This window comes from Nerophis lumbriciformis, linkage group LG25 (genome assembly GCF_033978685.3).
Source record: "Nerophis lumbriciformis linkage group LG25, RoL_Nlum_v2.1, whole genome shotgun sequence".
In the NCBI taxonomy this organism is placed as follows: domain Eukaryota; kingdom Metazoa; phylum Chordata; class Actinopteri; order Syngnathiformes; family Syngnathidae; genus Nerophis; species Nerophis lumbriciformis.
Window position 1 is genome coordinate 20007416 of NC_084572.2, and position 72089 is coordinate 20079504.

The 72089-nt window shown below is 40.6% G+C and overlaps 1 protein-coding gene across 1 annotated transcript; it reads right to left on the reverse strand.

The window, feature by feature from the left end:
* Nucleotides 1-10412: 10412 nt before the first annotated feature.
* On the reverse strand, nt 10413-45719 carry LOC133621958 (arrestin domain-containing protein 3-like). Its single transcript, XM_061984455.1, has 6 exons — nt 45461-45719; nt 40644-40704; nt 32767-32938; nt 32612-32699; nt 15531-15787; nt 10413-10556 (listed from the first exon to the last, which is right to left on the reverse strand). The coding sequence occupies exons 1-6, from the start codon at nt 45717-45719 to the stop codon at nt 10413-10415; spliced, it is 981 nt and encodes a 326-aa protein (XP_061840439.1).
* Between the last annotated feature and the right edge of the window lie 26370 nt (nt 45720-72089).

Sequence of the window (72089 nt, forward strand, 5' to 3'; positions counted from 1 at the left end):
CCTTATTGTCTGCTGTCTGCTTTGCCGTTAAAAGTTGCAGACATTCTCTATGTATGTTTTACGCTTATTTAAAAAAAAAAATAGTTGTATCAAATTTCTTTGGTGGTGGTTTGGTATGATATGGTTATAATTAACGGATGGATTCCATTATGTTGAAAATGTATCTGAAATGAACCAAACTCCAAATCTGAAAATACAACTGTCACCAAAATAAACTTGTAAAGTTAAACTGAAAACAACTCATGCTAAAAAATATAAATAAAAGTGAAGATTTTGATACATAAAACATTCTCAACCACAATAGGCGTTCCTATTGCGTTGTCAGTAGTGCAAATTTTGCAATACATTAAATTGTCATCCTAAAAGTGCAGACATTTGTATGCAGTGAGGAGTTCACTTTAGGAGGAAGATGCTGAAGGAAGATGCACTTATTTTGCATCAGGCGCAGTAGAAGATATAGAAGTACGTACAGGCAATGTTGAAGTACTATCACGTGTCTAATCAGTGGAAGCAGAAAATACAAGTGCAATAGTCCGCTGACCAGCAATGTTTTATCTTTCTCATCAGTGGCATTACTGTGTTCTGCTTACTATCTCGTGTGAAGCAGCATGTACGCGCAGACGCCGTGTGAACATAAAACAGCGACAGCCATTCCAAGTATGTTTCATCACTGCCAACGGACTGCTTTTTTATTTCATTACAGCATGTCCCTTGAAACATTAAAACACCTTTGACACGAATGAGCAGTGAACCTACAGCAGTGAACATGTGACAGGTGTCACAGGCTCGCAAGCACAGTAAACAAAAAAGTTGTGTTCGTTAGCTAAAGCCCTGGAAAACATAGGTGATGGAGAGTGAAGACACAAACAAGCTTGTTGCTTCCAAGGTTTCTTTTATTTATTACACATTGTGAACAATGCATATTTTCTACAAACCCCGTTTCCATATGAGTTGGGAAATCGTGTTAGATGTAAATATAAACTGAATACAATGATTTGCAAATCCTTTTCAACCCATATTCAATTGAATGCACTACAAAGACAAGATATTTGATGTTCAAACTCATTACCTTTATTTTTTTTTTTGCAAATAATAATTAACTTTGAATTTCATGGCTGCAACACGTGCCAAAGTAGTTGGGAAAGGGCATGTTCACCACTGTGTTACATGGCCTTTCCTTTTAACAACACTCAGTAAACGTTTGGGAACTGAAACGACACATTTTTTAAGCTTCTCAGGTGGAATTATTTCCCATTCTTGCTTGATGTACAGCTTAAGTTGTTCAACAGTCCGGGGATCTCCGTTGTGGTATTTTAAGCTTCATTATGCGCCACACATTTTCAATGGGAGACAGGTCTGGACTACAGGCAGACCAGTCTAGTACCCGCACTCTTTTACTATGAAGCCACGTTGATGTAACACGTGGCTTGACATTGTCTTGCTGAAATAAGCAAGGGCGTCCATGGTAACGTTGCTTGGATGGCAACATATGTTGCTCCAAAACATGTATGTACCTTTCAGCATTAATGGCGCCTTCGCAGATGTGTAAGTTACCCATGTCTTGGGCACTAATACACCCCCATACCATCACAGATGCTGGCTTTTCAACTTTGCGCCTATCAAAATCCGGATGGTTCTTTTCCTCTTTAGTCCGGAGGACACGACGTCCACAGTTTCCAAAAACAATTTGAAATGTGGACTCGTCAGACCACAGAACACTTTTCCACTTTGTATCAGTCCATCTTAGATGAGTTCAGGCCTAGCGAAGCCGACGGCGTTTCTGGGTGTTGTTGATAAACGGTTTTCGCCTTGCATAAGAGAGATTTAACTTGCACTTACAGATGTAGCGACCAACTGTAGTTACTGACAGTGGGTTTCTGAAGTGTTCCTGAGCCCATGTGGTGATATCCTTTACACACTGATGTCACTTGTTGATGCAGTACAGCCTGAGGGATCGAAGGTCACGGGCTTAGCTGCTTACGTGCAGTGATTTCTCCAGATTCTCTGAACCCTTTGATGATATTACGGACCGCAGATGGTGAAATCCCTAAATTCCTTGCAATAGCTGGTTGAGAAAGGTTTTTCTTAAACTGTTCAACAATTTGCTCACGCATTTGTTGACAAAGTGGTGACCCTCGCCCCATCCTTGTTTGTGAATGACTGAGCATTTCATGGAATCTACTTTTATACCCAATCATGGCACCCACTTGTTCCCAATTTGCCTGTTCATCTGTGGGATGTTCCAAATAAGTGTTTGATGAGCATTCCTCAACTTTATCAGTATTTATTGCCACCTTTCCCAACTTCTTTGTCACGTGTTGCTGGAATCCAATTCTAAAGTTAATGATTATTTGCAAAAAAAAAAATGTTTATCAGTTTGAACATCAAATATGTTGTCTTTGTAGCATATTCAACTGAATATGGGTTGAAAATGATTTGCAAATCATCGTATTCCATTTATATTTACATCTAACACAATTTCCCAACTCATATGGAAACAGGGTTTGTATAATTCACAATACAAATACAAATATTCTCAAAACTTCATGTCAGATTCTCGAAAACATGAATTGTTTCCATTGCACATTAGCTATCATAATGGTATGCCTAGTCACATTTCCATATAGTGCTGTCACAAAAACATTTCACATATCCGAGTGAAGATCATTCATATCTGAGTGTTAATTTAGGCATGAAAACGTCCTTGGGAAGTATACTTATAGTCAAACAAAATATGTATAAACATCACTCAGTCCATAATATGTTTACACATAGCAAGAAATAACCTTGTGCGAGATAACAAAAGGACATTTATCCAGAATACATATATGAAACCAGGTTTTAATCAAAAAAAATATTATTTAACACAAAAACTTTAAGCTTAGGTTGGGCTGATTAGAAAATTAAGTTCTAACCAAACATACTGCATAAAGAGGGAAACAAATAACTGACAAAAAAAAAATACATTCAATTATGTGCTAAAATAAACTAAATTAATAATGAATATGTTTGTTAAATAAACTGCCAATAAAATTAAAGTGCAAATGAAAATAAAACTTCACCACTTTAGTCGTAATTTTTGCGCATAAGAAACTTCTCCATGACTTTTGCGCCAGACAATCCCTGTTTGTTTGAGATTGTCATTACTGCCACCGGTGGTGGAAAATCATATTACAACTGAGAAGGGAGGCGGCCCATACGGACCCCAGCTGAGAAACAGATATTTTATGACGGCCCTCTGAGTGGCGCTCGCGTCCAAACAATGGCCCTATGATTAAGAAAAACTGCACTGTAGTGCTAAACTCTTAACTTACTAAAACATAAATCATCATCATCATCGGCGGTCACTCGAACGAGTATGACGATCCTCCTGGTAGGGGGGTATCCCTTTATGGAGGATGCCTGTGCGTGACTTTATTTAACGTGGGGAGACTGGTGCACAGACAGTCACCACACGATCCTTGACAGATCCGGGTCAGGGTCCAGTGGCATGGAGTCCAAGACGACTGGGGACCCTTTTCTGCTGCAGCCTTCATCCGCCATCCCAGTCGTTGTGACGCTCCATAGGGTTAGCAATCATCCTCCGACTGTTCCACCGTTGAGGTCTTGGGTTGTTATTTCCCCATAACTGGGCCCACATGGACGTGGGGGTGCCTTCTTCCGCCATCGCAGCCGTTGTGGTAGTTCTTACATCTACCGTCTTCCGCCTGCTCCGCCGTTGAGGGCTTCACCGTATCCCTGGCGAGGGGGCAGTCAGGTACTAGGCCTTTGCCAAGGGCCACCTGGGGTAACAGTAGTAAAGGGGTTAACCTCCTAGTGCCCCAAGACCCCATAGAGAAGCCTCCACTGCCGGATGCACTTTAACATCATGCCCAGGACACACAAAACATAAATATCTCTCACTGAACTATATCACAGTTCAGTTCTGGGATGTTTAATTATTAAACATTTGTTTTTGCGTTACTTCACAAAATTACTAATCTGGAAAACGCAGGTAATGTTTAAGGAGAGTGAATATATGAATTAGCTTGTTGCTTCTCACGTTTCCTGAGTGGAAGAGGACGTGCTCGCACCTAAAAGAGACCTATGGGCACCTACTCCAGTACATATTAGTTCCACTCTCCATGTAACGTCGTGGTCGCATGGTTGTGCATTTTGGGTCGTTCTCCCAAAATGCAGCAAGAACTCCGGAGGCAAGGTGCAGGTGAAACAATGATTTAAACGCATAAATCATACAGGATACTGTTGTATATTTGATGCTTGTGTTATGGGTGATGAGCCAAGGAGCCGCCAAGAGGAACCGTTGAACATAAAGCTTTATTTTATTTCAGCGAGCCTCGGACTAGAGCTGCAGCTCTAGGAGAAGAAGGGTGCCAAATATCTTCATTCTGCTGTCCTGTCGGAACACTGTGTTTAAATACCAATTCTTGTAGACCCCCTCTCATTGTGGGTCAAATCTGGGTGCCGGGCAGCCTGCATACCACTCAGTTTATTTACTTGACTAGTCAACCGATCTCCTGTGATCGATTTGGGTCTGGTGACCTCCAACTTCTATCCTCAGTCTCTTTGTGTGGACCTTCTTCCAGATGTTGCTAAGGTCTTTAATCTTCCTCCTAAACCCTACATGTACATTCTTGTGGGATTCCCACTTTCTTGGGAACTGTCTGCAGCGCTGCGGCTGGACACATGCACTTTGACCTTAGTAGAAGACTGCTTTTAAAGGATTATGTGACCAAATACAAACACATGCTACTTCCAATCCTATCAGAAAATTATACCCGATTAAATTTAACTTCAACACAAAATAAATAAAACCAGCCTGCCGATCGCACGGGAAGCAAAGCTAAGGAAGCTAGTGCGAAAGCTTAGCGTAAAGGAATTAAATAAGTAGACGACGTAACTTGTTGCATAGAAGCAAATATGACAGCCAGACAGTGTGTGGCAACAAACAGGAATACGTAGCTCTCTGATTAGTGCCCAGGAGCAGGTGAGCGTCCTGAACACTAATCAGAGGCAGGTGAAACTAATCAGCACCCATGGAAACCAAAACACAAACCCAGGGGTGCTGAAAATAGAACTGAGGTAGTCAAACTAACAGAACAAAACATGATCCGGGCAACGGATAATAACACTCCATCTATTTTTAAATTACCATGGATGCAAAACGGCTACATCATTATGAACAAAAAGTGATATAAATATAAAACAACATATAACACACACAGATGTCACATTTTGAGGTCACAACAGAAACCCGGGGATATTTACTGTCAATTTGTATCTTTAATTGTTGAAATTAAATTTGCATTGACTGGGTAGTCGTTTGGTAGCTGCTTAACTAGCATAAGAGTCCACTTGTTTGGGCTGCTGGCAACAATGTTTTTTTGCCAGTTACTGTGATATTAAAACACGAGTTGTTGTTTACAAAATATTGTTTTTTAATGGTAAAAATGAGGTGTGTCCCTGAGACGCATGGATCGTTAGTTTACTGCATCCTTTTAGACGTTATTGTGTCACAGACGCAGGACCGGTACCTATCAACATGACTGATTGTCTCTTCTTGTTAGGGTTAGGATGACAAGTTAGTGGTGTTGTGTGTTAGCCATGGACAGCTGCAATGCAATGTGCACTTCCTCTGACACGTGCAGATTGCAGCCATCTTCCTAAACCGATTGCAATGGCCGCGCTCGTTCAGAAAGCAATCAGGGACTCGGTGGCTTCTTTTCTGTATTTCAATCACACTCTGCATCGCTGATGTGATTTGTCATTAGCAGAATGAAGAAACTTTTAATTGAGTCTCAAATGTTTGGGAGCCGATTACAACTCCTTACTCATCTCATTTGGGCATTTTCTGTCGGTATCCTACGCTATGTGAGGGATTAATTTTGTTTTTTATCATTTAATTATTCAAGTGTATCTGTGTGTGTGTTTGTGTGCAGGCATTTATTCAGAGTAGAAAATGTGGATGCATCTCAAGCTGCCTTGCCTGTTTTGACCTCTCCAATTAGTTTCATAAGGTGATATATGAAGATTGACTGACGCGTCATTTATGTTTTAAACAGTGTTTTAGATCAGCAGAATTCATTTCAATGTATGATTAGTATGGCAGCTATTCAAGGGGGAGACTGGTCTTCTGTACACTGGTTAGAAGTGTAAATAATGATCCAATATACCGCATTTTCCGGACTACAGAGCGCATTGGTATACAAACCCTGTTTCCATATGAATTGGGAAATTGTGTTAGATGTAAATATAAACGGAATACAATGATTTGCAAATCCTTTTCAACCCATATTCAATTGAATGCACTACAAAGACAAGATATTTGATGTTCAAACTCATAAACTTTATTTTTTTTGGCAAATAATAATTAACTTAGAATGTCATGGCTGCAACACGTGCCAAAGTAGTTGGGAAAGGGCATGTTCACCACTGTGTTACATGGCCTTTCCTTTGAACAACACTCAGTAAATGTTTGGGAACTGAAAAGTGGACTCGTCAGACCACAGAACACTTTTCCACTTTGCATCAGTCCATCTTAGATGAGCTCAGGCCCAGCGAAGCCGACGGCGTTTCTGGGTGTTGTTGATAAACGGTTTTTGCCTTGCATAGGAGAGTTTTAACTTGCACTTACAGATGTAGCGACCAACTTTAGTTACTGACAGTGGGTTTCTGAAGTGTTCCTGAGCCCATGTGGTGATATCCTTTACAGACTGATGTCGCTTGTTGATGCAGTACAGCCTGAGGGATCGAAGGTCACGGGCTTAGCTCCTTATGTGCAGTGATTTCTCCAGATTCTCTGAACCCTTTGATGATATTACGGACCGTAGATGGTGAAATCCCTAAATTCCTTGCAATAGCTGGTTGAGAAAGGTTTTTCTTAAACTGTTCAACAATTTGCTCACGCATTTATTGACAAAGTGGTGACCCTCGCTCCATCCTTGTTAGTGAATGACTGAGCATTTCATGGAATCTACTTTTATACCCAATCATGGCACCCACCTGTTCCCAATTTGCCTGTTCACCTGTGGGATGTTCCAAATAAGTGTTTGATGAGCAACTTTATCAGTATTTATTGCCACCTTTCCCAACTTCTTTGTCACGTGTTGCTGGCATCAAATTCTAAAGTTAATGATTATTTGCAAAAAAAAAAAAAATGTTTATCAGTTTGAACATCAAATATGTTGTCTTTGTAGCATATTCAACTGAATATGGGTTGAAAATGATTTGCAAATCATTGTATTCCGTTTATACTTACATCTAACACAATTTCCCAACTCATATGGAAACGGGGTTTGTATAAGCCGCACTCACAAAATTTTTAGAAAACAAAATTTCACGGGCTATAAACCGTATGTATGTTGTGAAATTAGTTATTTACACGAAAATATTTTGTAAATGTTCATTTACATACCTTAAGTCAGGGGTATTAAATGTGAGGCCTGCGGGCCGTCTTAGGCCTGCAAACAGGTTTTATCCGGCCCGTGGGATGAGTTTGCTAAGTATAAAAATGAGCCGAAATTTTCAATGAAAGTAACTGCTGTTCTAAATGTGTCCACTAGATGTCACAATAGCAATTATTTGTCTATTTGTAGTTGATGCTACATATGTAAAAAAAAAAAGAAAAAACACGTTAGTGCACCAGTCGAGGAAAATGAGCAAACTACATAAATAACATCCTGTAATTTGATTTTGATATTATTTTTTTATTTTGATGGATTGAAAATGAACACCAATGAGTTGACTCATGAACATTATCAAATAATATATTCAGAATGTATAAATAACGACAAATAAAAGGTAGGATACTATTAACCACAACATTTAAGTGTAAAAAAAACCCAACATACCGCCTTCCGCCCAAATGCAGCTGAGATAGGCTCCAGCACCCCCCCCCCCCCCCCCCCCCCGACCCCAAAAGGGACAAGCGGTAGAAAATGGATGGATGGAAGAATCAGAAATACATTATTAATCCTCGAGGGGAAATTAACATTTTCAGCACAATCCCATTCAAGATCAAACAAACATTACAGGGAGACAGAACAGGATCGCTGACGGGTCAGCCAACTTCCGGCGGCCCTTACAAAAAAGCTGAGATACACGTAAACAATTGGGGGGGTGTTAGGGGTGAGAAAAAAATAAATAAAATGATTTGTACATTTTCAGAATGTGCTTGTTCTATTTTTAAACAAAGAAAACAATCTGAAGTTGTCTTTATTTTTAAGTTATCGTCCCGTGATTTTACCAGTCTGGCCCACTTAGGAGTAGATTTTTCTCCATGTGGCCCCCAATCTAAAATGAGTTTGACACCCTTGTCTTAAGTGTTACCAAATGGTGTAAAATTGCTCATCAAACAAAACAAACGTCATTGTCATGAACTCACTAGCTGCAGAAGCTAGCTCTCCAGTCAGCTAAACAGACTAATTCGGTTTCATCTTGGTGAGTTTACTAAAGAATTTGTGAAACTGGAACAATACAGAAACATTTCCATTGTAACGTAAAATACCAACAGACACTCGTTTAAGCATATTAACTAATAATGTTTTAGCATATTAACTAATGCTAACAAAGCTAGCTTCATGACATTACAATACCATGTACAAATATACATGAAAATACCCCTCCAGACATCACACATGGAACGGTTTAGTAAGTAAGATTTGTTTTAGTTATACTGTAAAACTTACAAATGTTACTTGGAGAAATGAATGAATAATCTGTACGAGTAGATATGCTATGGACGACTAGAAGACGGAACCGCACTTCTACTTTCGGTTCAAAGCTTAAAAACAGCAGAACTTCACATTCACCCAACAGCACCTGCAATGAGCAAACTCGTCCAAAAGATGGCGGCATAGCACAAAGAATAAGTTACCATTTAAGTGTGTTTAGGTTAAAGTAAAAGTTAAAGTACCACTGATAGTCAAACACACTGCATTTGACCCATCCCCTTGTTCCACCCCCTGGGAGGTGAGGGGAGCAGTGAGCAGCAGCGGTGGCTGCGCTCGGGAATCATTTGGGTGATTTAACCCCCAATTCCAACCCTTAATGCTGAGTGCCAAGGAGGAATGCAATGGGTCCCATTTTTATTGACTTGGCCGGGGTTTGAACTCACGACCTATCTATCTCAGGGCGGACACTCTAACCACAAGGCCACAAAATTTAATGAAAACTATTTGAAATTTTAGCTGTTAGCAAAGAAAAATCCATAAATTAGCCGCACCGGTTTATAAACCCCAGGGTACAAAGCGTAGGAAAAAAGTAGCAGCTTATCGTCTGGAATTCACATTTTAGATTTGTGGTAGAGATGTCTGATAATATCGGCCTGCCGATATTATCGGCCGATAAATGCTTTAAAATGTAATATCGGAAATTATCGGTATCGTTTTTTTTTTATTATCGGTATGTTTTTTTTTATTTTTTAATTGTTTTATTTTTTTATAAAATCAACATAAAAAACACAATATACACTTACAATTAGTGCGCCAACCCAAAAAACCTCCCTCCCCCATTTACACTCATTCACACTTATTCACACAAAAGGGTTGTTTCTTTCTGTTATTAATATTCTGGTTCCTACATTATACTGTATATCAATATATATCAATACAGTCTGCAAGGGATACAGTCCGTAAGCACACATGATTGTGCTTGCTGCTGGTCCACTAATAGTACTGACCTTTAACAGTCAATTTTACTAATTTTCATTAGTTACTAGTTTCTATGTAACTGTTTTTATATTGTTTTACTTTCTTTTTTATTCAAGAAAATGTTTTTAATTTATTTATCTTATTTTATTAATTTTTATAAAAAGGACTTTATCTTCACCATGCCTGGTTGTTCAAATTAGGCATAATAATGTGTCAATTCCACGACTGTATATATCGGTATCGGTTGATATCGGTATCGGTAATTAAAGAGTGGGACAATATCGGAACTATCGGATATCGGCAAAAAGCCATTATCGGACATCCCTAATTTGTGGTATTGCTAACAAAGCAAGAAAGTATATAATCTAATCTAAATTGAAAGACAGACTCAAGTTATTTAATTGTTACTTTTTTTTTTTTTATTCAGTCAACTAAACATTTTTAAGGGCTTACAAACTTACATATCTTACAAGAAATCATGTATTTGTGACACAGAAATTATCAGTAAGATGCACAGGCCGGCAGCCATTTTGGGGTACAGGTTCCATTTTAGGGGGTATTTGGGCCATTACAATGTTTTCTTTTGCGTCATCTTTTAATCCGAGATGAGTTTATTTTGTGGCCACAATTTGGACGCCCCTGTTTTATACATTTTATCATCTCCATCACGTTTTCAGACACTCTGTGTATGTTAAATGCCTAGGTCACACAATTCGTACAAATAATCAAAATTATTTAAAAAATACAACTTATTTCTCACCTTCACCGGGATTTGTTTGCTTCACTGCTCAACGTGGGCTTGAACGGTGCAGTTTTTATTTTGGGATGTGCTTTGGACGAACCCAAAAGAACGATTAGGGGAAGTTTGATGTCCGGATCTCTGGCCAGGTGGTCACCAAGAGTGACCTAGAACCAAACAGATGTCAGTGTTTAATGGCGGAGGCCTGTGTGATGATTACAATCTTCAAACATGCAGTGAGGTGAACACAAGTTAATATGTGATCGTAAGTCGGTACAGGAGTTACAACAGGCCAAAAGTGTGGATTTTATAGACACTCGCCAACAGCTATCCAGGAACAAATGTAAGCCATTCCGTCAGTCCGAGTCCATCTGTTCTATCCACAAATGTTCATTATAATTTATTAGATGCGAATACATACACTATATTGCCAAAAGTATTTTGCCACCAATCCAAATGATCAATTCAGGTGTCCTAATCACTTGGCCCGGCCACAGCTGTATAAAATCAAGCACTTAGGCATGGAGACTGTTTCTACAAACATTTGTGAAAGAATGGGCCGCTCTCAGGAGCTCAGTGATTTCCAGTGTGGAACTGTCATAGGATGCCACCTGTGCAACAAATCCAGTTGTGAAATTTCCTCGCTCCTAAATATTCCAAAGTTAACTGTCGGCTTCATTATAAGAAAATGGACGAGTTTGAGAACAACAGCAACTCAGCCACCAAGTGGTAGGCCACGTAAACTGACTGCGCTTCAGCATTCGCTGACCCCTCTCTTAGTGCAAAGAGGTCGCTGACTTTCTGCACAGTCAGTTGCTACAGAGCTCCAAACTTCATGTGACCTTCCAATTAGCCCGCGTACAGTACACAGAGAGCTTCATGGGATGGGTTTCCATGGCCGAGCAGCTGTATCTAAGCCATACATCATCAAGTCCAATGCAAAGCGTCGGATGCAGTGGCGTAAACTTGTCGCCACTGGACTCTAGAGCAGTGGAAACGCGTTTTCTGTAGTGACGAATCACGCTTTTCCATCTGGCAATCTGATGGACGAGTCTGGGTTTGGAGGTTGCCAGGAGAACGGTAGATTTTGGACTGCGTTGTGCCGAGTGTGAAATTTGGTGGAGGAGGAATTATGGTGTGGGGGTTGTTTTTCCAGGACCTGGGCTTGGCCCCTTAGTTCCAGGGAAAGGAACTTTGAATGCTCCAGGATACCAAAACATTTTGGACAATTCCATGCTCCCAACCTTGTCGGAACAGTTTGGAGCTGGCCCCTTCGTCTTCCAACATGACTGTGCACCAGTGCACAAAGCAAGGTGTGGCTGAACTTGACTGGCCTGCACAGAGTCCTGACCTGAACCCGATAGAACACCTTTGGGATGAATTAGAACGGAGACTGAGAGCCTTGCCTTCTCGACCAACATCAGTGTGTGACCTCACCAATGCGCTTTTGGAAGAGTGGTCGAACATTCCTATAAACACACTCCGCAACCTTGTGGACAGCCTTCCCAGAAGAGTTGAAGCTGTAATAGCTGCAAAAGGTGGACTCACATCATAATGAACCCTATAGGTTAGGAATGGGATGGCACTTCAAGTTCATATGTGAGTCAAGGCAGGTGGCCAAATACTTTTGACAATATAGTGTATATATTTTTTCCAATAAAATGTGTTTAATAAACGCATGAGGTATATTTAGCAACCTGAATTATGTTTATTTGCAATTAGCTTGTCAGCTTCTTGCGCTGTGAGTGAACAGATAAAAAGAGACAAGGAATATTATTAGAACTAAATCTTATCTAATAATAACAACCTTCACTTTTATTGCATAGATTTATCCAAAATCGGGGAAAATGTTAACAACAAGCTAGCAGGACTTTTTGGAGGGGGAGGAGAGTATCCAGCATCATAATTCAAAATGTCCAAAATACACTTTTTTAATGGGTGTCTATTTCCTGCATTTATTTATTTTTTCCACTGAGGTTACTTTCCGAGACCACCTGGGGATCTACTCTATAGACATGGATGAACCACACGCCAATGTGATTTGAGTGGTAAACAACCTGTCTTACTCTCACAGCTGCCTGAGGTCACCATATCAGTTTACCTGGAACACTGACAACCACTAACTGATTAATTGAGTAGTAGCTCAAATTTCCAACGACCTGGATTTGCATTAGTTGATGGCAACCTTTGAGGACTAAAATGGTTTGTTAAAATTAGAATCTCACATTTGCATCTAAATATATTTGCACAGAAAACTCAATACATCCATATCATAAAGGGAAAACATAACACTTGGTTGGTTCTTGAAATGGTTATACATGGCCAATGCACATGTATTTAGTTTGCCAAATATGTAAACATTATTTTAAATTAAAATCATGAATAGAAATTGTTTATTGATATCCTCCATAATTTACAGCAAAACTAAGCACACAAACTTAAGTACATCAATATACAAATGAAGTGCACATACACATAGGTATGTTAAATCAGCACCACAGTTTGGTATAAACGGATAAAAAGCAACAATTATAAAGGATGAAAATTGACTCTCCTGCCGCAAGCTTGATGCTAACATAATAGACTAGCTCAGGGGTCTCCAAACTTTTTGACTCTGGGGCTGCATTGGGTTAAAAAAAATTGGCCACACACACACACGCACACACACACACACGCGCACACACACACACACTCGCACGAGCGTGATGTCACGTTATCAATGAGAAAATGCATTTTTAAACTATATGATTTGCTTGAGAGGCTAGGAGACATCGAGAGTAACAAGCGGTAGAGAACGAATTAGAAAGGACAGATTTGAAAAAATAATAAAACACACACACACACACACACACACACACAATTTTTTATTTTTTTATTTTTTTACTTGGGACTTCCCGAGAGCCGTTTTTTTGACGCTGGCGGGCCGTATCCGGGCCGCAGGCCTTAGTTTGGGGACAACTGGATCAGCTAATTGACAGACTAATGAAAATTAGCAGAGCAAACTTGTAAAAACGTTTTTAAATGTAGATTTTATCACAACAAAATTGGTATAAAATAGCAAGTGTATTTCTACTTTCTACATATATTCACCAAACTCTGTAAAAACTAATACTGACTGCTAACTCTGTACTGCTCCTGGAGCTAACATGCCACTGTGTGTGCGTGGTGACTAACTACCGAAGTCTGTTGCTCAAACTAGTGATGCCACGATTTTTTTACTGATACGATACCAAGTAAAATTCAGGCTGGTATCAGCGATACTGATCTGATGCTTTGTGCAAATATCCCTAATGTGTCTGGTAAAGTTTAAAAAGTAGTGTATTCAAGTGTTGTTGCTCATGGAGAAAAATCATCTTTAAACAAAATAAAAATCACACAGCGAAAAAAATAATAGCGTCATTCTGTACTGAATGCGTTATATTATTTATGTTCAACTCTATATGTAGTCCACAATACACCTGCTGTTTTGTAGTACTGAGTGACCCAGTGGTCCCCAACCTTTTTGTAGCTGCGGACCGATCAACGCTTGAAAATTTGTCCTACGGACCGGTGGGGGGGGGGTTGTCATAAAGAAATTCAATCATGTGTGCTTGCGGACTGTATCCCTGCAGACTGTATTGATCTATAATGTAGGAACTAGAAATATTAATAACAGAAATGGGGGAGGGAGGTTTTTTGGGTTGGTGCACTAATTGTAAGTGTATCTTGTGTCTTTTATGTTGATTTAATAAAAATTAAAAATATATATATATATATATTTTTTATTATTATTATTTTTTTAATTTCTTGTGTGGCCCGGTACCAATCAATTCACGGACCGGTACCGGGCCGCAGACCGGTGGTTGGGGACCACTGCATCAGACGCTTTGCATTGGTGATGTATGGTTTAGATGCAGTTGCTCGGCCATAGAAACCCATTCCATGAAGCTCTCTGCGTACTGTACGTGGGCTAATTGGCCAATCGTGTTACCTTCAGACAATATCTGAATGCTTTAGTTACTTTACACTGTGTTGCTGTTAATGGTATTCATTATTTCCAATAATTAAAGTCTCAGTATTATCGCTATTTTGATTCGATAATTGATATTAGAGGATTATGATCTGGTACTGGCATTACCGAGATTTCAGTAATCGATTTGCACATCTGCTTTAACCTCAAAAGTAGGCGAAATAGCGTAGTCATTGTTTTGTGTGATATGACTGCAGAAGATGGAAACAAATATATCACCTGGAAGGTTAAGTCTTATGTACTCTATCACATAATCTTAATAAAATATATACAAAATAAGTAATTTTTTTCTTTTACTTTTGGCGGCCATAAGTATGTGAATATATAAGAGACTGAATGGCTAAATAAACTAAAAATATAAATACTACAGTAGTGTTAGCCATTAGATGTGAGCAAACCAATCAGAGCGCACTCATCAGATCATGGCCACTGACTGGCTCAGCTGGAGACAGCGGTGCTACATTGGATTAAAGGAGTATAAGGGTGATTATGTGGTGTTATGTTAATGTTGAGAGTGCTCTTGTAATGTTAAACCTGGATTTAGTAGGTCGTAAACAATTTTTTTATGCGAATACTTTTTGTAATTAATAGGTCCTACTTTGCAAAAACCATATCATTTATCAGGATCTTGTCCAGAACCAATTACCAGCAAAAACGAAGATCATGGTTCATTGAAATAAGCGTATTTCATGCAGAAATGTGGTCAGACGATTTTGACCTGCGTGCAAAATCCGACATTTGTCTACCAAAAAATATATTTTAATATTAAAATCAAATCATGTTTCGAATCGAAAAGTAACATAACTTACTCAAAACTGAGGAAAGACATGTTTTCCTCATGATCATTATAACATTTTGATTCATCTATAGCGGAATGGGATAAACAGAGTAAACCCTTTTGTAGGTCATCCACTCTCTGTGGGTGGAGGCGGGGCCGGTAGCATACGCACATTAGAAGTGGGGCCTCGTAACGTAAAAGGTAACATAATAAAATGTTTAAGACAAATCGGTCTAATCATTTTTTCCTCAAAATCCACCCATAATTTTGAGAGTTATGTAGCTAACTATTAGACAAACCCGATGATTCACAATACAAATGTTGAGTTTGTTATTGTGCGTTGTGTAGGATTACCTTGATTGTATGCTCCAGCTTCATCATTGAGCAGTTGAAGAAGGTCTGGGGGAGCTGTGAAGGGATCCTCAGAACATTCTGAATGGTTCCACTGCTCTGAGCTTGGACTGATTCTCCGGTCCCAAAGAGGATCTCATTTACATGCACAATTGTTTTTGACTGAGCGACGAAGGTCTGTTTCTCACAAAGGTAGAATTTGGGCATGACTGCTTGAGTTGAGCTGTTGAGTACTTGGACAGACACGTGCATTGTTTCACCTACAAGAACAGAGACATGCCATTTATAGTCATGTATACATCCATCCATTTTTTTACTGCTTATCCTGTTTAGGGTTGTGTGGAGCTGAAGCCTATCACATCTGACTTTGGCTGAAAGGTAGACTACATTGGGCCTGTCAATCAGAACAAACACAGACAAACAACCGTTGATGTTATCACTGACTTGGGACTGAACCCACACGGACTGAACCACCAGGCCATCAATCACTTCCATGTATATGTTAAAGATCCATTTATTAAAATATTGTAGCAAATCTGCATTTAAATACATTCTATAACTTGTCATAGGTCTACACTGGAGACTCCTTTTGGATATAAGTCATGCCCGGAGCACCTCACGAGCAAGGCAGTATCCAGACGAGATGCCCCATCCACCTCAACTGGCACCTTTCAATGCTGAGGAGCAGCGGATCTACTCAGAACTCCTCTCAGGCGAACTCTTTACTCTCTTAAAATGAATACAGCCACCTTACAGAGGAAACACACTCTTGCTCTTTCGGTCACTACCCAAAGCTTGTGACCGTAAGGTGAGGGTATGAACATAAATCGAAAACTTTGCCTCCTGCTCAGTTCTATCTTCATCACAACAGTCCGGCACAGTGACTGCATTACAGCAGACAGCACCAATTTGCCTGTCATTCTCTGTTCCCGCATTCTCTCACTTGTGATCAAGGATAGGATAGGATAGAATAAGACTTTATTGTCATTGCACAAGTACAACAAAACTATGTTTTCAGCACAAAGATTAGACAAACAAACAGTGTACAGGGTTACAGAACAGGAACGCTGATGGGTTGCCACGAGGCGCCCCGTAAAAGATGGGATAAAAAAGGTAAAACACTGGGGAAGAAGGTGAGTAAAAAAAAATACAATCTAGACTGGGCTCCTAAGGGGGCCTAGTCTGGAGTGGGAAAAAACCTCCATGCCATGCACACACAAACATGTTACATATAATCACGACAACTCGCAACAGAGGAGGGGGGGGGGTTGCTGCTGCTATGAAGCGCTGTCCATCACTCCGAAGGGGAATCAAGCGGTGGTGAAGACATGGGGTGGGGGAGGGGGTGTGTGTGCATATGCCCGTTGTCTTGGGTGTGTTGATGTAGTATTCATAGGCCTGGGGCCGTTCTGCATGCAAGCAAAAGTTTGACTCCAGGTGTCGTTGAGGAGGGAGGGAGGTCAAAAGCGTCCATCATTGCGGAGTCCTCGGGAGATGTTATCAGAACAGCCTGCTCCTGTTGTTGCAGCATCAAGGCCATTCGAGGGAGTCAAATCGTAGATTAGGATTTTTGTTTTTCCCGCGAGCAGACATTACAATGGCTTGTCTGATCCCACAGCCCGGCCCAAGCCTTCCATTGCGACGAACAGCCTTTGGGCTCCTTGAGTGGCTGCCATCGTCTTACGAATTTGACGATACACCAGAGCAATGCCCAGCCCAATCAATCAGGTAAATGTCTTCTACGTCCTCGATGGAAAGGACTGAGAGGCCCATGATTCTCCATTTATCCCAGGAATCTCTCACGTACCCCGCAGCAATGGTTCCATCAGGGCAGCAAGGCTCCCCAGAACCTCTTTTCCTCGTCGAAACATTTGTCAATTGAGTCGAGAGTTCAGCTGATAATTTCCATGTCTGATGTTTAGATTTGGAGGACAGCGCAAAGAAAGAAGCTTCAAAAAAGTGTAGACAAGACAAAACAAAGAGAGCAAGCAGGGAGAAGAAGGGAGCGGAAAGAAATGTGACCGCCCTCACCAGAGGCAAGACAGAAAGATCCATCCATCCATCCATCCATCTTCTTCCGCTTATCCGAGGTCGGTTCGCGGGGGCAGCAGCCTAAGCAGGGAAGCCCAGACTTCCCTCTCCCCAGCCACTTCGTCCAGCTCCTCCCGGGGGATCCCGAGGCGTTCCCAGGCCAGCCGGGAGACATAGTCTTCCCAACGTGTCCTGGGTCTTCCTCGTGGCCTCCTACCGGTCGGACGTGCCCTAAACACCTCCTTAGGGAGGCGCTCGGGTGGCATCCTGACCAGATGCCCGAACCACCTCATCTGGCTCCTCTCGATGTGGAGGAGCAGCGGCTTTACTTTGAGCTCCCCCCGGATGGCAGAGCTTCTCACCCTATCTCTAAGGGAGAGCCCCGCCACCCGGCGGAGGAAACTCATTTCGGCCGCTTGTACCCGTGATCTTGTCCTTTCGGTCATAACCCAAAGCTCATGACCATAGGTGAGGATGGGAACGTAGATCGACCGGTAAATTGAGAGCTTTGCCTTCCGGCTCAGCTCCTTCTTCACCACAACAGATCGATACAGCGTCCGCATTACTGAAGACGCCGCACCGATCCGCCTGTCGATCTCACGATCCACTCTTCCCTCACTCGTGAACAAGACTCTGAGGTACTTGAACTCCTCCACTTGGGGCAAGATCTCCTCCCCAACCCGGAGATGGCACTCCACCCTTTTCCGGGCGAGAACCATGGACTCGGACTTGGAGGTGCTGATTCTCATCCCAGTCGCTTCACACTCAGCTGCGAACCGATCCAGTGAGAGCTGAAGATCCTGGCCAGATGAAGCCATCAGGACCAAATCATCTGCAAAAAGCAGAGACCTAATCCTGCAGCCACCAAACCGGATCCCCTCAACGTCTTGACTGCGCCTAGAAATTCTGTCCATAAAAGTTATGAACAGAATCGGTGACAAAGGGCAGCCTTGGCGGAGGCCAACCCTCACCGGAAACGTGTCCGACTTACTGCCGGCAATGCGAACCAAGCTCTGACACTGATCATACAGGGAGTGGACCGCCACAATCAGACAGTCCGAAACCCCATACTCTCTGAGCACTCCCCACAGGACTTCCCGAGGGACACGGTCGAATGCCTTCTCCAAGTCCACAAAGCACATGTAGACTGGTTGGGCAAACTCCCATGCACCCTCAAGGACCCTGCCGAGAGTATAGAGCTGGTCCACAGTTCCACGACCAGGACGAAAACCACACTGTTCCTCCTGAATCCAAGGTTCGACTATCCGGCGTAGCCTCCTCTCCAGTACACCTGAATAGACCTTACCGGGAAGGCTGAGGAGTGTGATCCCACGATAGTTAGAACACACCCTCCGGTTCCCCTTTTTAAAAAGAGGAACCACCACCCCGGTCTGCCAATCCAGAGGTACTGCCCCCGATGTCCACGCGATGCTGCAGAGTCTTGTCAACCAAGACAGCCCTACAGCATCCAGAGCCTTAAGGAACTCCGGGCGGATCTCATCCACCCCCGGGGCCTTGCCACCGAGGAGCTTTTTAACTACCTCAGCAACCTCAGCCCCAGAAATAGGAGAGCCCACCACAGATTCCCCAGGCACTGCTTCCTCATAGGAAGACGTGTTGGTGGGATTGAGGAGGTCTTCGAAGTATTCCCTCCACCGATCCACAACTTCCGCAGTCGAGGTCAGCAGAACACCATCCGCACCATACACGGTGTTGGTAGTGCACTGCTTCCCCTTCCTGAGGCGGCGGATGGTGGTCCAGAATCGCTTCGAAGCCGTCCGGAAGTCGTTTTCCATGGCTTCCCCGAACTCCTCCCATGTCCGAGTTTTTGCCTCCGCGACCGCTGAAGCCGCACACCGCTTGGCCTGGTGGTACCTGTCCGCTGCCTCAGGAGTCCCATGAGCCAAAAGAACCCGATAGGACTCCTTCTTCAGCTTGACGGCATCCCTCACCGCCGGTGTCCACCAACGGGTTCTAGGATTACCGCCACGACAGGCACCAACTACCTTGCGGCCACAGCTCCAATCAGCCGCCTCGACAATAGAGGTGCGGAACATGGTCCACTCGGACTCAATGTCCAGCACCTCCCTCGTGACATGTTCAAAGTTCTTCCGGAGGTGGGAATTGAAACTCTCTCTGACAGGAGACTCTGCCAGACGTTCCCAGCAAACCCTCACAATGCGTTTGGGCCTGCCAGGTCTGTCCGGCATCCTCCCCCACCATCGCAGCCAACTCACCACCAGGTGGTGATCGGTAGAAAGCTCCGCCCCTCTCTTCACCCAAGTGTCCAAAACATGAGGCCGCAAATCCGATGACACAACTACAAAGTCGATCATAGAACTGCGGCCTAGGGTGTCCTGGTGCCAAGTGCACATATGGACACCCTTATGCTTGAACATGGTGTTCGTTATGGACAATCCGTGACAGGCACAAAAGTCCAATAACAAAACACCACTTGGGTTCAGATCCGGGCGGCCATTCTAGACAGAAAGATCAAGATCCCAAAATACTAGAACTCCTTCACCGGAGGCAAAACCTCACTCCCAACTTGAACGGTGCAATCCACCCTTTTCCCATGGCCTTAGATTTAACAATATAGACTACAGTGGTGCCTCGACTTAAAAGGTACCACAATTTATGAGTATTTGGAGATGCGAGTTAAGTTTTAAATTGCAAGCATACATTTGAGTTACAACCCTCCCAATGTGAGTTGACATAAAGATTGTCAGATTGAATCCTGTAAGATCCGCCCCAAAACATCCGGTCTTACTCACTAGTATTAGCTTATAGCTATAGATAGATATAAACAGTGTTTTTCCAATCATGGGAAGGAAGAGTATGAGTGTGAAGGACAGTGCTGGGAACAATAAGTGGATGTTATTCATTGAATTAAAGCAATTAATTATCAAAAACATGACCAACCATGTAACTGACTTAGCGAGGCAGTTGGAGCGTAGCCGAGCTAGTCTGGTTTGTACCCATGATTGGTGAAGGTAGCTTGCCTACTCAGATATGTCATAGAGGGCATGTTGATGGAGGCTATTTTTATTAGCTTGGCCCTGGTTGGCTGGTATTATAGTGCCTTTGTTGTTGACAGGGAACCAGCCATTCCCCTCTTCTCCTTGGGCTTAACCACCACCAAGACTGATATTTGGATACAGAACATGGATCAGCCAAGGAATATTTAGGCCTTGAGAGTAGGGCTGAAGAAAGCAGGTTAAGGAAATCAGAGACCCAAGCCAGCACCCATACCGAAGTGTGGGCATACACCTTTCCCATCAACAAGGAGATCTCTGTGTGTATACCCACTTGTTGACACCAGTGATGTCTTGACCTTCCCCTGGGGCAGGCCTCTAAACTGCCTAGGGGCATGCTGAACTTTTCTAGCTGGCAAGGAAGAAATAGGAGAAAAAGAAGACAGGAGTAAAAAGGACACTTGTATGTGATACAAGTACTAGTAAGACAGCGAGGTGGGAGAGGAAGCTTGTCCCCTCACACTAGTAAAGAACCAGCCATCACCATACACCAGTGTTTTTCAACCACTGTGCCACGGCACACTAGTGTACCGTGAGATCCAGTCTGGTGTGCTGTGGAAGATTATGTAATTTCACCTAATTGGGTTAAAAATATTTTTTGCAAACCAGTAATTATAATCCGCAAATGTGCCATTGTTGAGCGTCTGTGCGATCTAGAGCTCGGCAGAGTAACAGTGTAATACTCTTTCATATCAGTAGGTGGCAGAAGGTAGCTAATAGGCTTTGTAGATGTCGGGAACGTGGTTTGTCGTGATCACAATATGCGGGAAGCAGCGTGTAGGTAAAAAAGGTACAGAACACTTAAACCAAAAATAAACAAAAGGCGAGTGCCGCTAAGAAAAGGGATTGAAGTTTAGGGATGGCTATGCAAAACTAAACTAAAACTAAACTGGCTGCAAAGTAAACAAAAACAGAATGCTGGACGACAGCAAAGACTTACAGCGTGTGGAGCAGACGGCGTCCACAAAGTACATCCGTACATGACATGACAATCAACAATGTCCCCACAAAGAAGGATTGTGTCCGCACAACTTAAATAGTCTTGATTGCGAAAACAAAGCAGGTGCGGGGAAAAGCGTTCAAGAAAGACATGAAACTGCTACAGGAAAATACCAACAAACGAGGAAAAGCCACCAAAATAGGAGCACAAGACAATAACTAAAACACTACACACAGGAAAACACCAACAAACTTGTGACAATACACCTACTTTGAGACAAGAGCCATAGTGATGCATGCTTGGTTATGGTTTGAATTCATATCCAACAGTTGCGATAATGACTTTTTACTGTCAATATCGGCTACGTAGTTAAATTTTTTTATGTTTTCTGCTGGCAGTGTGCCTCAGAATCTTTTCAATCAAAAAATGTGCCTTGGCTCAGAACAGGTTGAAAAACTGCTATCCAGAAAAAGAGGGAGACAATGCAGAAGATGAGGGTTGAATTCCCAGCAAAAAGTGGCACTGCTTGGCTGAGAATAGCTCAAGGTTAAACAAAATGGAAAATTGGTGACGAGGCTTTCATCCTGCACTTAAGTGAAAAGCAGAAAAATAATAAGAAGACGGCTACTCTGTATCATACGGAAATAAGGGCTACTTTTTGTGCCAGCCAAGGATTTAAAAATGATTTCTAAATGGTGAATGCTTCCATCCATCCATTTACTTCCTCTTCTCTTTGTCCGGTTCGTGGGTATAGCTCTCTCTGTAGGGAAGGGCAAACTTGCTGGGCCTCATGTATTAAGAGTTGCGGGTTTCCTACTAAAGAATGGTGTAAGTTCAAATCCAGAAAACATTGCACGCACAACGTTTCGGATGTATTAAATTGTGTGCGGTCTTTAAGCCAAGCACATTTCTTGTTTACATCCCAGTCAAGGTGGAATTGAGCACGCATGTTGGTGTGACTGGCCACACCCAGTCCACCACCCTCATTTAAATATGCAAATCCTACTTAAATTAGCCAAGTGCCTAAGAACTAGCACTCCACAATCAGAAAGATAATGAGCAGAATGGCAAAAAATAAAAACTTCGACAATGACATGGTGCTTCTTGCTGGAGTGTAAAAATTAGGGCTGTGAATCATTGGGCACCACACAATTCTATTTGATTATTGGTAGTAACTATTTGATTAAAAATCAATTGTCATTTCAAAATGATTCTTGATTCAAATGTCCATACTTTTTAAATAACATTGGGTGCTAGTTATATGATTAGCTACACTCCTTCATAAAATAAACAGCTGTGATACATTTCTATATTACTGTATAATTAATATATATTATAAGAAAACTGTTTTTGTTTAATACAATTTTTCCCAAACATAAATACAGATAAGAGAACAAGAGAAGTATCCCACACTTCTCTTTTCTAAAGTAAATCTGTACAGCAAATATGGGCATCTACATCAACAATATGATTTGCCTGAGTGGCTAGACAGAGCAGATTTAAAAACAAAAACAAAAAGATTTTTTTTTTTTTTATCGATTAAGAATGGTTTTAAGAATCCCGAGTCATTCGAAAATAAATGTTTTTTGACACTCCCCCATTCCACTATTGTTGCAAGTGCCAAGGAAAGGGAGTGGTTTATTGCACACTTTACGCACAGGTTTTTAAAATGAGTTTATTTTGCACACGGAGACAATTAGCGTCTGTTTCGAAAGATCTTAAGATGTAGTTTAACCAGAAAAAAACAGCAAGTCACTAACTTTAACCACTGACTTGTAATGGTACTGTAAAGACGGCATATACAAATTGGGGTGCACATGTGCATCACAGGGATTAACATTAGAACAATTACATAAATACAGTCGTGCTCATAAGTTTACATACCCTGGGAGAATGTATGATTTATTGGCCATTCTTCAGAGAATATGAATGATAACACAACAACCTTTCTTCCACTCATGCTTAATGGTTGTGTGAAGCTATTTATTGGCAAACAACTGTGTTTACTCCTTTTAAATAAAAATGACCAAAGAAAGTACCCAAATGACCCTGTTTAAAAGTTTACATACCTCAGTGACTTTGATCTGATAACATGCACAAATGTTGACACAAACAAGTTTGATTGGCTAATCAAGGTTCCAATCCTCACCTGTGACATGTTTGTTTGTAATTAATGTGTGTATATAGAAGGTCAGTGAGTTTCTGGGCTTCTGACAGACCATTGCATCTTTCATCCAGTGCTGCACAGATTTTTTCTGGATTCTGAGTCATGGGGAAGGCAAAATAATTGTCAAAGGATCTGGGAGAAAAGGTAATTGAACTGCATATAACAGGAAAGGGGTATAAAAAGATATCCAAGGAATTGAGAATGCCAATAAGCAGTGTTCAAACATTGATTAAGAAGTGGAAAATGAGGGATTCGGGTAGACCAGCAAAGATTTCAGCCACAACTGCCAGAAAAAATTGTTCGAGATGCAAAGAAAAATCCACAAATAACTTCAGCTGAAATACAGGATTCTCTGAAAAATTGCGGTGTGGCTGGTTTCAAGATGCACAATAAGGAGGCACTTGAAGACAAATGGGCTGCATGGTCGAGTCGCCAAAAGAAAACCATTTCTGCGCAAATGTCACAAAGTATTCCGCTTACATTACGCAGCACAGAGACAAGCTTCAAAATTTCTGGAACAAAGTAATTTGGAGTGATGGCTTTCTTCTGGCGACTCGACCATGCAGCTCATTTTTGCGTTACCATAGCTATATGCGCTTAACTGCATACCTCTTGCTTGGCACCGGTATCAAGCATCTGCTTGCCCAACAGAGTTGTTATTGCAACACCCAGTGGACACATTTAGATCAGCAGTTTCTCTCATTAAACAATTTTATACTTAGCAAACTCATCTCACGGGCCGCAAGAAACCTGTTCGCGGGCCTGATCCGGCCCACGGGCCGTACATTTGACACCCTTACTCTAGTGTGTCCAGGATCTACCCCAGGGTCTCTTTTGAGTCAGGCATGCTCAGAACACGTCACTAGGGAGGCATCCAGATTAGATGCCCAAGGCACCTGAACTTGATTCCTCTCGATGCGAAGGAGCAGCGGTTCTACTCTAACTCCACCTGGATGACCAAGCTCCTCACCTCCTAGAGTGAATCCAGTCACTTTATGAAGGAAGCACCATTTTGTCACGCTCAGTAAACGCTGGATCGCAGAGAGAGAGGTTGTAACTGTTCCAAAAAAAATAATATCCAAGTTAGGAAAGAAACAAAAAACAGCACTGGGTGGAGGAATCAGTGCCATGACAAAAATCAAGGGGTCAAAGTTCAAAATACAGTGGCCATAGGAAGGCAGGTAAAAGGTTGAGCACAAAAAACAAAGTAACAAATGAAACACCAATGAAAAGATACTTGCACATGAACTGCAGGAGGAAGGTTGGCGTGGTCTGGATTCATGGAGGGACATTAAGGAAAGAACCCACAACTAACAGGTGTGTGCAATCACTGTATGTAGGGCAGCGTTTCTCAAAGTGTGGGGCGCGCCCCACTGGTGGGGAATAGAGACATGACAGGTGGGGCGCGAGGAACGGGAGGGAATTTCACTTTAATTTTTTTTTTTTTTTTTTTTTTTTTTTTAGATTTTTTTTTTTTTTTACTATGCTTTCATTTTCTGTACACACTGTAAATCACTTTGTGATTCTGTCTGTGAAATCTGCTATATAAATAAATGTAAAATACTTATTTTTCCTGTCGGCTTTAAATTTCTGGGTAGGAGCAAAAGTTTGACAGACATAGCAACAGTAACTAATGGGGGCGGGGCTAAGCGGAACAAACTTGACGAGACAAGCGCAGCAAAATGAAAAGCTGTCCCACTGTCAAACGACACAGTTGCGAGACGTATATGCGACATTGCAAGTGATCTTGAGGAACAACTCGGAGACAAATGAAAATAAAGTCGTTTTGCTTTACAAGTGGACGAAGCTACTGACAGCAATAAAGACTGCCTGTTCATCGCATACGTCCGCTTTGTGAATGGCGAGTCACTGTGCGAGGATTTGCTGTTTTGCAAATACATCAAAAATAGAGCCTCTGCTGATGAGCTGTTCAAGATAATGGACAGTTTCCTCAAAGAACACGACCTTGAATGGGAAAACTGTGTGGGCTTTTGCTCTGATGGCGCAATGACCATGGCAGGGTTTTTGTTTTAGATTATTATTTTTTTTTACTATGCTTTCATTTTCTGTACACACTGTAAATCACTTTGTGATTCTGTCTGTGAAATCTGCTACACACTGTGAATCACAAAGTGATTCACAGTGTGTACAGAAAATGAAAGCATAGTAAAAAAAAAAAAAATCTAAAAATAAAAAAAATAAAAAAAATAAAGTGAAATTCCCTCCCGTATTTTTGAAAATACATCAAAAATAGAGCCTCTGCTGATGAGCTGTTCAATATAATGGACAGTTTCCTCAAAGAACACGACCTTAAATGGGAAAACTGTGTGGACTTTTGCTCTGATGGCGCAATGACCATGGCAGGGTCAAGAAACAAGCTGCAGGCTCTAATAAAGAGGGTTGCGCCAAATGCGCATTGGACACACTGTGTCATTCACCGGGAAGCACTCGCGTCAAGGCAGCTCAGCCCCGAACTCAATGAGGTTTTAACAGATGTGAGCGCGGTAAATTTGATCAAAACACGACCACTGAAAGCGCGACTATTCTCTGCACTGTGTGAGGAAATGGGAGCTGATCATACAGCCGTGCTGTTTCACCATACTTGCCAACCATGAGACCTCCGATTTCGGGAGGTGGGGGTGTGGTTAAGAGGGGAGGAGTATATTTACAGCTAGAATTGACCAAGTCAAGTATTTCACACACATATATATATATATATATATATATATATATATATATATATATATATATATATAAGAAATACTTGACTTTCAGTGAATTCTAGCTATATATATATATATATATATATATATATATATATATATATATATATGTATATATATATATATATATATATATATATATATATATATATATATATATATATATATATATATATATATATAAATAAGAGAAATACTTGAATTTCAGTGTTCATTTATTTACACATATACACACACATAACACTCATCTACTCATTGTTGAGTTAAGGGTTGAATTGTCCATCCTTGTTCTATTCTCTGTCATTATTTTTCTAACCATGCTGAACACCCTCTCTGATGATGCATTCTGCTTCGTCTCCTTGTTGTGTGCGCAGTTGTGCACTGCACTCTCTAAAAGCCCTAGATGTTAATGTTACATATGCATGTACAGTAGATGGCAGTATTGCCCTGTTTAAGAGTGTCACAACATTGCTGTTTACGGCAGACGAACTGCTTTACGGTAGACGAAAACGTGACTGCTGTTGTTGTGTGTTGTTGCCGTGATGGGAGGACGTTAATGAAACTGCCTAACAATAAACCCACATAAGAAACCAAGAACTCGCCCTCGATCATTCTACAGTTATAACGTGATTGGGCAGGCACGCTGTTTATATTGTGGGAAAGCGGACGTGAAAACATGCTGTCGACACGTCACTCAGGTACGCCTGAATTTCGGGAGATTTTCGGGAGAAAATTTGTCCCGGGAGGTTTTCGGGAGAAGCGCTGAATTTCGGGAGTCTCCCGGAAAATCCGTGAGGGTTGGCAAGTATGTGTTTCACAGTGAAGCAAGGTGGCTCTCCCGGGGCAAAGTGCTGTCACTTGCCCTGTCTTGCCAAATGCATAGATCCTCCTTTTTTTTTTGCAAAGATTGCAAAGTTTATTTTATTTATTTTGAACTTGATGCAAGTTATTTGATTTATTATTGAACTTGATGCAAGTTATAACACTTTTATTTGATTTATTATTGAACTTGATGCAAGTTATAACACTTTTATTTGATTTATTATTGAACTTGATGCAAGTTATAACACTTTTATTTGATTTATTATTGAACTTGATGCAAGTTATAACACTTTTTTTGGTTTATTATTGAACTTGATGCAAGTTATAACACTTTTGTTTTATTTATTATTGAACTTGATGCAAGTTATTTTATTTATTATTGAACTTGATGCAAGTTATACCAGGCAGCACGGTGGAAGAGGGGTTTGTGCATCTGCCTCACAATACGAAGGTCCTGAGTAGTCTTGGGTTCAATCCCAGGCTCGGGATCTTTCTGTGTGGAGTTTGCATGTTCTCCCCATGACTGCGTGGGTTCCCTCCGGGTACTCCGGCTTCCTCCCACCTCCAAAGACATGCACCTGGGGATAGGTTGATTGGCAACACTAAATTGGCCCTAGTGTGTGAATGTGAGTGTGAATGTTGTCTGTCTATCTGTGTTGGCCCTGCGATGAGATGGCGACTTGTCCAGGGTGTACCCTGCCTTCCGCCCGATTGTAGCTGAGATAGGCTCCACCGCCCCCCGCGACCCCAAAGGGAATAAGCGGTAGAAAATGGATGGATGGATGGGCAAGTTATACCACAGCTGCACAGTTATTTGATTTATTATTGAACTTGATGTTATTTTATGTTATTGAGTTTGAATGTATACAACTTGATGTTACTTGATGTTCAATAAATTTGAAAATGTTAAGCTTGGCATTAGCGTTCTGTTGGGGCGATGGGGGCAGGTGGGGCTTGAAAACTCGCCCTTGTCCAAAGTGGGGGATGACAAAAAAAGTTTGAGAACCACTGATGTAGGGTGTGGTGATTGCTGTCAGGTGTGCTCAGCCTTCCCGCCTTCTTTGGCTGCCATGACAACTGGGGGAAGAGAGAACAGAGCGGCCAGGAAAAAGCACACACGGGGAAACAGGAATGTGACAATTTTGGCCGTTTATATCCACAATCTTGTCCTTTTTGGTCACTATACCCAAAGCCCATGACCATAGATTAGGTTAGGAATGTAGATCGACTGGTAAATCGAGAACTTTGCTTTTTGGATGAGCTCTCTTTCACTACAACAGTCTAATACAGCAAATGCATTATTGCAGACATTGCACCGATTTTTGTGTCCATTTCGCACTCCCGCCTTCCCTCACACGTGAACCAAATCCTGTTGAACTCCACCTGGGACAAGACCTCACTTCCAACCCCAAGGGTGCAACCCAACCTTTTTGGGCAGCAAACTATGGCCTCAGATTCAAAGATTTAACATTATGGACTAGAGGTGTGTACCAAGCAGAGGTGTGGACTCGAGTCACATGACTTGGACTCGAGTCAGACTGGAGTCATGAATTTGATGACTTTAGACTCGACTTGACAAAATGTAAAGAGATTTGCAACTCGACTTAGACTTTAACATCAATGACTTGTGACTTCACTTGGACTTGAGCCTTTTGACTTGACATGAATTGACATGACTTGCCACTTTCCCCAAAATCCAAAGTTTAAAAAGTTATTTGGGAGCGCTCCGTATTTTTCATTTTCTTCGTCTGTCTATCAGCGTGTTATTCCTGTCAGCTGGTGTGCTGTCAGTACAACAGCCAATCAAATTAGATTTACGTTGTTTTCATCACACAGCATTCATGCAATCAAATTGCAGGACAACCAATGAACAAGAGTTGTCCAACAACGTGCCAGTGATAAACAATTATGTTAAAGTTGGTTTCGTTCGGGTATAAAAACTACGACTTGGTCAACAAAAAACGAATTGCCGTATGCAAATCACGCAGTTCGAATATTACAGATAGAGACGCAACAACTTCCAACTTCGTTCGACATTTGCAGTTGCACAAAGAAGGGTACGTTTTGAATGTAAGATAACGTTTATTGGCTAAGTAACGTGACTTTTATTTGCTGTGTAGTTAAATCAGTGAGGCTGCAAACTCACTGCTAACGTTATAACCATAGACATCTTATAAGTAGACGCAGCATAGAGCGCTACTGCCTAATGGCGCAGACGAGGCGCGTGGCCGCCATCTTGGAGTGGTGATCCGCTCCACTCAGTGCAATTAATTTGGCAGGAGCAATGAACTGTCAGCGCATTTAATTCATTTTACCTCACTGAATACCACTGATTTTCACCCCCTTTTTTGTCATACGTGTAGCTATGATAACAGACACATGTTTTGGCGTGTTTTATTATTCATAGTTTGCTTAACAGTAATATAATATTCTTATACGCTTAAGTGACCAGACGTCCGAGATCAAAACTGGGAATATAATACCAGAGAAGGGGAAAAAAACGGTAAACTATTTTTAAGTTGAAGAAACAATATGATTAGGTTATATATACATATGCGTGTATCCTACATAAACAATGTATGAATACATTAGATATCTATATATCTTAGGGACCTATAGACTGTATCTCTGTTGCTGCAGCAGCAGAGAGTTTATTCTGTCTTGACACTTTGTATTGATATTTTCTATTACATTCTTCCCTTAAATGATAATGTTTGCAGTGATTGTTTTATATGTATTATTTTATGTAAGTCGCTTTGGATAAAAGCGTCTGCCAAATACTTAAACATATATAAACACCTGAAAGTCTTCATATCAGCTAAAACCACCAATCTGTTTCACTGGATTCAGAATAAAACCAAATTCTGTTTAACCCAACAATGTTAGTATTTGAATATTGTTACTTGAAGACTGATTCCTGGTTACAATTATACTGTTAAGAAAGTATTGTCTTATACTTTGCCTAAAATGAGAATGCATCATAATCAGTAGTGGCTGGTGAATTTTGTTTTAGGTGGGGCTGAAAGTTTGTAAACCAAACCCCTGTAGGGGGGTCATCCTCCCCCAGAATATTTCTTTGTGATTTTCACATACAAATATTGAAGATCTTTGATCCTTCTCAACTCTGTGGTAATATAATTTTCATAAAATACAACCAATAGTACGTTAATGTTAAATCTCACTTGTGAAAAGTAATCCCCCGATTCCTATTTTCAACAGTCCGCTCATTTGAGCAGGAAAACGCTGAACACCAGCCCGGCATCTTTGTTTTCTACCTTTCAACTGTCAGTTTAGGCTGCTCGCCGGCTCCTCATCAGCACTTCAAGATGGCGGTCAAATTGCTCACGTCACAGCAACCAATGCTGCGTCTACTTATAAGATGTCTATGGTTATAACGTCATTGCAAACACGGCAATCTGTTGCGTCCACTGCAGTTTGCTACCTTATTCATACTTTTTGTCAAGTGATTTTTTTTTAAGCAGGGTTTCATGAGGTACCTATACATAACGTTACGTTAGTCAATGTATCACACACAGTAACGTAACGTTAGTCAATGTATCACACACAGTAACATTACGTTAGTCAATGTATCACACACAGTAACATTACGTTAGTCAATGTATCACACACAGTAACGTAACGTTAGTCAATGTATCACACACAGTAACGTAACGTTGTCAATGTATCACACACAGTAACGTAACGTTAGACGGCAGTCAGCAGCACCGCGTATTTTAGCCACCTACAAAAAGACAAACATATTCAAATAAAGGTCAGTTAAAATGTATACTATATTAAGAATATGTGTACATATTGCATAGGGTCCTGACATCTAAAAAGTACAACTCTGTTCATTGTTATGTTCATATATTTGTTATGTTTTTCATGTGTACGCACACATAAACACACATACAGTATGAGATGAGATCAATGAGATAAGGTAAGAACAGGATAGAAACTGCTGTGGAACTAGTTACAATGCAATATGCCATGGAAATACAATGTTAACACTTTTGTGCAAATAAGTACAGTTGCACTTGTTTTTTTTCAAATGTGTTTATTCTGTAAAGGAATGAGTTACATGTTTAAAATGACTGGTTAATAGTGCTATTTTGAAGTGCAATGTCAGCACTATCTTTTTCCCTGCAATTTCAAATGCACTTGTTTTAATAAATAAATACAGCGTTTTAAAAGCATACACAATCTGTGTAAATATATTAGTCTGTGGTTAAATGACTTGAAAGGACTCGAAACTCAAAATGCAGGACTTGGGACTTGACTTGAGACTTTCCAGTCTTGACTTTGGACTTGACTCGGACTTGCCCTGTCTTGACTCGGGACTTGACTCGAGACTTGAGGGTAAAGACTTGAGACTTACTTGTGACTTGCAAAGCAATGACTTGGTCCCACCTCTGGTACCAAGTACCTGTATTTTTTGGTACTAGTTCCTATTTGGGTTGGTCCAGGAGGACTGTTACAATTGTGGACAAATGATACGCCTATTGGTATTTTTTTATGTTTATGGCACGTAATTATGGTTACGGCACATAATTATGGTTACTGTCACATTCACTTCAGGTGTTGCTGGTCTGCATAAAAAAGATACGGGTAGGATCTGCTAATTGACTTGAACTAATAACAAATAAAGAAGCAACACCACACAAAGTTTGTCAAACAACAATATTTCCTCCTCAAAAGTCCCCCAAAGTCAAACATGCTGATATGAATTAATAGCGGTTTGAAATGAATGTGCTTTACTTACTTCCTACCGCACTTCATCAACCGTCCTCCTAGCGATCCAGTAATCCACAGGCCAATATTAATCCACTCAAAATAGTGACAAATTTAAGTAACATAATTATCCATAAAGTTTTTCTGAAGTAAAGCAGTATTGTTTAAATGCACACCCACCAAACATGCTAAATGATGGTTTTGATGTATATCATATATCTTCATGTAAAAGGTATGTGCTTTGCATATGAATGCCATACATGAATATGATTTCCAGCTGAGTGTAATTGTTATTAATAGAAACACAGTGATGGATATATGTGGTCTTTACAAGATGATAACATAACTGCATTGCACCTTGCACTGCAAACATAGTTTACTTGCTTAAGATTTAAAAAGAAGGTGTCGTTAAAAGACTTCCCAGCTGTGAGATGTTACATGATGTTGGTGGTGTACAACCTCTTGTACTAATAAAAAATGCTAATAAAAAGATGCATTTTTTCACATTTCATTTACACCAATTACATATACGAGTACCAATGAATACCAGTATGTATTAGGAATATCAAAATAGGTATCGAATAAATCCTTACAATATACATTCCTGTTAAAGACGACATATTCAATTTGTTTACCTTGCCTCAGTCCCATTTTTTCTGAAGTAACATTCAAAGTAACCTTTCCAGATCCATAAAATGACATTTTGGTTGAAGACTGCTGCTCCTACGTAACAAAAACACAATGTCAGACAGCACAAATACTCTGCTTATATAAACAATGCAGTCCATACTTGAAGTCCCATGATTATCATTTCTGATTTGGAAGCAAAGGGGAAGTCAGATTTGGTGAGAAATGGAAATTCAATCTTGGTTTTGTGGATGCTCCAGATTGACAGTGTCAGTTGTGCTTTTAAACTGTATATAATCCTGCCCCATTTTCCCTCGTATGATGAAGGCATATCTCTGCAAAGAAATTATTAAATGGCATGAGGACAATGAGCTTTGTTTGGTATGGAAATGTAAGCACATACAATAAAGCAGTGTTTTTCAACCTTTTTTGAGCCAAGGCACATTTTTTTCATTGGAAAAAATCCAAAGGCACACCACCAGCAGAAATCATTAAAATATGAAACTTGATATTGACAATAAAACGTTGTCAGATATGACTTTAAACTATAACTAAGCATGCAACACTATAGCTCTTGTCTCAAAGTAGGTGTACTGTTACCACCTGTCACATCACACCCTGACTTATTTGGACTTTTTTGCTGTTTTCCTGTGTCATATTTTAGTTCTTGTCTTGCGCTCCTATTTTGGTGGCTTTTCCTGTTTTGTTGGTATTTTCCTGTAGCAGTTTCATGTCTTCCTTTAAGCGCTATTCCCCGCACCTACTTTGTTTTAGCAAATAAGAATATTTCAGTTGTTTTTATCCTTCTTTGTGGGGACATTGTTGATTGTCATGTCATGTTCGGATGTACTTTGTGGACGCCTTCTCTGCGCCACACGCTGTAAGTCTTTGCTGTCGTCCAGCATTCTGTTTTTCTTCACTTTGTCGCCAGTTCAGTTATAATTTCGTTCTGCATAGCCTTCCCTAAGCTTAAATGCCTTTTTTTTAGGGGCAATCACCTTTTGTTTGTTTTTCAGTTTAAGCATAAGACACCTTTTTACCTGCACCCTGCCTCCCGCTGTCGTCTGCATATTGTGATCACAATTAGCTACGTGCTGTCACCTACTGATATGGAAGAGTATTACATAGTTACTCTGCGACACTCAACAACAACACATCATTTGCAGACTATAATTACTGGTTTGCAAAAAATATTTTATACCCCAAATAGGTGAAATTAGATAATCTCCCACGGCACACCAGACTGTATCTCACGGCACACTAGTGTGCCGCGGCACAGTGGTTGAAAAACACTGCAATAAAGTATGTACTGACACACTTGGGCATCACACCTACAGAAAATGTCAGGACATTAAATCGATCACAGTTGAAATGTTCAGGAAGTTTAGCCATTCATCTGAACAGGCTTCATCAGTTCATGCTCAGAGACTAGCAAGGACAGCTCAAGGCTGGAGGCATGGAGTCAATTTAAAACAAGCCATTTAATGCCCTGAGACTACAATGACTTGGATAATTGAGAATATCCAAAGGCATCTACAGGAAGTGAAAATAGAACAAAACAAAGAGGTGGCCTCCTCTTTGTAAGGTGTGTCTAAAAAAGTTCCAGGACTGGAGTCACACATCCAAACTAGAAAAGTATTTGGAGACTGGACGCAGACCTCCAATAGGCCTTATCTCTTAATAATAAAGAATGCTTTAAAATATCCTGAATTCAGATGGTAACCCTGATTCCCAATAGAAACACATGTTCCTTATCCTATTTGTGACATTTACTCGAAGGGGAACTATACTTGTTTTTGGAATTTTGACTATCGTTCGAAATCATTATGAGAGACATGACGACGGATGTATATTTTTTTTAATGAATTCTAAATATTAAATAAATGCGATCAAATGTCCGCTCACAATAGAGCCTATGGGAGCCGCTCTGTTCTATAAAGCCCTTAAAAAAACATCCAAACATCTCCATTAAGGTTTTATTTACATAATGTAAGTATATATGTAATGTAGTAACAGGCACATTTCTAATTGTATTAATACAATAAAATAATTAGGGACTGCAATGTCCCTTTGGGACAGAGGTTAGGTTTTATTATTATTATTCCGCCGCCTCTTTGAGCTGTAATTTGACCCCTTTAACATGCTTCAAAACTCACCATATTTGACACACACATCAGGACTTGCGAAAATTGCCATTTAATAAAAAAAAATAAAAAAATAAACTCAAAATTACGCTCTAGGAAAAAACAGACAAAACTGCTTGTAACTTCCGATAGCAATGTCGTAGAGACATGAAACAAAAACTTCTATGTAGGTCTGATTTAGACCTAGATTTCATATATTAACATCCTTCAGCAAAAATCAACAGGAAGTTGGCAATTCCCCCTTCAAAACAAAAGTTTCGTAAAAACAGTCACTTTTGCCTCTTTGAGCTGTAATTTGACCCCCTTAACATGCTTCTAAACTCACCAAACTGGACATACACATCAGGACTGGCAAAAATTGCGATCTAATACAAAAATCCAACCCCAAAACTCAAAATTGCGCTCTAGCGCCCCCTAGGAAGAAAACACAGACACAACTGCTCCTCAGAAGAAAACTCAGACAAAACTGTCTGTAACTTCCAGTAGAGACATGAAACAAAAACCTCTATGTAGGTATCACTTAGACCTGCATTTCATATACTGACAACCCCCAGCAAAAATCAACAGAAAGTGTGCTATTCCCCCGTCAAAACAAAAGTTTTGTAAAAACCGGTCACCTTTTTTCAAACATTATCTCCTCTGAGCGCGTTTGTCGTGTCGGCTTCAAACTAGCACAGGAGAGAGATTGAACGCTTCTGATTACAATTTGACCAAAGAGTTTTAATTACTGCTCCGGTTTGGATTTTATGTGCCGTCAAAGTCGGTCCCGTCCATCGCTGCTTGCAGCTTTAATTTATCATTGTATCCCATTGGGTTGAGTTTTTTCTTGCCCTGATGTGGGATCTGTCGTTGTGTCTTGTGCAGCCCTTTGAGACACTTGTGATTAAGGGCTATATAAATAAACTCTGATTGATTAATTGATTGATAATAACATTTAATATATACGTATTTTGTTCATTTTAAGCATACGCGACATATTAATTTCAAAAACGCATCATGACTTTCGCTTTTTTTTCAACTGGTTACTAGATATTGCAGACTTCATGAAAGCCAACAAACATAATAAAACATCACTTAGTGTGCAATGTCTGCTGTCATTAAAATGCCGACTGCTGGGATGTTTCAAATATTCCTTTTAGATGAAGAATGAGTCATAATCCTCACGGGAAAAACGGGGTCGTCTTTTTGTGTCGTTCTCGACATTTTTTGGGTTTAAATTGGGTGTCAAAGTGTACCATCTTCGTCCTACTATGGTGAGAGGCATGATTACAATTAGGGTTGTACGGTATATTAAAGTATCGGGGTACTAATCAATTGAGATTAGAGATGTCCGATAATGGCTTTTTTGCCGATATCCGATATTCCGATATTGTCCAACTCTTACTTACCGATTCCGATATCAACCAATACCGATATATACAGTCGTGGAATTAACACATTATTATGCCTAATTTTGTTGTGATGCCCCGCTGGATGCATTAAACAATGTAACAAGGTTTTCCAAAATAAATCAACTCAAGTTATGGAAAAAAAATGCCAACATGGCACTGCCATATTTATTATTGAAGTCACAAAGTGCATTATTTTTTTTCAACATGCCTCAAAACAACAGCTTGGAATTTGGGACATGCTCTCCCTGAGAGAGCATGAGGAGGTTGAGGTGGGCGGGGTTGGGGGAGGGGGGGGTTGGGAGTATTGGGGGGAGTGTATATGTTAGCGTCCCGGAAGAGTTTGTGCTGCAAGGGGTTCTGGGTATTTGTTCTGTTGCGTTTATGTTGTGTTACGGTGCGGATGTTCTCCCGAAATGTGTTTGTCATTCTTGTTTGGTGTGGGTTCACAGTGTGGCGCATATTTGTGACAGTGTTAAAGTTGTTTACACGGCCACCCTCAGTGTGACCTGTATGGCTGTTGACCAATTATGCCTTGCATTCACTTGTATGTGTGAAAAGCCGTAGGTATTATGTGATTGGGCCGGCACGCAAAGGCAGTGCCTTTAAGGTTTATTGGCGCTCTGTACTTCTCCCTACGTCCGTGTACCATTCCGTACAGCGGCGTTTTAAAAAGTCATAAATTTTACTTTTTGAAACCGATACCGATCATTTCCGATATTTTAAAGCATTTATCGGCCGATAATATCGGCAGCCCGGTATTATCGGACATCTCTAATTGAGGTCAATACTATACCACCTTTGAAAAGTACTGGTACCATTCTTTTATCTGAGTGCCACTTTGCGGCGGTGACTACAGAGCTTTCACTTCACAATGGGTCCGTAAGGCTCCGTTTTTAGGCCGTAATGACGAGGCCGTCGATTAGTTACAACTTGGTCACTTCATGTATGATTTCCACAGGGCACAATCGGACATCCACCATGCTATTGACACTATTGCACATGCTAGCGCTAGAAAGCAGCTGATCAGTCGAACATGTCAACATTGGCACACAAGCCTGTGATCACGGCACGGCTGTAAATAGTTTGTTTGCGTCAGCGCTTATAATAACGATATCACTAATACTTGGTTAATATTCAAGTCAGAAAATGTAAATGGTGTATTGTTGGCGCTTTTTGGATAGTTATGTATTGGGTTTTTTGGGTGGAATAGAGCAGTGGTTCTCAAATGGGGGTACGTGTACCCCTGGGGGTACTTAAAAGTATGCCAAGGGGTACGTGAGATTTTTTTTAAATATTCTAAAAATAGTAACAATTCAAAAATCCTTTATAAATATATTTATTGAATAATACTTCAACAAAATATGAATGTAAGTTCATAAACTGAACATCAAATCAAGTAGGCTATTCCATTCATTACCATAAACCCAGAGTTTCCCCCATGCCATGACGGCTTGACCCTCACTAAAATGTCTGTCAAAAAGAACTGTGAAAAGAAATGCAACAATGCAATATTCAGTGTTGACAGCTAGATATTTTGTGGACATGTTCCATAAATATTGATGTTAAAGATTTCTTTTTTTGTGAAGAAATGTTTAGAATTAAGTTCATGAATCCAGATGGATCTCTATTACAATCCCCAAAGAGGGCACTTTAAGTTGATGATTACGTCTACGTGTAGAAATCTTTATTTATAATTGAATCACTTGTTTATTTTTCAACACGTTTTTAGTTATTTGTATATCTTTTTTTCCAAATAGTTCAAGAAAGACCACTACAAATGAGCAATATTTTGCACTGTTATACAATTTAATAAATCAGAAACTGATGACATAGTGCTGTATTTTTCTTCTTTATCTCTTTTTTTCAACCAAAAATGCTTTGCTCTGATTAGGGGTACTTGAATTTTAAAAACATTTCACAGAGGGTACATCACTGAAAAAAGGTTGCGAACCACTGGAATAGAGGACCTCCTATTAGCTCCATTATAAACTGACTTTTATTTAGATTTATTTACAAGTTAGAATGCATTAAAAAAATACATCCGTCATCATGTCTCTCATAATGATTGTGACCGATAGAGAAAAAAAAAGTGCAGTTCCCCTTTAAAGTTTTATCAGATTCCACTCATAACTTTTCCAGGTATGTCGCTAACTGACTAACAGAACAGACGGAACCCGGCAAATACATAACTGCCTGATGATAAGTAATCCCTCTGGAGTCTAACACACTTTCCAAGCCTTCTCTAAATTGCCTTAATGCACTCCTGAAAGGATTCTTCTGGGATCTTCCACAGTTCTGTTGACACGGCCATCTTGAAGAACATATCAACTATTTATTGATCAAATGACACAATTGTCCTACTGTACATCCTTTTTCTGTCTACGGTGCTAAGCCATCTTGGTAATGTAGAACATTTACTTGCTAATTTACGTGTATTTATGCATTTATTTAACATGTATTTATCCAGTATAAGACAGTTAAGAACTGATTTTCTTTTGCCATTTGTTATTGCCTCAAATCCACTCTCTCGGCCAGCAAGTTTTACTGACTCTTGGGTGCAATTTGCTGTGAGGGTTCAAGTTTGCGATTCACTTTAGTGAATGGCTCAGTAAAAATATTTGCATTTTACATCACTAGTAAAAAGCAAAAGCCGCAGGGTTTATTTGTAGACGTGTTGGTTTATTGTCTCAAACTCACAGTAGACGATAACCCTCACATAAATGTGAATCAATAGTCTTGGAAGTTTTCCTGACACCTTCCTTGAAGACTTTCTACAAGTGTTCTGATTATACAGAATATTTCATTGATGAAGATGGGTGAAAAAGATAGAGGCTTGCATCTACATGGTGGACTTAAAAGGGAACTTCACTTTTTGGAGAATTTTGCCTATCGTTCACAATCATTATGAAAGACATGACGACGGATTATTATTTTTCATGTAATCAAAATATTAAATACAAATCAGCTTACAGTGGAGCCAATGGGAGCTCCTCCATTTTGCCCACAAAATCCAATAAATAACCATTCAAAAAGCGCCAACATTACCCCATTTACATTTCGTGATTTGAATATTAACCAAGTATTAGTCAAATTATTATTATAAGCGCTAGCAGACAAACGATTTCTACCGGTGCCGTGATCACAAGCTTGTGTGCTTATGTTTACATCATCGAGTGGTCTGCTGCTTTCTTCCTTCCGTGTTCCCTGTAAGTTTATTCGAGATCATAAATCACCTGGGCAGAAAAAGTCTGAGTAGGCATTCCGACAAATAGGTACACTTTGATAGCCAATTTAGGACCGGAAGCTGGCGAAGACGACATGAGGATTATGAGTCATTTTCACCTAAAAGGGAATACCGTATATTACCAAATAAACGCCCTTGGGCAAATAATCGCCCATGTCCTAATAGCCGCCCGGGGTCTGACCCCATTTTGTGAATTAACCGCCTCTTCCTAATAACCGCCTATGTCCAAATAGCCGCCCATTGACTGTTATTTGCATAATTTAGATGAAATTGTTACTGGGGTTGCGTTTGCTGCAGTATTATTGTTTTGATGGTTTTATAGAGTACTTGGTACCATAATTGTATTTTTCCTGTATGCTGCTTTATTTAAAACTTGGAGTACTGTAGCCTTTATTTTTATTTAAGTGACAGTATTATTGTTCTGTTTTGATGGTGGGTTTTATACTTGAGTACTTGGTACCACAATTTTATTTTTCCCGGTAGGCTGCTTTATTTAAAAAGTGTATTTATTTTTAGTATTGGTATTCTATTTGACAATTGTTGCACTACTGCCATGTTGAGGCCTTGTTGATCTCTTGTCTTTTAATAGCCTACCTTATGTTGATCTCTTGTTTTTTTGTTTGTATGTTTACAATAGCTTTTACATTTAAAGTTTTTTGTACGAAAAAAAAATACTAGACAGTAACCATTGTAACCAAATAATGGCCTGGTGCAGGCTGGTGCAAAAATAAATAAAAGCCTTGTGCAAATAACCGCCTGCTTCTTTTGCCTGTCTCCAAAATCGATTTTGTGAAATAAACGCCCGGGCTACTATTTGGTAATACACGGTATGCAAACATCCCAGCAGTCGGCATCCTAATGACAGCAGACAGTGTACAGTAAGTGATGTTTTATTATGTTTGTTGCCTCTAAAAGTCTGCAGTTAGTAATAATCAGTGATGAAGAAAAAAAAAGTGAACGTTGTGACGCGCTTATGAAATTAATGCTTAAAATGATCAAAATAGGTAAATATTAAATGTTATTATAAATGTGCCCGTTACTACATTACATATATACTTACATCATGTTCATAAAACCTTAATAGAGGTGATTAAATGTTTTTTTAAGGGCTTAAAAGGCAGAATTACGCAGTTCCCATAGGCTCCATGGATAGTGAACTTTCTGATCGTCAAAACATCCATCGACATGTCTAGCATAATGATTGTGAACAATAGGCAATTTTAAAAAAAGTGCAGTTCCCCTATCAGATAAACATACTCACGTATTTGGGATAATAAATGTAAAAGGATACACATTTCTCCCTTGACCAATGATTTCTGAACCTTGAAGGAATGATTAAAAAAAACAGTTATGTTACTACATTCACTACTGTTTTAGTTGGTACAAAGCAAAAAAACATTTTTTTTTTTTCTCCTAACCATAGAGTTGAAAGCAAAGCTTAGTTGAATAGAAAATACAGAGGGTAAAATAGGACAACATTTTGAATAATTACTTAAATGTGTCATTAATAACTGATTATAAAGCGTATGTGTTATGAAAAGTGTCATTTGTTCATTCATTTTTGTATATAAAAAATATATATATCCATCCATTTTTTATCCCTTGTGCCTCGCGGGGTCGTGGCGGTGGCTGGAGCTTATCCCAGCTGTGGGGTACACCCTGGACAAGTCGTCACCTCATCACAGGACCAACACAGATTGATAGACAACAACATTCACACTCATATTCACACACTCGGGCCAATTTAGTGTTGCCAATATATATATGAAATTAAATTAATAAACATTTATTTATTGATTTAATTAATTATTTGAATATTTAATTAAATAATATAATGACCTAATTAGTTAATGTACAATGGAATTGTTGTTTCATGATTTAATTATTTATTTAATTATATCATAAACAAACATTTATTTTATCAACTGTGTGAAGTTAGCCTCACATCCGTTTGTGCTCGTTTTTGCTTACATTTTTTTTTGTACCGATATGTTTTTTTTAATTATTCTAAAAAAAATGTTCTGACCTTGTCAAAAGCACCCCATATGTGTCCCATTTGTTTGTACTACGTTTGTGCTGGTTTGCGCAGCAACAATATTTTATTCTAACTATTGTAGTTTTTATGTTATTAACATTGTATAATTGTTATGTTATTAATGTGTTATAATTCATAACAAGCCCTTCAAGCATGTCAAAATCTCCCCATATGTGTCCCATTTGTTTCTGCTGGTTTCTGCTGCAATTTTGTCTATTATAGTTGTTTATATTTTTAACATTTTATGATTCATAACCTTGTCACAATCTCCCCAAACTTGGCCCAATTATTTCTGCTATGTTTGTGCTACAAACATTTTTTGTCCAACAACTACAGTTTTTAAGTTAATAACATGTTATTATTCATAACTAGTCCCATATCACAAAAAACATTAATAACATAAAAAAACTGTAACAGTTGGACAAAACATTTTTGCATCACAAATGTAGCACTGATGTCTGGGGAAATGTTGACATGTATGAGGTGCTGGTTATAAATAACACATTAATAACATAATTATAAACTGTTAATAACGTAAAAATGGTATTAGACCAAAAAAATTGCAGCACAAATGTTTGGGACAAGTTTGGGGAGATTTTGACATGGTCTATGAATCATAAAACGTAAATAGTATAAAACTATAATAGACTAACATTTTGGAGCACATACCAGCACAAACAAATTGGAGAAGGTTGGGGGAGATGTTGAGGTTATTAATAATAACACATTAACAACACAAAAACTACAATAGACAAAATAAAAAATAAAAAAAATAAAAATTGCTGCACAAACATAGCACAAATGTTTGGAACAAGTTTGGGGAGATTTGGACAAGGTGGGGGTGGGGGACTGGTTATGAATACTAAAATTTAAAAAAATTGCAGCACAACCGTAGAGCACAAAAAAATGGTAGTGCTATTTGAATATTTGCAATGATCAGGGAGCCAACTTCACACAGGTTATTTTATCTGTCAAACTCAGCTAATGTTTGGGACAAGTTTGGGGAGATTTTGACATGGTCTATGAATCATAAAACGTAAATAGTATAAAACTACAATAGACTAACATTTTGGAGCACAAACCAGCACAAACAAATTGGAGAAGTTTGGAGAGATGTTGAGATTGTTGAGGTTATTAATAATAACACATTAACAACACAAAAACTACAATAGACAAAATAAAAATAAAATAAAATAAAGATTGCTCCACAAACATAGCACAAATGTTTGGAACAAGTTTGGGGAGATTTGGACAAGGTGGGGGTGGGGGACTGGTTATGAATACTAAAATTTAAAAAAATTGCAGCACAACCGTAGAGCACAAACAAATGGCAGTGCTATTTGAATATTTGCAATGATCAGGGAGCCAACTTCACACAGGTTATTTTATCTGTCAAACTCAGCCGTCATATTCAGAGGGTGTGCCCTAACATCTGACTGATTACACAGCACTTCCACTGTGAACTATGACCAGAGAAGTGGAGTACAGGTTGATTATTTGGTCTGAAAGTGCAAAATTAACTTAAATAAATTCCTCTAATTGAACTTATACATCCTCTGGGTCAGCAGGTCTTGCTTCTACCAGCTCTAAAATATCTACCACCAGCTATCCCCCCAAAAAATTCCTTAGCCGCCATGTTTTCGATGACCTCCAAAGTTTCAGGCATCAGACCAACGCAATCACTGGACAGTATTTGTGTTTGCTCCGCCCAATGACTTTGATGGTTGCGTTTGACAGATAAAATAAGGGCATGAGGCACTGACAAAAAACATGAGAAACAGGTAAACACAGTCTAAGCCTGGGGTCCAGACTGAGACCAAGGAAGAAAAAAAACCTCATACCGAAAGCACACGTGTGTATGAAGGAAACATCAAACATCAAAGAACACAAAGAACATTTCTGCGGTGTTCCACGCCATCGTCTGCTGGGGTGGGGGGAGCATGGCCAGAGACAGGAGCAGACCCAATAAAGTAACCAAGCGCCCTCGGCCGCCCACTAACTCTCGGCCAGTGTCCAGTCCGCATGGATGAGCGAGGATGCGTCGAAGGACACAGAGGTATCCGATACCAGCTCACTCAGCCCGGGTCCCATTTTTATAGTCTTTGGCAGTGACGTGCGCTGAGGTTCATGGCTGGTGAGGCACTGACTTCATCACAGTCAGATTTACAAACATATGAACCCTAAAGAGTATCTTATTCACCATTTGATTGGCAGCAGTTAACGGGTTATGTTTAAAAGCTTATACCAGCATTTTTCCCCACTTGGCACTCAGCATCAAGGGTTGCAATTGGGGGTAAAATCACCAAAAATTATTCCGGGCGCGGAGCCGCTGCTGCCCACTGCTCCCCTCACCTCCCAGGGGGTGATCAAGGGATGGGTCAAATGCAGAGGACAAATTTCATGACACCTAGTGTGTGTGTGACAATCATTGGTACTTTAACTTAACTTTAACTTTACACATACAAACGTAGCACACAAAAAAGCACATTTAATAAAAAAAACGTTATTATGGTCTTACCTTTACTTATAAATAAAGTCAATTCGTCGCTGTAGTGCTGGATTAATGAACCCCCTGACGGGTGTGTTATATCAACTAAAGCCCTCACTTAAACTTTCCACGTGCAAGATTGAATCTATTTAAAAAAGTGTAACCGAGGGTTTATAAATGTCGCCTATACTGTATGAAACTACAAAATAACAAACACGGAGGCTCCAGTTTACACGAGGACCACTTTATTTACCTTCTTTCAAAAACCTCCGCTCCACTACAACATGGCATCACTTCCGCTCTTGGCGCCTTCAAAATAAGAGCTCAAGGCATATACTGTATAACAGCGCATAACAGGAACTTAACATCACAAGTAGGAAAGCCCATAAAAATAGGTTACAAAAGTTATTTAATAAGAAGCCAAAAAGTGCAAAAACAATAATGTTCGTGTTGGAGGAGTTGTGAATTAGATACACCTGCAGTCTGCAAGTGTACCTAATGTTGTGGCCCTGCAGTCATTCACAACTCCTCCAACACGAACATTATTGTTTTTGCACTTTTTGGCTTCTTATGAAATAACTTTTTTAAATAGATTCAATCTTGCACGTGGAAAGTTTAAGTGTGGGCTTTAGTTGATATAACAATTCTACGGCGGGGGTGCAGGATGCGGGATTACTGGAGCCTCAGCCAGTGCGTCTTTTGCAGCCGTTTTATGATCGCTCAGCACAAGAAATACGTTACACACATACAGTTGTTGACAAAATACACTGTACATTATATACCTCAGCTAACTAAACTATGGAAATGTATAATATAATTCATATAGCAATACAGTCTCACTGCACAGCAGGCCAGCAGTTAGCCGAGTCCGTCCATGTTGAGGCACTGAGTGACGTGCCTTAACTGGCTGCTGTTCACCGCACCGTCTCTTCTCAGTATTTGAACGGCAAATGTGAAAATTCAGCGATTTTGAATAAAAATAATCTAAAACTAGTGAAGTTAAATGGAAAATAACTTTATAGTATAATCACTGCATACATATAACAATTTAATTTTTTTTTTTTCTTTTTACATTTTTTTTCTTTCCATGATGCGGGGCCTCACCTGCCTCTAGTGACTGCACGTCACTGGTCTTTGGTATGCTCGGCTGAGGTTTGAACTCACGACCTACCGATCTCAGGGCGGACACTCTAACCATAAGGCCACTGAGCAGTTCGTGAAATAAAATTAAAAATTAAAAAAATGTAGGAAATAATTAAATCAGTTATTAATTAAACAATTAGGTAATATTGAAATAATGTACTTTTACAATAAATACATTAATGTCACACTTATTTCAAATTATAATTAATTACGGACACATTTAAGTAAATATTTTAATCTTAATTTATTTATTTAATTTCATCCCATTTGACCCAGCCTTTTAAAAAAGTGTAAAAAGAATCAAATGTATTGGAGAATATCAATGCACATATTCATACAATTTAGTATTATTATTTTAGAATTCATAGTTTTGTGCTTCACATTTTCCACACAGAGACAAAACAATACAGACCATCTCCTTTATGTTTATCCTGAAGAATAATCATCTCGAAGTCGAAGTAATTCTTCTTGTCTTGGTGAAGGGTTGTGATCGGTCCGTCTCGATCGTACCATTTGACCCTGGCTTTTCCTTTGGTTTTGACCATCAAACTCTGCACTTTGGTTTCTTTCCTGGTCACCACGGTCACTCTGCCAGAGAGCTTGTCTTCAGGAGAGAAATGTGCTCTTCCATTTATCTGATCGTACTCCACAGAGAAATGCTTGATAGTCATGGCGAGGTCACGCCGGTTACACTTCACAATGTGTGGGCAAAACTGATGAATCCAGTCACGTAATGGACCTCTCTGGAACCTGCATGTCTGTCACAAAGTCATGTGATCAGGCGAGGAGGTGTCGCATTCACTGAGGTAACCCAAGCTAAGAGCCTCACTTTGGCCGAATACACGTAGAAACGTCTAGTTTGTAACCACTACATTTAGTTGTGTTTATCAGCACAACAATGTTTTGACACTTCATGACTGCAAGTGGTCTGGGTCACATGGTGCAGTAGGGTTGTACGGTAGACCGGTATTAGTATAGTACCGCGATACTGATAAATCATATTCGGTACTATACCGCCTCTGAAAAGTGCCCCCCGAGGACTTTGAATATGACCAAAGTATGATCCTGTAACGACTTGGTATCGGATTGATACCCAAATTTGTGGTGTCATCCAAAACTAATGTAAAGTATCAAACAACAGAAGAATAAGTGATTATTACATTTTAACAGAAGTGTAGATATAACATGTTAAAAGAGAAAGTAAGCAGATATTAACAGTAAATGAACAAGTAGATTAATAATTCATTTTCTACCACATGTCCTTAATAATGTTGACAAAATAATAGAATGGAAAATTACACAATATGTTACTGCATATGTCAGCAGACTAAATTAGGAGCCTTTGTTTGCTTACTTACTAATAAAAGACAAGTTGTCTTGTATGTTCACTATTTTATTTAAGGGCAAAATTGCAATAAGAAACATACTGTATGTTTAACGTGCCATACGATTTGTTGTTAAAATAAAGCCAATAATGCAATTTTTTGTGGTCCCCTTTATTTAGAAAAGTACCGTTAAGTATCGAAATATTGTTGGTGCCGTTACCAGTACCAAAATATTGGTATCAGGACAACACTATTGTGCAGGCTTCCTTCAATGTAATAAAAGACCAGCCAGCTAACTAGTTATCATCAATTTTTTTAAATTACTATTTTTGTGAAAGTAGTAATTACTATTTTCTTTTATGTAGAGCGGACCTTAGTTTTTGATAGTAGTCCGTTCCAAAAGGTTCGCCAAAAACGACATCACCCGAAATCACGTGAATCCAATTAATCCGGACACACACAAATATTAACACAAATGTCATGTTGGCAGAGCCGGAGTAGGACCCTAACGTAGAACACAATTAAATAAAACTACAGTGGAACCTCGATCTACAAACTTAATTGGTTGTTGAACATGGTTCGCCGACCGAAACGTTTGTCAAATGAAACAGATTTCCCCATAAGAAACAGTGTAAACCTGAATCATTGGTTGTAGCGTCGACAAAAAGTCCCTATTTTGTATAATAAAATGCACACTTTGAAGACATTATAATGTGTATGTATTCTGTATATGTATCAAAATAAGACAATCCCTTATTATTCAAACATCACAACAACAGCCAGCTTAACTGTCAATGCGTCCACACACACACACGCACAAAAATAAGTCAAATTGGTGGAATTGATCCATGTGAGCACATCCAATGAACAAGAGATTTAAGTTGGATGCCACCGTTGTCAAAGTCAAACGTGTCTATATTTTGTAAACAGAGTCAGTTTTTACACCGGTGAAGAATTTTGAAATGCAAAGTCACTTATTTGGAATTTCTGGCTATCATTCACAATCATTATGAGTGACAAGAAAACATTTTGTTTCTTTTTTTTTGGGGGGTGGGGGGGGGAGTTCTAAAGAAACAAAAATCTTACGAAATCTGTGGCATTGTGCTGCGTGATAAAACTGCACATTTCAGCGTGGCCTTTTATTGTTGCACTCCTGTGCAATAATCATGTTGTTGAATCAGCATCTTGATATGCCACACGTGTGAGGTGGTATGGATTATCTTGGCAAAGAAGAAGTGCTCAATAACAGATTTATGCAGATATGTAAACAATATTTGAGAGAAAGAGGTCTTTTGTGTACATAGTAAGAGTTTTAGATCGATGAGTTCAACTCGTGAAAAATGGGAGAAAAAAACAAAAGTGTTGCATTTATATTTGTGTTCAGTATATATGTATATAAATATATATATATATATATATATTGTTGTTACATCTGACATCACATGGACAAAGATAAGACCTTCTGGAGGAAAGTTATGTGGTCAGATGAAACACAAATTGAGCTGTTTGGCCACAATACCCAGCAATATGTTTGGAGGAGAAAAGGTGAGGCCTTTAATCCCAGGAACACCAACCTACTGTCAAGCATGGTGGTGGTAGTATTATGCTCTGGGCCTGTTTTGCTGCCAATAGAACTGGTGCTTTACAGAGAGTAAATGGGACAATGAAAAAGGAGGATTACCTCCAAATTCTTCAGGACAAACTAAAATCATAAGCCCGGAGGTTAGGTCTTGGGCGCAGTTGGGTGTTGCAACAGGACAATGACCCCAAACACACGTCAAAAGTGGTAAAGGAATGGCTAAATCAGTCTAGAATTAAGGTTTTAGAATGGCCTTCCCAAAGTCATGACTTAAACCCCATTGAGAACATGTGGACAATGCTGAAGAAACAAGTCTATGTCACAAAACCAACAAATTTAGCTGAACTGCATCAATTTTGTCAAGAGGAGTGGTAACAAATTCAACCAGAAGCTTGTGGATGGCTACCAAAAGTGCCTTATTGCAGTGAAACTTGCCAAGGGACATGTAACCTAATATTAACATTGCAGTATGTATACTTTTGACCCAGCAGATTTGGTCACATTTTCAGTATACCCAAAATAAATTCATAAAAGAACCAAACTTCATGGATGTTTTTTGTGACCAACAAGTATGTGCTCTAATCACTCTATCACAAAAAAATAAGAGTTGTAGAAATTATTGGAAACTCAGACAGCCATGACATTATGTTCTTTACAAGTGTATGTAAACTTTTGACCACAACTGTGTATATATATATATATATATATATATATATATATATATATATATATATATATATATGATTAGAATTGAGTTTATATCAAGAGCCCGATGATGATGTCTTTTTTTATTGCCGACATATCTATCTGTCGAGCTAAATTTCAATAGTATTTATAATAATCAATGGCATCACATTTAATTAAATATTGTTTGATTACCATTTTCTAAAAAAAAGTACAATATTTTCCCATAAAATCAATATTGTCTGGTGAAGTGCAATATTGTGTTCAGTTCGTACTTTAACATTCAAACCTTGTTAAACCTTTGTGTGTGTGTCTGTGTGTGCGTGTGCGTGTGTATTTGTGACTGAGTGTAAGTACGATTCTCCATAATGGTATTTCTGGACATATTCCAAGTTATTATTGTATATCAGGCAGGCTTTCAAAAGCTCTCACACAAAGTAAGTCCCTCCAATGCCTATCTGCAGCACTAGACAGCCATATACAAATGACATGAATATGGATTGCAAAGAAAAAAGGAGATTCGAGTGGAACAACAGATGTATGAAATGCCAAAGAGCGGAGGGAGAAAATACCGATTGTTGGAAGATAAGAAAAATAAGTGTGTACAGTCAGGGCAGCGGGATTATAAGGAATGCACTGAAATGAGATTTAAAAAGGTTTGAAATGATAGACAAATGAACTGCAGTGGTTGGTCAAAGACATATTTCATGTCTAGTCAATCTATTCTATTTTAACTCTTAAAGGTCACAAGCTGGGACCTATCCCAGCTGACTTCTCGCATGCTAGACTGGTTACAAATCAATGGCAGGGCACACCTATTCAAACAATTCACACGTATTGACCATTTTAAAATCTTCAATGACACAACATGCGTTTTTTTTATTTTTAAATGTGGGAGCAAGCCAGACTAGAATAAACAAAAACACACAGAGGATGAAATACAAACTCTACAGAGAGATTTGAGCCCTGTATGGGTTTTTCCAATCAATATTTTCTGAAAAATGGCGATACAATGAAGTTGCAGAATTTAAAGGGTGAAGTGGCGAAGGATGACTGTATTTTAAAGAATATATTGCAAGTGACATTTTGTTTTGGTTAGTTTTTTTTTGTTTTTTTTTGCACCATGACTAGGGAAGGTTGTTTGCATTAGGTCATATAAGTAAAGCATCAGAGCATAAAGGTCATTGGCCTGACATACTCACATTGTCCACTTGATAGTGAGGAAATAGCAACATCAGAGTCAGTCTGTTAAAATGAATGCTATCCTCCTGTGGGCAAGATTCCTTACTCATGACGTTTTGCGGGCCACATTAAGGACGTTGGTGGGCCGCACTTGGATCTTGTTAGGGAACATAGTAGGGCCTTCTATACAATGTAAGAAGCATGGAATTGTCCATAATGACTTTTTTGACTTGTTCAAGTGAAGAATTAGGAGGAACTAATGTGTGGATGGATGGATGGATGGATGTAATCGGTATCAGCGGATTTCACTCATAGATGACTGATTGGAACATCCCTATCTCTATCACATAAACAACAAAATATGTGTAATTTTTTTTTAAATTAAGTTTTCAAAAATAAAGTAAAACTTTTGTGAAAGTGTATTCTATAGAAAGAAAAAACCTTAACATTAATATTCAAGTTTAAAAGATTTATATTTATATACTGCTTGAAAATAGCCGTGAGAATATTGTCATCGTTGGGAACGGGAATCGGAATCTTTTAAATTCAAACGATACAACTTTTTTACTTCTGATACGATACCAATAATGGAGCTTTGAGTACGTCAGTAGGAATCATGCATACAAAATTGTTATTATTTTGTAGTGTGCAATGTTAGAAAATGAAGTGAAATTAGTCAAACTTATGCTGTCTTTAAGCTGGCGTGAAGTGGTAATTGTTTTTTGGCGGCACCTAGTGGCCACAATAATTCATGACGTTAAGCTCATTAACTACAGAATACAGAGTGAGAGAAAAAGGGTACCTCGATTCTTATGTTTGTAGTGCAAGTACGGAAAAATTAACGATAAAGATTATTTTAATTCGGAAGAGTGCAGACACCTTTGTTACAACATTGTTCGATTAAGATCACTTTTCATGTACTGTATGTCTAGCTTGTGGGCTTAGCTGTTGTGTAGTTTCTAGCTCCTCGTAGCAAATATGAAAAAATATACAATATTTTTAATGTATTTTACATTGTTGTCTGCATATACAACTATATTTATTCTGCAGAAAATGTGTTTAAATGTTCATATTTTTGGGTGTCTGGAACACATTTGGATTTGCGTTATTTATTAAATTGCTTCATTTTTGTACTATTCAGTTTTTGTGTGGCTTTTTGGAAATGATTATTAACAAAATTTGGGGTTTGAGCGTAATTCTATTTGATAAAAGAATAACCTACGCATAAGTGTGAAACAAATTAGTTAATTAGTTAAAAAATGATTAGTTCAATAAGACTCATCAGACACAAACCTATCCTTATCTTCTTTTAGCATCCATATGGTCTCTCTTTGTCACACCCACACACTTTTGCAGCTACAAAAATTGGGTATACCAAAGCAGAAAAATGGTTTGCCAAAAGTTTTCGAGTCTAACAAGCCACAGTTACACTCCGGTTTGGAGAGTAGAAGGTGATACATTGTAACTCCTGTCATCACCATCACCGTACCCCCAAGTTGTTCAAAGATTGAAGAGACGCACCAAAACACGCCCGCTTACCCTGCAGATATATTCTCACCATTACTGGGGCAGGAACTATTATAGAAGTGCTGTGCTTGCATCTGCTCCTGAGTGTGTTCAGCCCTGAGCGTGTCATCTATTTCAGCAACCTTCCCCTCTCTTCAAGTCAACACAGCTGAACACTCGGCGCCTCTGAACTCTCCTCTGCAGGCTTGAGAAGGACAGACCTTGTAGTTCAGCATGTATCTCACACATGTGGAGTGCGTGTCGGTTGCCCGTGGAACAGAAGGCGAGAAGGCGAGAAAGAGTGTGTGTGTCAGCATCTGCAAGCGCGAACGTCAACAATACAACAACTACTGACAAATGTGTGATTAGATATTCTGTACATAAAAAGTCGGCGGGTTTTACAGTAAAACACTGGCAGCTCAGTTGCCAGAATTTTAACGCAAAATCTCCCGATTTTTTTTGTTTTTACAGAGCACTGTAAGAACAACAATAGATTTTACGGTAAAATACTGGCACTTTGTGCCAAAATGTTACCATAAGTGAAGTGAAGTGAATTATATTTATATAGCGCTTTTCTCTAGTGACTCAAAGCGCTATACATAGTGAAAACCCAATATCTGAGTTACATTTAAACCAGTGTGGGTGGCACTGGGAGCAGGTGGGTAAAGTATCTTGCCCAAGGACACAACGGCAGTGACTAGGATGGCGGAAGCGGGGATCGAACCTGCAACCCTCAGGTTGATGGCATGGCCACTCTACCAACCGAGCTATACCATAAAAAAATTTGATATCAATTTTCAATTTACACTAATTTTGAGTCAATTTTACGGTACATTTCTGGCAACTGACCTGACAGTATTTAACAATAAAATCCACCGATTTTTTTCTTTTTTTTTCTTAAAGGACATTGTAAAAAAAAAAGTCAGTCACCGCACCGTCACTTAACTCTTGACACCATGAGTGAAAACATGGAAAGTATGGAAACATCCATCCATCCATCCATCCATCCATCCATTTTCTACCGCTTGTCCCTTTCGGGGTCGCTGGAGCCTATCCCAGCTGCGTTCGGCGGAAGGCGGTGTACACCCTGGACAAGTCGCAACCTCATTGCAGAGTAGCATTTAACCCTAAACACCTGAAAGATACAAAAACCTTGCTTGATTTAAAAAATTGACCTTGCTTTTCATGGCAGTTCATCTGTTAATGAGAACTCTCCTTGGTAAGATTGTTGGCTAGCTAGCTAACAACAAAGTGTTGTTTGAAAAATAGCTTTAACTATAATTTTAGCCATAGTCCATCCATCCATCTTCTTCCGCTTATCCGAGGTCGGGTCGCGGGGCAGCAGCCTAATCAGGGAAGCCCAGACTTTCCTCTCCCCAGCCACTTCGTCCAGCTATTCCCCGGGGATCCCGAGGCGTTCCCAGGCCGGCCGGGAGACATAGTCTTCCCAATGTGTCCTGGGTCTTCCCGTGGCCTCCTACCGGTTGGACGTGCCCTAAACACCTCCAGAGGGAGGCGTGCGGGTAGCATCCTGACCAGATGCCCGAACCACCTCATCTGGCTCCTGTCAATGTGGAGGAGCAGTGGCTTTACTTTGAGCTCCTACCGGATGGCAGAGCTTCTCACCGTATCTCTAAGCGAGAGCCCCGCCACCCGCCGGAGGAAACTCATTTCGGCCGCCTGTACCCGTGATCTTGTACTTTCAGTCATAACCCAAAGCTCATGACCATAGGTGGGGATGGGAACGTAGATCGACCGGTAAATTGAGAGCTTTGCCTTCCGGCTCAGCTCCTTCTTCACCACAACGGATCGATACAGCGTCCGCATTACTGAAGATGCTGCACTGATCCGCCTGTCGATCTCACGATCCACTCTTCCCTCACTCGTGAACAAGATTCCTAGGTACTTGAACTCCTCCACTTTGGGCAGGGTCTCCTCCCCAAGTGGAGGAGACTAAAGCTGGCAGACTAAACTGGCAAAGTTTAGTCTGCCAGCTAAACTTTGTTTATATATCTGTGTGCAACTTTCTCAAAACATCATTACAAAATATTATTTATTTTTGAGGAATCAAGATACCGTATTTTTTGGACCATAGGGCGCACCGGATTATAAAGGGCACTGCCGAAGAGGGGGTTTATTCAGGTCTATTTTCATACAAATTATAGGGATTATAGGGCGCATTAAAGGGGTAATTGTATCATATATTTTTTTCTAAATTGAAAACACTTTCTTGTGGTCTACGTAGCATGTAATGGTGGTTCTTTGGTCAAAATGTTGCATAAATTATGTTTAAGAGATCATCTTAAAGCCGCTTTCTGACAGTTGCTTCAGGATGCATCGTTTATTTACGTGGCTCACCTTTGGCAGTGTCTATTCTCCGCCATCTTTGTTGTAGCGGTGTAGCGTGCAAGGACGGGGGTGGAAGACGTGTCAAAAGATAGAGCTAACTGTTTTAATGACATTCGAACTTTACTTAAATCAACAATGGAGCAGCATCTCCTCATCCGTGGCTCACTAGTGCAACGACAACGCCGGAAATGTGTCCTGTGAAAAACCGTCCGACCAGAACTCTCTAATCTAAAGTTCCTTGGGTGAATTATATAAACTCACTACACCGGTATGTTTTAGCGCTTTCATGGCGAGTTTACTGACACATATAAGCAGTGTTGGGACTAACGCGTTAAACGCGTTACTGTAACTAGTAGTCTAACGCGTTATTTTTTATATTCAGTAACTCAGTTACCGTTACTACATGATGCGTTACTGCGTTATTTTACGTTATTTTTTATATAATATCGGCTAGAAAGTGAGAAGATCTGAGTGTGCTTTATTGGAGAGCTGCGCTGTCGTACTTCTGATTCTTCCTGTGTCACAAGAGGCGCGCTGTGTATGGGTGTGTGTGTGTGTGTGTGTGTGTGTTTGTGTGGGGCGAGGGGGCGTGGCGTGTCCGTGTTTACTAACAAGACATCATGGTGGAGCCAGTTTCTTAACATGGAGATATTCTCACTACTTTTCTTTTGTCGAGCACAAAGAAAATAACATTTTAGTTAAATGTAAGTTGTGTCTTGGATCAAAGATCCTATCTACTGCCCAAAACAGCAATTCAAATCTGCTGAAACAGCTACAAAAGTAACATGCTTCGACAAAACTAGTAAAGAGAGACACAGACTCCGATGCCACTTCACCTCCACTTAAGGATTTTAATGAAGGGACTGCTAGCCAGGACAAATTGATAGAGCCATTGCAGCGTATGTGCTCGAAGACATGCAGGCTATTTCTACAGTGGAGTCACCCGATTTCAGGCAGCTAATTAGCATGATATCGGGCATCAAACAGAAAATGGCACGGAGGACATGTTCCAAGTACCTGTACACAGTGGACAGCAAGTACATAAACATGGAAAAAAAGCTAAAGAAAACACTCCAAACTCTGCCTCTGCTCATCATTCAGCACTGAAGGTACATACTCTATATATATATATACTCTTTCATTCTAGACTTCTAAAGTGTTTGATTATCACATCACTCTAAATGTATAGACTATAAAGTTCACAAACATAAAGAGGGATCCTAGTGGGCCAGGCCGATCTTTCCTTTTCTATAAACTAAAACTGGCGAAATGCGTAGTGTTCTGGGCTTCACTGAAGACATTATTTTATTTCACAATTCCTTGAGAGAGAAAAACGCCTGGTTAGGCATGTGTATAGCAGTATGTGTGCTGTATATAGTGACATGACATATAATCATGTCATGTGTGCCTTACTTGAGTGAAGCCAGGTTTACAGCTATGTTGTTATTATGTGGTTTGTTACTTATGTATGTTATGTTGCAGCTATTTAAAATAGTTGTGTCAATTTGTTCTGGCCTAAAATAAATTGGCCCTTTGAAACATATCTTTGTCTTTGTGTGTTGCATGTAGACCACATTGCTTAGCAGAGTTCAGTGGTGCAAATGCATGTCAAGTTGATCAACAAATTGTATTATTCTCCAGTGCAATAAAAGTACTGAAATGAAGGCTAAAAGGGCATTAATGGGAGCCTTAATTTTTTTAAATAAAAAACAAGTAACTAAATAGTTACTTTTCACAGTAACGCATTACTTTTTGGTGTAAGTAACTGAGTTAGTACCTGAGTTACTTTTTAAATAAAGTAACTAGTAACTGTAACTAGTTACTGATTTTCAGTATCCAACCCAACACTGCATATAAGTATGAACTTTACACTACCTTGTATTAGAAATGGCAACAGCGGAGGATGAATATCCCATGACAAGAAGATAGAGAAAAAGAAGAAGCCTATCGACTATGGCGTCGGCACAGACTACAAAGGCGGACGCCCGCAAATTTTCAGGACTTATGCAGATCCCAAATACAGATCAGCAGATACCAGAAGGTAAGAAAAGTTGCTTTTGCATAATATTGCGAAACTAAACGCTAGATAATATGTCTTACCTTATACACACATCATAACAATACTTGTATGTTGAAGCACAGTACAGTCCATCAAGCGGTGCAGTTTTATAACTTACCAAAGTCGTACTAAAACATTTTGATATATTTTTGAGTGCCGTGTGTAATGTTCTATATTTTTAATGGAACATATAAAATGTTGGTATTGTTTATTTGAGTCATATTGCAGTCTACACTTATCTCTTATGTGTGACTGCCATCTACTGGTCACACTTATCATTTCACCATGTACCAAATAAAATAGCTTCGAGGTCGGTAAGCACAACCAAAAATAGTCCGTACATTAGGCTCACTGGGTTATAAGGCGCACTGTCGATAAGTGTGCCTTATAGTCCGAAAAATACGGTAGTTTTGTTGCTGTTTTGATGTTATTGCTGCTATTTTGACTGTACTTTGTTTACATAAAAAGAGGTGTTTTTATCAGTACTTTGCCTGTCGTTGCTTTTAAATGGATATTGAAACTTTTATTAGTAGATTGCACAGTACAGTACATATTCCGTACAACTGACCACTAAATGGTAACACCCGAATACGTTTTTCAACTTGTTTAAGTTGGTGTTCACGTAAATCAATTCATGGTAAAAGCTTAGAGAGTCTATCTGCAACATGTACGCGGTTGCCTAGGGGGCGCTAACTTTCCAAAGTGTTGTAAGCATATGTCCCGCCCTCTTCCAGCTTTTAGCTCGTAACGACATTAACTACACCTGTACATAACACATATGCATTGGCATTGTCTGTTGTTAGCTAATGATAGCGATTTGGCTAGCTAGCGTTAGCTATCATTGAATATATATTATATCATAACAGCAACATGACTACTGCAAATTGTTAGTTTCTTCTCTTGTATATGTGCAAGCGCTCCTTGCATGTATTTTTTTGTTGTAAATTATAATTATATAGCAATTTTCTCAAGTGACTTAAGGAGCTTTACGTAGGAAAAGCCATTATCTAAGTTAGATTTATCAGCTGGGGAAAGTATCTTGCCCAAGGACAAGGCAGGGACTAGGATGGCGGAAGCAAGGATCGAACCTGGAACCCTCAAGTTGCGAGCAACCGAGCCACGCCGCCCTTGTATGTGTCTACCAGACAGTCCTCCGACCGATGAGCTTTTATTATTCAATATAATTAGGAATAACTTCAACTTGAACCAAATATATATGTTTTGTTAAACCACTAATGGAAACTTAAAATAGACTGTGGTGCTCTTGTTAAACTTTGAGCAAGTCCACAGCCCCTTTTACTTTGGCAGCAGTCTAATGAGCAGCACAGTTCCTAGATAAATATTTCTGAATTAAGTAGTCAGCTATATTCTCTTAATTGTTTGTTAGCACGTCCATAGAAATATCTCAAGCTGCGTTTAAAAGCCGATGGCTAAATTAGAGCAACTGAATGTGTATTTGCTTCATTATCCAATTAGTCGATGAATCCCTAAGATACATACCTCCCCACCCCACCCCACGCCTTTGCCACAGCTTAATTTTTTGAGGTGCGACGGATGGCTGGAGCAGCAGGCCATTTGAAAAATATCAGAATTGTAGTGTTCACGTTGACATGAAAAAACAAATACGTGTCACATGTGGGCAAAAACATAGAAATCGACCTGCAGTCTGAACATATCCTTGTTCTAAGATCAGAGTCGGGGGAAGTTACGACTCTAAGAGGAGGTATTTGCAATTCTGAGTACTAGCCAGGACAGGACGCATTGCTATTGGAACCCAAGCTTGGTGAGTTTTTGCTAGGTTCACACTTTGGAGTTTGATGCCCAATTTTGATTTTTGATTTGATCATTTGATAATTTTATGCCGTTGTTCATGTTACCCCCATAAAAAATGCAACTTTAATAGTGAAGTGATGCGCACAAAGCATGACGTCACAAGCACTGTGTTTACAAAAGTTGGTGTCCTGGCACATTTATGGCAATTTTAAGGAGTTTATAAACTTTTTTTTAACTTTACGTCAGAGATAATAATAATAATAATTATAATACATTTTATTTATAAGGCGCCTTTCTGGGCACTCAAGGACACAGTGCAAAATCACAACAATAAAATCAAATTGGATAAAAAAACAACAACAACAACAAAGAGAAAAGAAAAGATGATTACAATGAATAAGCAGTCAGGAATAGGTGTGTTTTGAGTCTTGATTTGAAGAGGGATATTGAATCTAAGTTGCAAAGGTCTGGTGATAGATACAGGAAGAGTTAAAGTTCAAGTTAAAGTACCACTGATAGTCACACGCACACACTAGGTGTGGTAAAATTACCCTCTGCATTTGACCCGTCCCCTTGTTCCACCCCCTGGGAGGTGAGAGGAGCAGTGAGCAGCAGCGGTGGCCACGTTTCGGAAGCATTTTGGTGATTTAACCCCCAATTCCAACACTTGATGCTGAGTGCCAAGCAGGGAGGTAACGGGTCCCATTTTTTTATAGCCATTTTTGTATCACTCGACTGGGGTTTGAACTCACGACCTACCAATCTCAGGGCGGACACTCTAACCACAAGGCCACTAAGCAGGTAAGCCACTTAGAGGATAAGAAACTGTCACAGCGGATTTAAAAGAAAAAGTCACAATTGTACAGTTCACGTTGACATGAAAAAAATCAGATACACGTCACTAATGGCCAGAAACATCGGAATTGGCCTACAGTGAGAACAAACACACCAACTAGTGTGATTCTGGGCATTCCAGGGTCACACAATTCTCCCTTCATTTGTGTTTTTGTATGCACTCACGTGTGTGTGTGCATTTGTGTCTTCACAACAAAGACAGAAACTAAACAAGGCGTCTCCACAATGACATTGTGAAACTGTCAAGGAGCAAGCACACGCTGCTAGTGGGGAAATGTTCAACACACACACAACTGCTACACCCTTATGTCAGTCAATGCAACAACACTGGCTTGAGTACGGTAAATGTCTTTTGCTCAGAAAGCGCGGTTTACATACATGAACGACCGGGCACGCATGCAGCCGGGCGTGGTATACAATATTCATATGTGTACATGCAGTTCATAAAATCAGGATGGAGTGTTTTTCCTTCTACGGTGCTACAGTGCCATCTATGGGAAGCTCCCGTTCCGGCACACAAGTACAAACAGCCGGTGGCCATCAACAAACAGTGGCCTTCGCTTCACTCTCACTGTGGGAGCAGGGTGTATTTCCTCTGAACGTGTCTGTGTGTGTATGTGTGTGTGTGTTTCATGGTGTTTGCAAGAGCTACAAATATCACATCGGACAGACTCTAAAGGTGAGAGATGAAACGGAAGGAAATAGTTGTCTGCATGCAAGCATGAGCACGCTCTTCTTCTTGAACATTCCCCCACCAGACGCCTGCCTCTGTACATCCATCCAAACCTCTTCTTTTCACATTTGGACATAATTTAAATATATTCATCACAACACATCTCTACTCAGTGTACCCAGGGTTATATGTATTGTTTAACCTTCTACTTACTGTTATGATTTCCATGAGGTGACATGAAGTCTTTGTATGACTGTCTCGTTTCCAACGATGCTCGCCATGTGTTACTCGTGTGCTCTGTGTAGGGATGTAACAAATAACAGCATTGTGTGCAAGATACTTTTGAGCAGACAAATAAAGTTTTTTGAGTAAAAGATGTGGTAACACTTTAGTATGGGGAACATATTCACCATTAATTAGTTGCTTATTAACATAGAAATTAGTAACATATTGGCTCTTAATTAGTCATAGTACTTAATAATGCATTATTCTGCATGGCCTTATTATATAACCAGTAAGTCAATAATTAAGGGTATTACCTCAATAACCTCAGAAATATTGCTTATTACAAACCCCGTTTCCATATGAGTTGGGAAATTGTGTTAGATGTAAATATATACGGAATACAATGATTTGCAAATCATTTCCAACCCATATTCAGTTGAATATGCTACAAAGACAACATATTTGATGTTCAAACTGATAAACATTATAATCATTAACTTTAGAATTTGATGCCAGCAACAAATGACAGAGAAGTTGGGAAAGGTGGCAATAAATACTGATAAAGTTGAGGAATGCTCATCAAACACTTATTTGGAACAAACCCACAGGTGAACAGGCTAATTGGGAACAGGTGGGTGTCATGATTGGGTATAAAAGTAGATTCCATGAAATGCTCAGTCATTCACAAACAAGGATGGGGCGAGGGTCACCACTTTGTCAACAAATGCGAGAGCAAATTGTTGAACAGTTTAAGAAAAATCTTTCTCAACCAGCTATTGCAAGGAATTTAAGGATTTTACCATCTACGGTCTGTAATATCATCAAAGGGTTCAGAGAATCTGGAGAAATCACTGCACGTATGCAGCTAAGCCCGTGACCTTCGATCCCTCAGGCTGTACTGCATCAACAAGCGACATCGGTGTGTAAAGGATATCACCACACGGGCTCAGGAACACTTCAGAAACCCACTGTCAGTAACTACAGTTGGTCGCTACATCTGTAAGTGCAAGTTAAAACTCTCCTATGCAAGGCGAAAACCGTTTATCAACAACACCCAGAAACGCCGTCGGCTTCGCTGGGCTTGAGCTCATCTAAGATGGACTGATACAAAGTGGAAAAGTGTTCTGTGGTCTGACGAGTCCACATTTCAAATTGCTTTTGGAAACTGTGGACGTCGTGTCCTCCGGACCAAAGAGGGAAAGAACCATCCGGATTGTTATAGGCGCAAAGTTGAAAAGACAGCATCTGTGATGGTATGGGGGTGTATTAGTGCCCAAGACATGGGTAACTTACACATCTGTAAAGGCGCCATTAATGCTGAAAGGTACATACAGGTTTTGGAGCAACAAATGTTGCCATCCAAGCAACGTTACCATGGACGCCCCTTCTTATTTCAGCAAGACAATGCCAAGCCACGTGTTACATCAACGTGGCTTCATAGTAAAAGAGTGCGGGTACTAGACTGGCCTGCCTGTAATCCAGACCTGTCTCCCATTGAAAATGTGTGGCGCATTATGAAGCCTAAAATACCACAACGGAGACCCCGGGACTGTTTAACAACTTAAGCTGTACATCAAGCAAGAATGAGAAAGAATTCCACCTGAGAAGCTTGAAAAATGTGTCTCCTCAGTTCCCAAACGTTTACTGAGTGTTGTTAAAAGGAAAGGCCATGTAACACAGTGGTGAACATGCGCTTTCCCAACTACTTTGGCACGTGTTGCAGCCATGAAATTCTAAGATAATTATTATTTGCAAAAAAATAAAATAAAGTTTATGAGTTTGAACATCAAATATCTTGTCTTTGTAGTGCATTCAATTGAATATGGGTTGAAAATGATTTGCAAATCATTGTATTCCGTTTATATTGACATCTAACACAATTTCCCAACTCATATGGAAAAGGGGTTTGTAGTACTAAGTAAGGAAGTTGTTCTATATGATTCTCCCTTTAAATACCACTTAATACATTTGGTCTGTTCTTACATAACAAAACACAAAACTACAATAACCCAAAGCCTAACACTAACCCTTAAGTCTTTGTTACTTATAATATGTTCCCCTAGTGTGACGTGATAGCGGGAGAAGTAGACGACAGAGAGACGATGACGTCGTTTAGCTGTCAGCGTGTTTATTGACAGCTTGGTGTGTAAGTGAGATGTGTAAATAAACCAAAGAGATGAAGTGTGACTAAATGTCAGACTTATCTGAGCATGCTTGTCAGAGGGTGTTGAGGGTGCGTGTTGAGATCCAGGCGGAAGTCCAAATAAGGGCAAGGCAGGCTCGAGTGTTGGAGGACAGGCGGATGGTCGAGGACAGGAGCGCGGCGTCGTAGTCAGTGGGCAGGCGTGAGGTCGAAATCCAGGAAGGCAAGGGGGGATCCACAGGGAGGTCCAATGTGACAGGACACACAGCTTGACGACGAGGAAGGATGACGGGGAGCTGGAGAACGACACAACACAAGAGACGATGAAAACGACGGGGAGGAAGCACAGGGAGAGAGCATGCACATGTAGGTGAGCGAGAGACATGTGGGCTTACTGTACTGGGTACGAGAAGCTACGTTCTGGCGTCGGATCTCAGGTTGCGTTGGCTCTTGAAGGCAGATTGCTCATCACGGGCAGGTGTGTAGATTACAGATTGGCTGCAGGCACGAGGAGGCGCGCCCGCAGCGGAGAGAGTGCTTCTGTGGGTGTGGCCCGTGGTGCGCTTGTCAGGACGCACAGCAGGAAGAGAAACAGCAGGAGTGTGACCCATAACAGGATCCCCCCCTTATGCGAGACGCGAGACTCCCGGCGAGCTTCGGGGTGCCTCGGTGTGAGCTCTGTGAAAGTCTTCGATAAGGGAAGGGTCGGCGATGTAAGAGGCCGGTACCCAGGATCTATCCTCAGGACCATAAGCCTCCCAGTCCACAAGGTAGACCCATCCCCTCCCCTGTCGCTGGACCCTGAGAATCTCCTTGACCGTCCAGACTTGGTCCCCATCCTCGAGGACCCTAGGAGGGGGAGGAGCAGGGGTGGGGGGGGGGACAGGGAACTGCTAACTACTGATTTGATTTGGGAGACATGAAAGACAGGGTGAGATCTCATGGAATGTGGAAGATCCAAATGTACTGCAGCAGGGTTGTTCTTGGATTTTACCGTATACGGTCCAACAAAACGTGGTGCAATTTTTTGGGAGGAGATCGGGAGGTGGAGGTCCTTGGCCCGAAGCAGCACCTGCTGTCCGGGCTGGTAGTCGGGAGCCGGAATGCGCCGCCGGTTGGCATTGTGACACATCCTTTCACTCTGCGACATCGTCTCAGGTGGGCCCGGGTGGAAGGAACTGCCACCTCGATCTCCTGGGAGGGAAACAAGGGAGGTTGAAACCCCAGCCAGCACTCAAACGGGGACATACCAGTAGCTGCGCAGGTCATGGAGTTAAAAGAGTATTCCACCCATGGAATAAATTTGCTCCAGGAGTTGGGCTGTTGCGCAGCCATACAGCGCAGCATGGTCTCCACCCCCTGGTTGGCCCACTCTGCTTGACCATTGCTTTGGGGGTGGTAGCCGGAAGTCAGACTAACCGTGGCCCCAACCCCCTTGCAGAAGGCCTGCCAGACCCGAGAAATGAATTGGGGGCCACGATCAGAGACAATGTCGGAGGGGATCCCGTGGATCCTGATCACATGCTGGACCAGCAGGTCTGTCGTCTCAGCAGTGGATGGGAGTTTGGGCAATGGAATAAAGTGTGCCGCCTTGGAAAACCTGTCAATGATGGTGAGGATTGTGGTGTTACCTCTAGAGGGGGGAAGCCCTGTGATGAAATCAACAGCAATGTGGGACCAAGGTCGACTGGGGATGGGAAGGGGGTGTAAGAGACCGGCAGGAGGCCTGTGGCCTGCCTTGTTCCGGGCGCAGACGCTGCAGGCGGCGACAAACTCACGGGTATCCGCCTCCATGGAAGGCCACCAAAAACGGCGTTGAATAAAACTTAGAGACCTATGGACACCGGGATGACAGGTAAACACACTTGAGTGAGCCCATTCAAGTACCTTGGCCCTTAAAAGTTCAGGAACGAACAGTCTATCAGGGGGTCCGTTTCCGGGACCAGGGTCGGAACGTTGGGCCGTCTTGACCAAGCCCTCGATTTCCCAAGTAACCATCCCGGTGATGCGGTTTGGGGGTAGGATGGTCTCAGGAGTGGATTTAATGGTGGGTTCCTCTGAGAAGATCCGAGAAAGAGCGTCCGCCTTGCCGTTATGTGAACCAGGTCTGTAGGTGAGGGTGTAGTTAAATCGACAGAAAAATTGTGCCCAGGGAGCTTGCCTGTCATTCAGTCTTTTAGCGGATCGGATGTGTATGAGATTGCGATGGTCGGTCAGGACCAGGAACGGATGCTTGGCCCCCTCCAGCCAGTGTCTCCATTAAACCAGTGCATCGTGGACTGCCAACAGTTCTCGGTTCCCTGCATCGTAGTTCCTCTTGGCTGGAGAGAGGCGTCTAGAAAAAAATGCACACGGGTGCAACACATTATTCCCACTGGAACGTTGGGACAAGACTGCCCCAATCCCAGAGTCAGAAGCGTCCACTTCAACCGTGAACGACATGTCCGGGTCAGGGTGTACGAGAACGGGGGCGGAACTGAAGCTCCTCTTGAGGCTCTGGAACGCCACGTCTGCCTCCTTGTTCCAAACAAAAGCAGTAAGTGTAGATATAAGTGCGTGGGGAGGTGCAGCTACCTTACTGAAGTTGAGTATGAATCGACGGTAAAATCCAGCAAAGCCTAGGAATCTCCTCAGTTCAGTACGAGAGGTTGGTTGAGGCCACTCCACCACTGCCTTGACCTTCTTGGGGTCGGCTCGGATGTTACCCCTTTCGATGATGTGGCCCAGGAAGTTTACGGAAGAAGAATGGAACTCACATTTCTCTGCCTTGATGAACAAGCGGTTCTCGCGGAGGCGCTGTAGAACCAGACGTGCTGCATGCCGTGCTCCAGGCCAAGATTCTCCCTGAAACCCAGGAAATATGGGGGTCGTGCTGGCGAAGCCATGAGCGGCCGAGGACAAGAGGAGCTACGTTGAGGATCAAAAAGCTGATTTGTTCCGTGTGGTTGCCTGACAGGGTTAGTGTGACCAGTGCTGTACGGTGGGTGATAGGTCCCAAGGGGTGTCCATCCAAGGCCTGAGCTGGTAAGGACTTCTCCAGGGGCAGAAGTTCAATCCCGACTTGACAGGCAAAATCATGGTCCAGGAAGCTCTCATCTGCACCTGAGTTCAAATATGCTCCCACCCTCAGACTCTTTGACTCCCAAGATAAAGTAGCAGGGAAGAGACTGCCAGGGTCACTGCGACCCTGGGGAAAGGTGGTATGGCTCACTAGTACTCCCCTTACTAGTGAGCCTGATCTTTTGGTCGTGTGGGGCAGGTCTGGATCATGTGACCCGCACAACCACAGGAGAGGCAGAGGCAGTGCCAGAACCTCCTCTCCCGTTCCTCCGTGGCCAGTCGAGTCTTGCCCAACTGCATGGGTTCCACCCCACTGGAAGATGCGGGAAAAAACCCAGACTGGTCCACCAAGGGGGCGCCTTCAGCCCGATATCTGGGAGCAGTAGGGGAATAGGACGCGGTACGATTCTCCCACGCCGGCCGTCTGGTCCTCTCGCGGGCTGCGAGTCTTCGTTCCGCTGCCCGTTTCTTTAGCCTCTGGTCCATGAGCAGGGCCAACTGGATGAGGTCATGGTAGGTGGCCGGGCGGTCTCGCAACAATCCGTCCTTGATTTCGTCGGAGAGGCCCCGACTGTAGGCGCTCAACAAGGCCTTATTATCTCACCCGCTGTCAGCGGCCAGGGTGCGGAACTCGAGGGTGTAGTCTGCAACAGACTGAGAACCTTGCTGGAGGAAGTGAAGACGTGAGGCGGCATCTCCTCCATCCGTGGGGTGATCAAAAATTGCCTGGAACTCAGAGCGAAACGCGGCAAAATTTGTGCTGAGGCCAATGTTGTGGTCAACTGCTGCCGTGGCCCACTGGAGGGCCCTTCCTGTCAATAATGAAAAATAAAGGCTATCTTGGCCCCGTCAGAAGTGTAAGGAGAGGGCTGGGGAAATAAATTCCAGTCGAGCTAAAATGTCAGCAAAAGCAGCATCTAACTTGTTTTATAGTACACAAAAGCGCTCTTGGTGCTGCTGGAGTGCCGTGTGCACGCCTGTGATGTTGGGTACTGGGGAGGTTCTGGAGGTGAGCGGGGTACGCGTCATGTCTTTGCCGTCTGGTTCTGACATGGCCAGAACGTACTGTGACGTGATAGCGGGAGAAGTAGACGACAGAGAGACGATGACGTCGTTTAGCTGTCAGCGTGTTTATTGACAGCTTGGTGTGTAAGTGAGATGTTTAATTAAACCAAAGAGATGAAGTGTCACTAAATGTGAGACTTATCTGAGCATGCTTGTCAGAGGGTGTTGAGGGTGCGTGTTGAGATCCAGGCGGAAGTCCAAATAAGGGCAAGGCAGGCTCGAGTGTTGGAGGACAGGCGGATGGTCGAGGACAGGAGTGTGGCGTCGTAGTCAGTGGGCAGGCGTGAGGTCGAAATCCAGGAAGGCAAGGGGGGATCCACAGGGAGGTCCAATGTGACAAGACACACAGCTTGACGACGAGGAAGGATGACGGGGAGCTGGAGAACGACACAACACAAGAGACGATGAGAACGGCGGGGAGGAAGCACAGGGAGAGAGAATGCACATGTAGGTGAGCGATAGACGTGTGGGCTTACTGTACTGGGTGCGAGAAGCTACGTTCTGGCGTCGGATCTCAGGTTGCGTTGGCTCTTGAAGGCAGATCGCTCATCACAGGCAGGTGTGTAGATTACAGATTGGCTGCAGGCGCGAGGAGGGGCGAGGAGGCGCGCCCGCAGCGGAGAGAGTGCGTCTGTGTGCGTGGCCCGTGGTGCGCTTGTCAGGACGCACAGCAGGAAGAGAAACAGCAGGAGTGTGACCCATAACACCTAGTGTCCAAATAACTCTAAATTAAGTCTTTGTTACTTAGAATATGTTCCCCATACTAATGCTACGTGTGGGGGTCGCAGCTTGCTGCGGGGTTCGTTCCCCCGGGATGCAAACGGACCACTCTGGACAGGACGTGCAGGTAGGAACATAATTTATTCTCAAAAACTCGAACAAGTGCCTGCCAGAACAGAAAACAAACCAGAGGAGAAACGTGCCGATTGCACTGGGTGCGAGGGCTAACACTTAGCATGGACTAGAGACAGGCAATACTCACGTAATAGAAGCTTGAAGCAAACAAAGAAGCCAGGCCGACTGACCGGCAAAGGCAGGCTTAAATAATGCCTCTGATTAGTGCTCGGGGAACAGGTGAATGTCCCGAACACCAATCAGAGGCAGGTGAAAACAATAAGCAACCATGGTAACTAAAACAAACTCAAGGGTGCACAAAACAAGAACTGAGGGACTCCAAAACTAACCGAAAATACCAAAACATGATCCGGGCCACAGATCATGACAACTAAAGTGTTACCAAAGATGTCTCTTACCAACCTTCTTCAGAGGTGTCATGGCTTCCTGATGTGACGTGTCTGTGGTAATCTGAAATCTCCTTGTTCATTTCTGTTGTTGTTTGCACACAATGTTCACTCTCTCTCTCATCCTCAGTATGGAGTGCAGCTGGTGCGAGGCAGCTGCACACACCTGACATTGATTTGGAGCAGCCTATTTAACCTGGCTGCTGACGGCCTGTGAGCGCCGGAACTTTGTTACTGCTTGCTACCTGTTTATCTTGCCAGAGAACTCACTAGTTCGTCGTGTGCTCTTCATATCAGGTTTGCCTGTATATTTCCTAGCCTTGTCTAGCGTTTTCATTTTGTACTTTGTTTAGCTATTTACTTCTTTCATGAAGTATGTTTTTCTAGCCTTGTCTAGCGTTTTTAGTTTGTACTTTGTTTTGTATTAACTTCTTTCATGAAGTATTTTTTCCTAGCCTTGTCTAGCGCTTTTAGTTTGTGTGTTATCTCTCGTAGTAGTTTTTTTTACATGGTGTGTTTTGTTGTGTTTACCACCATCGCCTTTATTTTGCTACTTTGTGCTTCCTCCTAAATAAACGGAAGAGCTATTGTACACAATAAGTCTCTGCATCCTTGGGATCCACCCTACCAATTCCTAACAGTGTCTGGAAAACAGCTGACTTTTGGTATCAACGGTGTTAATGATAAACCGCAGTAAAATTGGGTTCGTAATGGCGTTTCTTATTTCAATTAATGTAAAATCTATAACTGATTACTGCAATTTGATAAACTCAGGGTGATAGACTCAAAGTTCAATATGGTGCGGTCTAATATAACACAAAGTTCTATATAATGGGATTGTGCCGTGGACCCCGAATTTTCAGCTGTTTACTTTGCGTTTTGGATTATTACAGAAATGAGGTAAAAATACAACTTTACCTACTCTACATACGGTTGTACGGTATAGTATTAGTATAGTACCGCGATACTAATGAATCATATTTGGTTCTATACCGCCTCTGAAAAGGCGGTATAGTACAATGTCGTCACGTCGTGACATTGCTGGTTTACGAGCAGATGAGCTTGTTCGGCAGTGCACAATCACAGAGCACTTACAAACAGACACAGTGTGTAGACAGAAAAGGGAGAACGGACGCATTTTGGCTTAAAAACTAAAGATAAATGTTACAACACTGAAATGATCACCGGAAGAGTTGCTTACAGACATGGCTAGCTAGCTAGCGGCTAAAGTCCAGCTGCATTCTGCATTGTTTTAGCTACTTCTAAATCACTAATCCTCGCCTCCATGGCGACAAATAAAGTACGTTTCTTACAAGTATCATCCCTGCAGGACGAGGAATAGCTTAACATGATTCACTACACACCGTAGCTCACCGGCGTCAAAATGTAAACAATTGCAATTGTTGGATCTACACCTAACATCCACTGTAAGGATACCAAGTACAGGAGCGTATTTAGTCGATACTACAATGATTACGTTAATATTTTTTTTGGCATCACAACATCTATTTTCGTTTTTTTGAAATGTATATTATGTTTATAAACTCAGGATATATGTCCCTGGACACATGAGGACTTTGAATATGACCAATGTCCATCCATCCATCCATTTTCTACCGCTTGTCCCGTGCGGTATGATCTTGTAATGACTTGGTATCGGAATGATACCCAAATTTGTGGTATCATCCAAAACTAATGTAAAGCATCCAAACAACAGAAGTGTAGATAAAACATGTTAAAAGAGAAAGTAAGCAGATATTAACAGTAAATGAACAAGTAGATTAATAATTCATTTTCTACCACTTGTCCTTAATAGTTTTGACAAAATAATAGAATAGAAAATGACACAATATGTTACTGCATATGTCAGCAGACAAATTAGGAGCCTTTGTTTGTTTACTTACTAATAAAAGACAAGTTGTCTAGTATGTTCACTATTTTATTTAAGGACAAACTTGCAATAAGAAACATATGTTTAATGTACCCTGAGATTATTTGTTAAAATAAAGCCAAAATGCAATTTTTTTGTCTTCCCCTTATTTAGAAAAGTATCGAAATAATTTTAGTACCAAAATATTGGTATGGGGACAACACTAGTACATATAAGTATATATATTAGGGCTGTCAAAGTTAACGCGATGATAACGCTTTAACTATACATTTCAATCACGGCACATCTTTTTTTAACGGCCGATTAACGCGTCCATTTTGACCCTCGGGCCGTGCCATAGCTGGGGAACTTGGCTGCAGTTCACTTGCTACTGATGAGCCACAAGAGAGCAGAAATGGACAAAGGAAAGGCTACCCTATGGAAATATCAGGTTCAAAGCCATGGCAAGGTGTTCTCCCGACAAGAAAAGACTCTTGTTGGCCATGAGAAGAGGTGCGCATTGTGCAAAGGTTAGTGGTGTTTCAGATTACGGTGAAGGTGCAGTGATGACATAACATTTAGATTGTTACTGTGACTGATTTAGTAAGTAAGATGACATATCAGCTTAACAGAAATGAAAGACAATAGTTAGGAAGTCGAAAGGAAACGTTTTTATTGCAAACAACGTCGAAACATGTCAAAACAATCACACACTTTTCTGGCTTCAAAATAAAAGGGCTGCTCTATACATACGGTTTAACTACATTTACTATAAAAGATGTCTTACATTAGGACCATGCTTCGTCAATAGGGGTGGACACCTGATCCGGTACTTTTTTGGCACCGACCGAAACCAGCCAGTACTACCTGGCACCAATTCACGTAATTCAGCGGTGCCATGTGTCGTGCCTGGGTTGCATGTGACGTCACGTCTGTTTGAATTAGCACTTGCGAGTGGCGAGTAGAATCATGTAACCCATCAATGTTTCATGACAAAAACCCAACAATGCCTCCATGGACCCCCGGCATGGAACTGGGTTTTATTTTGTGCTATGCTAAGAAAATACTTGTTGTAGTTAAGTTGAATACATTTGCAAAACAATTGCCAACATGTTACTTTACAAATAATTGGATATTTTTTTGATATATTTGATAATCGTTTGATAAAGCGAAATACATATGTTACATTTACACATTTTAAGATTTCATTATTACAGAAATATATTTTTTTTACCACTTGAACACACAAAACTTCCGTTTAGTACCAGTATTGATTCCCAGGTACTGGGAGTACCGTATAGATTCAAATGTGAAGGGTAACCATCCTTATTTGTCAAATATTCTGTGATATTTGCATCTAAATAAATGCTAGTACATCCGTTGAGGAATATAGGGGGATATTTTTTTAATTATAAAGGATGTTAAAACGTTGTCATGCTGCAATATGAAGACCATTAACTTGTAGAACATGTAATGTACAGAATATCAGAAGCATTTATCCAGGTAGATATATCACATATAACAGCTGGGACAGGCTCCAGCCCCTCACAACCCCAAAAGAGACAAGCGGTAGAAAAATGGATGGATGGATTTTACTAAACATCTTTGATAATCAAAGCATTTTGTGATATTTATGCATGAAACTGGTATCTAAACATGGAAGTGTAGCTCCTCCTCTGAATGCAAGTGCTCCTAAAGCAGGAAAACAAATTCTGTATTATATTACAACATCTGGCAAGACCACCAACACGTAGCAGACATGTATTTTTGGCATTAAATCGTGTTTGTCCTTTTTGTGTTGAGCTGTTAAAAAAAAGCATAATGTTTAAAACACATTTCATTATAAATTGTCCGTTCACGGTGTTAAAACTTGGATTATCTGTCTCGGGTACACTTAGTAATGATGAAAATGTTACATACTGTATATCTGTGATTAATTGTGATTATTTTTGAGTTATCTATGAACAATGCGATTAAATAGTTTAATCGTATGACAGCCTTAATTATATATATAGTCTACTGCCTAGTTTATCTTGTTATATTCTTATTTTTACTGTTATATTTGTATTCTTATTTTTGCTTTTTATTTTTATTCTTATAGTTATATTTTCTATTTGATTTCCATTTATACCCCCAATATTTACTTTTTACTTTTTAAATTTGATCTCAATTCTGTACACTGCTGCTGGAATTCAAATTTTCCTGAGACAACTCTCCTGAAGGAATCAATAAAGTACTGTCTATCTATCTATCTATCTATTGAATCTATTTATCTTTCTATCTAGGTTTCTGTGGTATATCCGTTATACAGTGCTCAGTAGATGGTAGAGTGGAATATACGTTAGGTCAGGAAAAAATACAGAGGCTATTTCATCCCTACAAGCCTGTTTTGCAGGTCTCCCTGCTCTTCAGGGGATTTGTTTATGGATTTTATTTTATTTATGTCCCCTGAAGAGCAGGGAAACCTGCAAAACAGGCTTGTATGGATGAAATAGCCTCTGTGTTTTTTCCTGACCTAACGTATATATATATATATATATATATATATATATATATATATATATATATATATATATATATATATATATATATATATATATATATGTATATACTTTTTGTGACACTATTTACGGCAGTGTTCATGGCCACCATGCTACAGCCAGGTTGATAAAGGGCGAAAACAGTGAAAATGTGGCCATAGTACACAGCTTCTTTGTCTCAGACATTTTTTTCACAATCTGTTTATCAATTGTCCCCCACCTCTCTCTGCTCCTAACAGTGTTAATACACAACATGGAAACTAGCCATTCAGGCTCGCAGAGGTGAAGAGACACACTTCCTGTCATCTCTCACCTATTATTATTCTCACCCACCAGCAGAATGTTGCCACCCTGCTTTGCCAGGAAAAAATGGTTGGAGCTAATTGAATGAAGTCACAAGAATTGCTTCTTAGCCTGGAGAGGATTTAAACATTGGTTTGATACAAACTGGTTTTACTAGTTTACTGGCTCTTGTTGACATAAACTTTAGAAAAATACTGAGAACTAATTGATCTCAATAATTTCGAGATGAGGCCTTCACATTCTTATATGTCAGTGGTTATAAAAGTTTCTCATTGTATCCCATTGGGTTGAGTTTTTTCTTGCCCTGATGTGAGATATGTCGTTGTGGCTTGTGCAGCCCTTTAAAACACTTGTGATTAAGGGCTATAAAAAATAAACTTTGATTTATTGATTGATGATTTTTAAGGTTTTCATTTATTCATCTATCATCGGCAATAGTTGATATGGCCTAAAAAATCTATATCGCGATATACAGTTGAGTTGAGTTGAGTTGAGTTTGAGTTTATTTCGAACATGCATGCATACAACATGATACATCACAATTTCAAGTTTCTCCATTCAACATGTTCGAAAAGGAGTAGGAAGAAGCATAGCTTATTTAATCCTACC

Coding starts and splice junctions, on each gene's coding strand:
- LOC133621958 (XM_061984455.1), bottom strand. CDS start 45,719: ATGACTATCAAGCATTTCTCTGTGGAGTACGATCAGATAAATGGAAGA. Junction 15,788..32,611: donor AAAAATGGGACTGAGGCAAG/GTAAACAAATTG, acceptor CTGTTCTTGTAG/GTGAAACAATGCACGTGTCT. Junction 10,557..15,530: donor AGCTGGAGCATACAATCAAG/GTAATCCTACAC, acceptor GTTTGGTTCTAG/GTCACTCTTGGTGACCACCT.